Here is a 72089-nt window from a genome sequence, read left to right on the forward strand (position 1 = left end):
CAGACGTCGGCCGTGCGATGTGGCCGGGCACCATCTTGCATAAACCACGAGGTGTTCGCAGTGTCGTCTAAGGCAGTTTGTACCGCCACAAATTCACGAAGAATGTCCAGATAGCGTGATGCAGTAATCGTTTCGGATCGGAAAAATGGGCCAATGATTCCTTTGGAAGACATGGCGGCCCAGACCAGTACTTTTTGAGGATGCAGGGACGATGGGACTGCAACATGGGGCTTTTCGGTTCCCCATATGCGCCAGTTCTGTTTATTGACGAAGCCGTCCAGGTAAAAATAAGCTTCGTCAGTAAACCAAATGCTGCCCACATGCATATCGCCGTCATCAATCCTGTGCACTATATCGTTAGCGAATGTCTCTCGTGCAGCAATGGTAGCGGCGCTGAGGGGTTGCCGCGTTTGAATTTTGTATGGATAGAGGTGTAAACTCTGGCGCATGAGACGATACGTGGACGTTGGTGTCATTTGGACCGCAGCTGCAACACGGCGAACGGAAACCCGAGGCCGCTGTTGGATCACCTGCTGCACTAGCTGCGCGTTGCCCTCTGTGGTTGCCGTACGCGGTCGCCCTACCTTTCCAGCACGTTCATCCGTCACGTTCCCAGTCCGTTGAAATTTTTCAAACAGATCCTTTATTGTATCGCTTTTCGGTCCTATGGTTGCATTAAACCTCCGTTGAAAACTTCGTCTTGTTGCAACAACACTGTGTTCTAGGCGGTGGAATTCCAACACCAGAAAAATCCTCTGTTCTAAGGAATAAACCATGTTGTCTACAGCACACTTGCACGTTGTGAACAGCACACGCTTACAGCAGAAAGACGACGTACAGAATGGCGCACCCACAGACTGCGTTGTCTTCTATATCTTTCACATCACTTGCAGCGCCATCTGTTGTTGAAAATTGTAACTACTGTAATTTCGAAAGTTTGTCCGCCTGAAAATGTACTGTTGTCCCAAGCATATTGCAACAAACGGTGTATTTCTATCGCTGCTCGTTTAGTTTTTATTGCCGTTTCAAATATACCGGTCATTTTTGAAACACCCTGTACAAACAGCACCAACGTGAGCCGCAGCGCGGCTCAGTGTCTGTCGTTGCGAGTGGGTGGCGAACGATCATTTGCGTGTAGACACAAGATGCACAGCGTACCGGCTAATCCTCCGTGCTTACCATCAACCTGTGTTCTGCCGTCTGTTACTAGAGGGAACTAAATAAACAATACTGCTTCAACATCAAAATTTTTTTGGTTTTATATTCTTTATGTCAAGTTGTTAGAGCATGGTTATGGTCGCGAAACATCTGTCTGTTTGATAAACACACTTCTCTTGTAGCTTTGTACATGGTGTCATAAGAGTTTGCATTACGAAACGTAGTTATTGCCCTATATGACGGGAAATAGTACATGAGTTCTTCCCATATGCATAATTAAAACACAGTCTCAAAACGGGACCAGCAAGATTGGCTGCGGTTAGACAAGTTACGTGACCACAACACACTGTGTACTTTGAGAGGCACCCACATGCCTTGCTCATACTGTGGCATCAAGCAGTCAGGCCTGCAAGATGAATGGTCTGCCAAGCGAGTGGATTCATTCTTAATTTATCGAGTAACATGAACTCTCGTACTCACAATTAAGTTACAAATTATCCTCCTGTATGAATAATACGCAACGGAAACACGCATCTGACTATCAGTAATTTACATAACTCTGACTGTACACTACGCACTGGCAATACCACATTTTCTTTTTGTCTTTTATTTAACGGCTTTTGTCAACACGTGGCCACCGCACTGAATATGAATGGCGCACACATTATAAATTCGGGACATTATGACAACATACAATTCAATGGAAAAGACCACCAATCTTTTTCTTTTCACTATCTTATTTATTCCGATAAATTCTCTAACCTAAACACACAAATTCTACAACCTACAACAATAACACACGAGAAATTCCGCCCAGTGGGCATGGCTTTACATTAGTGAATCTCTATATTATGGTCTCGTAATTATTTAACGCTACAGTGCACTTTCTGGATAGGGTAGTGGATCTTTTATTATTTCTCACACTTCGACTCTCACAATCATCATCAAGAAACTTTCCTCCAGACCGAGCAGTAGAGAAGGAACAAGCATAACCCACTAATCTTTTGCAACTACCTTGCTACTCTCCCATGCAAACCACACATACCCAAATTACATGACATACACCACACAACAATATGAAATACTACACAGAGAATGGTTACAACATTATCACTTTCAGCTTTCCCACTTCAATTAATATTTATCCCAGTTTCACACGACACTGCTCCACTTCGTAATTCTACTTTCCTACTATGAACTCTGGAGATATATGCACGTCTTCCTGTGCAATGCAAGCCAAGTGGCGTTGCTGGATAGACGGCCGACTCACCTTGATTCTCTCTGAGAGTTTAAATCTAGCGTCACACGGAATAACATTAAGAACATATTCATCACACACGCGAGTCCTCAACTGATACCATGGACGAGTACTTCTCTTTATCCTTTGTCTCATACACAGATTGAGACTCACACAGTACTCACCACGTAGAAGTACTCGTCTCTAATTTCAAGTCCAGCACACGCCATTTCTTAAATATTTCAGCTTATGGTACACACGCTATTTCTTAAATATTTCAACTTATTGTACACACGCTAGTAATTCAGCTTAACTTAAGCACACGGAAGTATTTCAACTTATAGCTACACGTGGTTTCATTGTGACCGTTGGTCACTTCCGAAGATTACTACAATCCCCTTAATATTGCCTGCCTGACATTTAATTCTCCCCACAAAAGTTCCTGAGATAGAGAAATTATTATTTCAAACTACTCTTAAATATTCCACATGCATACCATGTCTCCACTCTTTCGTCATTAAGGAGCACAACTAAAACAGGTCTTAACAGCACAAGATCCAGCGGCAGAGTGCTGAAACATGGCCGTTCTTTAGGTTCTCTCACACCTCTGTCGAAGTGGGGAGGCACCTTGCTACACTATTGGTCAGCCACATTTCAGGCGCTCACAGCTCTGGTAAATTTCATCTCTTTGGACCCACAAAAGGTGGCCAAAGGATCGACTCAAAGATGATCATATATTCACATTCACCATCTGCGGTTAGCAGACGACCATACATTCGTTCATTTCACAGATCTCACCAAACTGGATGTAGGGATTTACTTTGTGGGAGTGCACATGTGATCAATTAAATAAATATATTGTCATTCTTTCCCACACTGGTATCCGGCTTCGCTGTATTAATTGAAATTGAGTTATTTTACAAAAAAAGTGTTGTTCTGACAAAAATAATGAAGTATTTCGTACCTATTTTCCATGTCGGGCGGTACTGTACCCTTTCAACTTCATCATCTTCTCAGTACACACGCTCCGCAATACCTTGTATCCGAGATCAAGTACCCGTTAACTCATGAGGACTTAAAGCTAATGGCTTACTTACCTATTACCTTAGCCGTGTCCATCCCCGAAACAAATACAGCCGAAAACTCAGTGTCCTTTCCTGCCGTCTACGCCTGTAACAAGCTACTGTGAACTTCCAGCACGATTAAATGCCCTGTTTCTTTTAATCTTTTCACCAACAGCTTTTTTTCGAAGCGATGGACATGTACTTGTGTAGTTCTTTTAATTTATTTCGTAGTCAGAAGCAACAATACGAAGGAAAATATTTCCCGCTGTTTCATTTTGTGAAGGAGGAGGAATGGGACGCACAGAGGTTATCTACAAGTACCTCCGGGGTTCTATAAAACAACGGCCACACCCACATGAGTAAATAGAGCATCTGTCAAAGATTTTTAACTCAAAATCGATGTTCTTCCTCCTGTTGCGGACTCCCCAGGAGTCAGGGACTGTGATAGTCCAGCACCGTCACCCGACACTGACCCTTGGCATCGGCCTTTGCGCCGTCATTCTCTCGAAAATCCTGTAGCTCGAACAGCAGCTCTGCAGCACGCGGGCGCCGAGTATCGCCAGCTCTCGGGGTCGGAACCCCAAGTCGAGATGGTCCCGCGCCGACGCGGTAGGCGAGGCCCCCCTCCGTTGCCGCGGACACAGTCTCCTCCTGGATGTCTCATTGCAGGCCGGAGACAGCACGCCGGATGGACGGCGTGTCGTAGTAGGTCACCTTGGGGGTATGACACAAGTCGAGTCGGGGATGGTCGCTGACTACCTGGGCACCGATCAGACGGACAGTGCCGTCTTTCGCCGCCACCACGTCAGGCTTGCGAAGTGCCTCCGGTGTGCGGAGATGGTGCTCCACGGTGACGTCGCAGCCCCTCTGCACGAGCGCACGAGTGACATATTGGACAATGGCGTCATGCCGCTTGACCCGGGATCCGTGCGTTCGATATCAAAATATAGGTGTTTAATATAGACGACGCTTATGTCGCGCCAAGCTTCAATACGGCCGCGCAGTTAACTGAGGCAGTCAGGTAAGGCGCGACAGCAGCCCACTTTAGTTTGGTGTTTGATGAGTTGCCTACCTTCAGGAACAAACTAATTCCATTCGACAGTACAGAGGTTAACATTGAAACTTGAGGACAACACAACCTACGGCTGGAAGCTGTAATTATAAGAATTCTGCAAAGCGTTAGCAGGATTTCCTCTGCCAGTGGAATATTTCCACCCAATAATAACATGCAGCTAATTTTCATTGGTTCTCTGATAATCTATCGTGTGACACGTAGGAAAAGCTGGGTAGAGTGGACAGCCTGAGGAAAATGTTGTTTCTCTGAGAGATCATGTGACAGGTGGGCGTGTGAAGTATATCTGCATAAACTGAATATGTTTTGTAACTATAAAACAATTCTATTACTCAAATCCAATTTTTGAAGCAGAAAAGTGAGCTTAACTGAAGGTCTGCAAAATGGAAAATTCTCCCGGTTGGTAGTGCAAAGTGACCAGAGACAACGAAAAGGAAAATAAGACGCAGATAAAGTGAAATCTGGTTTTCTAATGGTTACATTTGGATGTCTGTTCCAAAACTGGGTCATCCAGTCCCAGTCCGCCATCTTTTTCTCTTTCTTGAGTGGGTGTGGTAGCAAGCTGAAATAAGGGATGTAAACCAGTTACTGATACGCCATAATGTCTTTGATCCATGTCAAAGATACCGTTAACGAATTTCTTCTCCCGTTATTGGTTGTACATACATCTTCGTACAGCATCCAGTGTCTGTTGCATAACTTGGGAATGCTATGATTGGTGTAGTGATTTTCTCAAATAATTTGATGGTGTCTTATTATCATACCCATTGTCTGTAAATGAGGTGAACACCTTACAAATTACGTGTTCAGGTAAAGCATGAATATGACCACTAGGCCTGTCTAGGCGACTGGGCACTATGCTTGACTGGACGCCATAACGGTAAATATTGTCTGGAAACGGAATTACATAATGGCGGCAATTCACAAACATGTGTTTTAGAAATCTAAAATACCAAGTTTTGCTACCACAATATGTAAGTTTTTGACTCACGCAAACGAATTTGTCACTTTCCTTTCATCAGACGCAGAGGAAACACACAGTATTTCACTGAAAAACAGCGATCTCGACTGTCGCTACGAATGTCAGTGAAAAAACTAAACAAGTCTATGTTAATTGTTTTAAATGTTCGCCACTAGGCTACAGCACCCTCCAACAGAATAAAACGAAGCAGCCCCTTAAGTCGCCCTGGCTACTACAGCTGTCTTTATCGTATGTCCTAGTGTCAGTGAGGAGTTTTCAGGAGTGGCCGAATTAAGGTTAATAACTGATACAGCAGCAAGCTGCAACAATGGTTTAACAAGGTTTATTTGGTTGAAAACCATGACCGGTTTCGGATTTTTTTTATAAATGCGTCTTCAGATGGTTGTTACACGTTTCGATTCGTTTTCTTACTGGGGCCTCGTTTTGTACCCGGTGTTAGTTTTTTGTCGTAGGAAGGACAAAGTTTTTTGTTCACTGCTTGATAAAGTTTATGGTAGATATGTTTCTTATGATCTCTATGAAAGCATTTGTGAAAAGGTTTTGAAAGTTACTACAACGTCAAATCTGGTGAAAATTCACGTGCTCTATGGTTCTGCGTGACGAAATCACCCTGTGAGTTTTGAAGTTAATATATTTGTTCCAAGCTTACACCATAACATTATCTGTTTAATGGCAGCACACGTGATAAATAATCACAAGGCGTGGTCCAGCTTCATGCGAGTAATGTAAACAATGTTTTCAAAGATTTTTCAGTCATAAAAATATTAGGTTACGATAGTTTCAAATGTGCTGACTGGTTAGGATTACACGTTGAAAGTTTATAAATAGACAATACCAAAAAAAGTGTACAGTACTTACGCACAATAAGATGCGGCTTCTTCTATAGTGATAAAGCTAAGTATGAATCTATGTTTGCATTTTGCATTATAAATAGTAATGTTTTAGTACATTAGACTATGGATATCATGTAGATATAAATTTAATCGTGAAGGTGTAACTTTTAATGTACTACTGCTGTCTTGAACTATGGAAATATGATGTTCGTTTGAACGATGAGAAGACCTCTCGGAAGCTATTCAGGTAGGATCTCATTCTCAGTGTACACATAGTCATCCAGCACATTCTTCCTAACTAATTTCCGAGAGATTTTCTCATCTTTTAAACTAAAATGATATTCACATAGTTCAAGATAGCCATACTACTCGAAAAGTTATACCGTTACTGTTGCATTAGTATCTAAGTGATATCCATAGTATGATGTATTAAAACATAACTATTTATAATGTAAAATGCAACCATAGATTCAGTGTCTAGTTTTGGCTTTTATTACTATAGTAGAAGAAGCTTCTCACAGTGATTACGTACTGTAGACATTGTTTGGTATTGTCTGTATATAACCTTTCTATATGTAATCCTAACCACGCAGAATATTTAAACTCTTATAACACAACATCTTTAGGACTGTAAGATCTTTTAAAACATTATTTACGTTAATCATGTGAAGCTGGGCCACGTTTTGTGAATGTTTATCGTGTGTGCTGCTATTAAACAGATAAAGGTATGGTGTAAGCTGCTGTTCAAACAATTGAACATCACTAGCTTAGCGCACATCCACAATTGCATCAACTTGAAAATTCACAACAAAAACATGGGGTGATTTCGTCGCGCAGGAGCACACAGCACGTGAGTTTTCACCAGATTTCACGTTTTAATACTTTTAAAACCTTTTCATAAATGTTTTAACAGAAGTCACAAGGAAAAAATTTATCGTAAACCAAGTAATGAACAAAAAACCTGTCTATTCTAAAAAAATTCCGAAACTGGTCACGATTTTATTAGAATTAACTTTAAGCCATACTTGTGGCTGGTTGCTGTTTCAATTATAAACTTTATAGTATTGCAGCCATGCTCTTAACATGTCTGTTTTCGACGAAATTATGAGAAGCTGAATTATTTCATTCTGCCATGTTTATAACGTATCCCATAAAATTAACGTACATGGACAATTTTTATTTCGTTAAATACTTCTAGTGAAGGAAATGCTCCCGTGTTGTCCCACTCAGCGTCATTTCTCTTTTCATTCCTCAGCCAGGCACGTCACTTACCGTCTCATCTCAGACTATCTTAATTAATTGTGTTTTATCGCTTTCCTCTCTTTCTCTCTCTTCTAACTCTCGTTCCATATCCATCTTTCCATGACAGAGTCCATTCGATGTTGTATAACATTACATACTAGGTGTAACTTACATGTTGTCTGTAATCACTCTAATGAAAGATACAAGTGTCTGATTAGACGTAAGTTGAGGCTTGATGGCCTTAATCGTGCCAGTTAAATAAATAAATAAGTAAATAAATATCAATAAGTTAAATTGCCATGTACCGTTATGGATGACAAACATAGGCAATAGTATCACTCTGCGGTGTGCAACTCGTTAAGGACCCGTAATTATTCACAAATAACTGCGCAATAATATTTCGTGACCAGTCCCAAATACACTCCTGGAAATGGAAAAGAGAACACATTGACACCGGTGTGTCAGACCCACCATACTTGCTCCGGACACTGCGAGAGGGCTGTACAAGCAATGATCACACGCACGGCACAGCGGACACACCAGGAACCGCGATGTTGGCCGTCGAATGGCGCTAGCTGCGCAGCATTTGTGCACCGCCGCCGTCAGTGTCAGCCAGTTTGCCGTGGCATACGGAGCTCCATCGCAGTCTTTAACACTGGTAGCACGCCGCGACAGCGTGGACGTGAACCGTATGTGCAGTTGACGGACTTTGAGCGAGGGCGTATAGTGGGCATGCGGGAGGCCGGGTGGACGTACCGCCGAATTGCTCAACACGTGGGGCGTGAGGTCTCCACAGTACATCGATGTTGTCGCCAGTGGTCGGCGGAAGGTGCACGTGCCCGTCGACCTGGGACCGGACCGCAGCGACGCACGGATGCACGCCAAGACCGTAGGATCCTACGCAGTGCCGTAGGGGACCGCACCGCCACTTCCCAGCAAATTAGGGACACTGTTGCTCCTGGGGTATCGGCGAGGACCATTCGCAACCGTCTCCATGAAGCTGGGCTACGGTCCCGCACACCGTTAGGCCGTCTTCCGCTCACGCCCCAACATCGTGCAGCCCGCCTCCAGTGGTGTCGCGACAGGCGTGAATGGAGGGACGAATGGAGACGTGTCGTCTTCAGCGATGAGAGTCGCTTCTGCCTTGGTGCCAATGATGGTCGTATGCGTGTTTGGCGCCGTGCAGGTGAGCGCCACAATCAGGCCTGCATACGACCGAGGCACACAGGGCCAACACCCGGCATCATGCTGTGGGGAGCGATCTCCTACACTGGCCGTACACCACTGGTGATCGTCGAGGGGACACTGAATAGTGCACGGTACATCCAAACCGTCATCTAACCCATCGTTCTACCATTCCTAGACCGGCAAGGGAACTTGCTGTTCCAACAGGACAATGCACGTCCGCATGTATCCCGTGCCACCCAACGTGCTCTAGAAGGTGTAAGTCAACTACCCTGGCCAGCAAGATCTCCGGATCTGTCCCCCATTGAGCATGTTTGGGACTGGATGAAGCGTCGTCTCACGCGGTCTGCACGTCCAGCACGAACGCTGGTCCAACTGAGGCTCCAGGAGGAAATGGCATGGCAAGCCGTTCCACAGGACTACATCCAGCATCTCTACGATCGTCTCCATGGGAGAATAGCAGCCTGCATTGCTGCGAAAGGTGGATATACACTGTACTAGTGCCGACATTGTGCATGGTCTGTTGCCTGTGTCTATGTGCCTGTGGTTCTGTCAGTGTGATCATGTGATGTATCTGACCCCAGGAATGTGTCAATAAAGTTTCCCCTTCCTGGGACAATGAATTCACGGTGTTCTTATTTCAATTTCCAGGAGTGTATTTTATTGAATCCATTAATTCTTCAAGTATGCATACCTGTACGTGCGAGGGTCGTTCAATAAGTAGTGCTCCACTTTTCTTGTAAGATTTATTGTTAAGAGTCAGAATTTGGTGACAATATACTCCAACATGTCTTGTACAAGTCCTATTTTTCTACGTTGTCTCCATCACTTTCTATGGCCGTAAGCCCACGTTGTGGAAGAGCATGTATTCCCTGCTGGTAAAAGCCCTTGTGCTGTAGGAGTAGCCATGTTTTCACTGCATGGCTGACACTCTCGTCATCTTCAAAGTGTGTTCCCTGTAGAGAATCTTTAAGCGACCCAAAGAGATGGGAGTCCGAGGGTTCCAGGTCTGGACTGAAGGGTGGTTGAGGCAATGATGTCAAACACAATCTGTCGATGTGTTCCCGGGTTCTCAGACTTGGATGTGGGCGTGCGTTATCGTGTAGGAGCAAGATTTCTGCTGTCTTCTTGACCGATCGAACACGTCGGAAACGGTTCTTGAGTTTATCAAGGATCTTCACGTATGCCTTTGAACTGATGGTTGAACCACTTGGAATCACATCCACGAGAATGACTTAAATGCGAGATGCCTTTAATAGGTTCCACAACGAAACATTGTCTCGAAATTTGGTAGAAAATACGAAGAAATTCTGGTCGTATGTAAAGTACACAAGCGGCAAGACGCAGTCAATACCTTCGCTGCGCAGTGCCGATGGTACTGTTACCGACGACTGTGCCGCTAAAGCGGAGTTATTGAACGCAGTTTTCCGAAATTCCTTCACCAGGGAAGATGAATGGAATATTCCAGGATTTGAAACACGAACAGCTGCTAGCATGAGTTTCTTAGAAGTAGATACCTTAGGGATTGCGAAGCAACTCAAATCGCTTGATACGGGCAAGTCTTCAGGTCCAGATTGTATACCGATTAGGTTCCTTTCAGATTACGCTGATACAATAGCTCCCTACTTAGCAATCATATACAACCGCTCGCTCACCGTTAGATCTGTACCTACAGATTGGAAAATTGCGCAGGTCGCACGAGTGTTTAAGAAGGGTAGTAGGAGTAATCCATTGAACTACAGACCTATATTATTGACGTCGGTTTGCAGTAGGGTTTTGGAGCATATACTGTATTCAAACATAATGAATCACCTCGAAGGGAACGATCTATTGATACGTAATCAGCATGGTTTCAGAAAACATCGTTCTTGTGCAACGCAGCTAGCTCTTTATTCGCACGAAGTAATGGCCGCTATCGACAGGGGATCTCAAGTTGATTCCGTATTTATAGATTTCCGGAAAGCTTTTGACACCGTTCCTCACAAGCGACTTCTAATCAAGCTGCGGGCCTATGGGATATCGTCTACGTTGTGCGACTGGATTCGTGATTTCCTGTCAGGAAGGTCGCAGTTCGTAGTAATAGACGGCAAATCATCGAGTAAAACTGAAGTGATATAGGGTGTTCCCCAGGGAAGCGTCCTGGGACCTCTGCTGTTCCTGATCTATATAAATGACCTGGGTGACAATCTGAGCAGTTCTATTAGGTTGTTCGCAGATGATGCTGCAATTTACCGTCTAGTAAGGTCATCCGAAGACCAGTATCAGTTGCAAAGCGATTTAGAAAAGATTGCTGTACGGTGTGGCAGGTGGCAGTTGACGCTAAATAACGAAAAGTGTGAGGTGATCCATATGAGTTCCAAAAGAAATCCGTTGGAATTCGATTACTCGATAAATAGTACAATTCTCTAAGCTGTCAATTCAACTAAGTACCTGGGTGTAAAAATTACGAACAACTTCAGTTGGAAAGACCACATAGATAATATTGTGGGGAAGGCGAGCCAAAGGTTGCGTTTCATCGGCAGGACACTTAGAAGATGCAACAAGTCCACTAAAGAGACAGCTTACACTATACTCGTTAGTCCTTTGTTAGAATATTGCTGCGCGGTGTGGGATCCTTACCAGGTGGGTTGGACGGAGGACATCGAAAGGGTGCAAAAAAGGGCAGCTCGTTTTGTATTATCACGTAATAGGGGAGAGAGTGTGGCAGGTATGATACGCGAGTTGGGGTGGAAGCAAAGACGTTTTTCGTCGCGGCGAGATCTATTTACGAAATTTCAGTCACCAACTTTCTCTTCCGAATGCGAAAATATTTTGTTGAGCCCAACCTACATGGGTAGGAATGATTATCAAAATAAAATAAGACAAATCAGAGCTCGAACGGAAAGGTTTAGGTGTTCGTTTTTCCCGCGCGCTGTTCGGGAGTGGAATGGTAGAGAGATAGTATGATTGTGGTTCGATGAACCCTCTGTCAAGCACTTAAATGTGAATTGCAGAGTAATCATGTAGATGTAGATCACAAACAGAGAAGACTGTCACCATGACTTTTCCGACAGACGGGTTTGTCTTGAATTTCTTCAGTTGTGGTGAATGAGGATGATGTCACTCCACGGACTGCATTTCTGTTTCCGGTGCAAAGTGGTGCTCCCAGCTTTCGTCCTCCATAACGATCCGTGACATAAAGGCCTATCCGTTGGTCTCAAAACGCTCCAACAATTCAGGTGACATGGCCTTTCTTTGGATTTTGTGGTCCGTTGTGAGCATTCGTGGAACCCATCGTGAGCACTTCTTTAAATATCCGAGAGTCTCGATCATTGCAGACGCACTTCTAAGGCTGAGCCCGCATCTCGTGGTCGTGCGGTAGCGTTCTCGCTTCCCACGCCCGGGTTCCCGGGTTCGATTCCCGGCGGGGTCAGGGATTTTCTCTGCCTCGTGATGGCTGGGTGTTATGTGCTGTCCTTAGGTTAGTTAGGTTTAAGTAGTTCTAAGTTCTAGGGGACTGATGACCATAGATGTTAAGTCCCATAGTGCTCCGAGCCATTTGAACCATTTTCTAATGCTGAGCGACAACTGTAAAGCCAATTGTGGAGTTGTGATGCCCCGGTCGGCACGAATAACGGCGTCCGCACGATTCAGCATGTTTGGAGCAGTGGCTGTGACAGGACGTCCAGAGCGTGGCTAATCTCTGTTTCTGCATTTCCTAAGGCTGTAACTTTCTTTACCCATCGCCCAACTGCACTCCTATCAACTGCAACATCGCCATACACTGCACACAGACACACGTTTGTGGATGTACATCACAGTTTCTTTTTCTGCACACAAAAATTCAATAACAGCACGCTGCCTATAACGTGAGTCGTATGTAGACGCCATTTTAACGCTGTACTACGGCTCTGCCGTCTGCCAGAACAGTTCTAAACTTCACCGGCGCACAGACCAAATATCAAACGTGAAGCTCCTACAAGTACGTTTGTCTATGTATATTAAATTTTTAAAAAAATGAGGAGCACTACTTATTGCAAGATCCTCGTACTTCCTTTCCGCAATTGTAACTTTACACCACACTCAGGACTTCCCGTTATCCGAGCACGTACCTTTTCCTCACTTGGGAAACTACAGGGTGGTCTATTGATAGTGACCGGACCAAATATCTCACAAAGTAAGCATCAAACGGAAAAACTACAAAGAACGAAACTCGTCTAGCTTGAAGGGGGAAACCAGATGGCGCTATGGTTGGCCCGCTAGATAGCGCTGCCTTAGATCAAACGGATATCAACTGCCTTTTTTAAAATAGGAACCCCCATTTTTATTACATATTCGTGTAGTACGTAAAGAAATATGAATGCTTTAGTTGCACCACTTTTTTCGCTTTGTGACAGTCGGCGCTGTAAAAGTCACAAATATATGGCTCACAATTTTAGACGAACAGTTGGTAACAGGTAGTTTGCCTTCCGTCATGTTCGCACATGCATTGACAATGCGCTGACGTATGTTGTCAGTTGGTGGATCGCGATAGGAAATATCCTTCAACTTTCCCCACAGAAAGAAATCCGGGGACGTCAGATCCGGTGAACGTGCTTCGACGACCAATCTACCTGTCATGAAATATGCTATTCATTGCCGCTTCAACCGCACGCGAGCTATGTGCCGGACATCCATCATGTTGGAAGTACATCGCCATTCTGTCATGCAGTGAAACATCTTGTAGTAACATCGGTCGAACATTACGTAGGGAATCAGCGTACATGGCACCATTTAGATTGCCATCGATAAAATGAGAACCAATTATCCTTCCTCCCATAATGCCGCACCATACATTAACCCGCCAAGGTCGCTGATGTTCCACTTGTCGCAGCCACTTCCTGTTCACTTAAATAACGTAACTATCCGGCGAACGGTCCGGACATTTGGATGGTGTCGTCCAGGATACCGAGCGGCATACATAGCACACGCCCGTTGGACATTTTGATCACAATACCCATACATCAACACGATATCGACCTTTTGCGCAATTGGTAAACGGTCCATTTTAACCCAAGTAATGTATCACGAAGCAAATGTTATGTGATAGCACGTACTTACACGTTTGTAACTATTGCAGCGCCATCTATCACGAAGCGAAAAAAGTGGTCCAACTATAATATTCATATTTCTCTACGTACTACAGGAATATGTAATAAAATGGGGGTTCCTAGTTAAAAAACGCCGTTGATATCCGTTGACCTATGGCAGCTCCATCTAGCGGGCCAACCATAGCGCCATCTGGTTTCCCCGTTCAAGCTAGACAAGTTTCGTTCTTAGTAGTTTTTTCGTTTGTCGCTTATTTCGTGAGATATTTGGCCCTGTCACGATCAATGGACCACCCTCTATACGATCTACCAGGGCGCACGCGGCCATTGGTGCAAAGTGCTAACCCCGCGGACACTCAGGAAGTCCGCCGGCAGTGAGCTGCTAGGTTGATGGTCGGTAAAGGTATCCTCACAACAGGTGCAAATCCGCCTTACGAAGGATGGAACGCTTGGCACCGTTGTTGATTGCCGTCGTCCAAGCTTAAATTCCCGCTGTAATTGCGCACAAGAACCACCTGTTAGAGCTGAAATGAATGAACTCTACTACAAGTGTGGAAATTCTTGCAGTGTTCGCGCCGGACTTGTCTGTGGGGCGGCGTGGCCGTTTAAGTCTCTGCTGTACCCGTGCAAGGGCGCTGTATTCTGACAAGTGGAGGGATGGGGGGAGGGAGGGAAGTTAGTCGGGGAGCGAGGCTGTATAATGCAGGCGGTTTAATATTAAAACGCGGCAGTTATCCGTAATTCCGTTTGAGAACGGCTGACAGCGCATGATCCCCACTGCGCTAAACTAGCGCCATCCTGCGAATTTAGAGGGGTCAGAGAGAGAGAGAGAGAAGGCAGCAATAAAACGCGCTGCAGCGTCATTACGTGCTAATAACGGACCGATTACCATATCAATAATGAGCGAAGCGCCGCTGACGTCAAACGCGCTGGTAATCGTCGCCAATTCGCGACCGGCATCGAGCGCCAGCTCCTGGCGTCGGGCCGAACGGAACGCGTTACGTTCGTCGCCTAATCCGCGAAATAGTGTGTGCCGTTGCCGTTGCGTTGCGCTCGCGGTGGCGATAGCTGTTGATTGCGCTACGACCGCTTATATGACTGCTGGGCGATAGCGTAATGGCGCCAGCGGAAGTGGCGCATAGAGAATATTCGGGGAACGGTGCGAGGTGCGGATGGAAATTACGTATTAAAGATATCTGCAAACAGAGCACACATCTTGATGACCCGCCTCCCCCTTTCCCCCAGAAACTATCAGCACACAATAAATGTCGCACCGGCCACTGGCGCTTCGAACCGATAATTACGGTCGTTATCCTACGGTCGCCCAAAACCGCTAACTAATGCGGCGAATTCAATCGCGATAGCAAGACCGCCTGCGGGCTGTGTAAACGTGTGTAATGTTGCGGACTGTAAATACGGGGATACCTATACACTGTCATCAGTTACAGGATAAGCGACCCCGGTACCGGACCGTGGAAACGCAGTGAGTTGGATGTACTTCGTTAAGATCCTGATGACGGAAGACGTTTCGATCAATAGTGTTACTAGTCAGTGGATGGAAGAGAGACGGCTTACAAAGTGCCAATGTGCATATGTCTCACTCATGAAAATGTCATGTCTAGTACTAGTCTTTGCCAAAGGCCTTGCCGCAGTGGCAGATCACCCAAGTTAAGCGCTGTCAGACTTGGCTAGCACTTGGACAAGTGGTAGTTCGGAATTTCCGAGCGTTGTTGCCAAGTGGGGTGTACTCAGCTCTTGTGAGGACAATTGAGGAGCTACTTAACTGAGAAGTAGCGAATCTGGTCACGAAAACTCACAGGGGCCAGTAGAACTTTGTGTTTAACACATCCCCCTCCGCTTTTTGGGTGAGGATGACACGGCGGTCGATCGGTACCGTCGGAACCTTCCGAAGTCTCTTCGGGCAGAGAGGAGGAATAATATGCCAGACCGGGGCTAGAACCCGGCAGTCAACTTAACCCTCATAATCCAGGCCTCCCTCAAACTTCCATAGTGATTGACGTTTCCTGCTAAATGGTGTTCAAAAAGTCTCTCCGCAGTGCCGTATGATTGTTAGCCGCGCGTGCCGTGTGATTGTTCGCCTGCCTGGGTTACTTCCCTTCAAGTGGACACTCTCAACATTCCACTGTTTCGTTTATCTCAGCCAGCGTCAGTAGTATCGTTGGTGTGTGTCGTTACGTGTTGACGTGAATGTTTAAGTTTAGTTCCTTTGTTCGTTTGTTTCGTTTTTGTCACCATTCACGAACGCAAGTTTCAGTATTCAAAGCTGGTGGTAAATACACAGTTTCAGTTCGTCAAACATTTAATTAAGTTTTCCCGGACACAACACTCCACACAAAGCGATACTGTGCGGGATTTGATTAATAAATTTCGAAGTACGGGTTCAGTGACAGATGCACCGAGAAGTGGTCGTCCTAGCGTTTTGTCTGAGGATAAACTACTCGATATTTCCGATAAAATGTCCACGAGTCCGAACAAGTCACTAAGAAAACTTGCGCAGGAAATCGATGTTAGTGTCGGAACGGGCCATACAGCTGTAAGGAAAAAATCAGAACTTTTCCCATACAAAGTGACAGTCGTGCAAGAACTGAAAAATACTGATCATGGAAGAGACTGCATTATTGTCAATGGTTTTAAAATTTCGTTCAACAAAATGGAAGGGATATTCTTAATGAAACTTTCTTCATTGATGAGGCGTGGTTTCATTTATCCGGGCACATGAACTCGCAAAATTCTCGTGTATGGAGTACTGCAAATCCATTGTGTATTCATGAGGAACCACTTAATTCTGTGAAAATAGGAGTTTGGATTGCAGTTTCTAGACGTCGGGTTGTGTGTCACATTTTTTTCAACGAAACAGTAAACGCACACCTATGCTGCAGTGATATTCTGTACTCTTTCATAGGAGAACTTGTGTTAAGTGAAATACTGAACGGTAATTTTCGACAAGATGGTGCAACCGCGCATACAGCTCGCGTTTCAATGTCACTGCTTGCTGATGTTTTTGGTGATCGCATAATTTCACAGGGACTTCGGCCTCCACAATCGCCTGACCCAACACCACCTGACTTCTTCTTCTGGGGTGCAGCGAATGCAGCTGTCTATAAAAACCGTCCAAAACCCATCGATGAATTGAAAACTGCCATATCCACTTTCACTGCTTCTGTTACAGAAGAAATGTTGCAGCTTGGGTTTGGAAACATGATTAGACGAATTGAATTGTGTATACAACAACAGGGAGGGGGGGGGGGGGGACACACTTTCAACATTTAATGTGAAAACTTGTAAGTAAAAATGAATATTCAATAAATTAATAACTTGTATTTCACTGAGTTTCGTTTCGGCATATTCACTGCGACATACGGCACGCACGGCTAACAATGATACGGCACTGCGGAGAGACTTCTTGAACAACACGTATTTACTTTCTTATTTAAACAACATTTGCTTTTCCAGAGAGGTATGTCCGACGAAAAAACTACTCTCCTAACAAAATAACTCCCAGTTGGGGAGGAGGAAACGGAATGAAACATCATGGGTTTAGGGGGCATGTGATGTTATTTCACTGATCCCAAAATCGAATCACATTAGAGCTGGTGTATTCTCGCCTGAGGGAAGCTCGATCACAACTTTTGAAAATGCTCATTAGTAACCTGCAGTTGACAAACGAGCTTGTCCCACACATGTTCGATTGAGGGCAGATCTTGGAATTTTGCTGGCTATGGGAGTACCTCACAAGGGAACCTCCCCATCGCACCCCCCTCAGATTTAGATATAAGTTGGCACACTGGATAGGCCTTGAAAAACTGAACACAGATCAATCGAGAAAACAGGAAGAAGTTGTGTGGAACTATGAAAAAATAAGCAAAATATACAAACTAAGTAGTGCATGCGTAAGATATGCAACCTCAAGGCGAACGCGAAATCTGGAGCGCTGTGGTCCCGTGGTTAGCGTGAGCAGATGCGGAACGAGAGATCCTCGGTTCAATTCTTACCTCCATTGAAAATTTTAATTTCTTTATTTTCGCAAAGTTATGATCGCTCCGTTCGTTCATTAACGTCTCTGTTCACTGTAATAAGTTTAGTGTCTGTGTTTTGCGACCGCACCGGTAAACCGTGCGATTAGTAGACGAAAGGACGTGCCTCTCCAATGGGAACCGAAAACATTTGATCGCAAGGTCCTAGGTCAACCGATTCCGCCACAGGAAAACAAGTCTGGTATATTCTATACGACACTGGTGACGGCATGTGCGTCACATGACAGGAATATGTTGTCGACCCACCTAACTTGTACACTTGGCGAATGGGTAAAATTGATTCTTCTACCTTACCCGATTTCGGTTTTCTTGTGGATGTGATAATCACTCCCAAAAAAGTGATGAAAACATAAGAGTTTGTCACATAAACTGAAAAAAAAATTAAAGTTTTCACTGGAGGGAAGACTCGAACCAAGGACCTCTCGCTCGGCAGTTGCTCATGCTAACCACGGGACCACGGCGCTCCTGAGCTTACATCAGTCGTGATGTTGCCTATCTTGCACATGGACTACTCAGTTCGTATATTTTGCTTATTTTTTCGTAGTTCCACACAACTTCTTCCTGTTTTCTCGATTGATCTGTGTTCAGTTTTTCAAGGCCTATCCACTGTGCCAACGTATAACTAAATCTGAGGGGGGTGCGATGAGGAGGTTCCCTTGTCAGCATCGCGCAGATAGTTCACATAGACACGCGTGTGATGTGTGAGTGCTCATTGTACTGTTGCATGAGAAGTGACACGTGAGGATGCAGCATGTCAGTAATGTACTTCAGTGCTATCAGAGTTGCGTCAATCACTACCAGGCCTGACCTCACGCATTACTCGATGACTCTCCACACCATCACCTCTCTGCGTCTCCAAAACATTGCAAGAAAGGGATTTCTCCCCAGATTGCTACCATTGTCGTCTACGAATGTTATCTGTGGTAACTCATAACCGTGACTCGTCGCCGAAGCAATGCGATGCTCTTCATCAACAGCCCATGCTTCCCAGTCATGGCATCACCCTAAATGCAGCCGTTGTGTCGTGGTGTTAGCTATAGCCTACACACGGGATCCTAATTCCGTAGTCGGCCTACTGGTGGTCCCTGACCTATTGTGTGGGCTGACACAGAATGTTCTTGGATGACAAGCACAGATGGTACGCAGTTACAATGTGTGTAGTGCGTAGTGCAGTCTTCCTTGTAGACTGAAGGCCACACATGAACACAATAGTTTAACAACTTAAGGCCTTAAAACATTCGATTTAAAATTCGGCTGACGGCCCCTATAAGAACATCAATCTCATGCCTTAAGGGCAAGACAGGAACATTAATCCAGTATATAAAAGTCGGCTGAATGCCACACATCAACCGAATAACTAAAACTCAAACAGGGAAGTTACTATGCAACAGACACGGAATGGTGCTCAGACGTTCCAAGGTTTGGCCTGGAATTGTAGCACTAACGCCCATTTAGGCGAGAGAGGGAGCATGACCTACAATCTCTTAATCGGACGGCTGAATGCCACACATCAACCAAATAACTAAAACTCAAACAGGGAAGTTACTATGTAACAGACACGGAACGGTGCTCAGACGTTCCAAGGTTTGGCCTGGAATTGTAGCACTAACGCCCATTTAGGCGAGAGAGGGAGCATGACCTACAATCTCTTAATCGGACGGCTGAATGCCACACATCAACCAAATAACTAAAACTCAAACAGGGAAGTTACTATGTAACAGACACGGAACGGTGCTCAGACGTTCCAAGGTTTGGCCTGGAATTGTAGCACTAACGCCCATTTAGGCGAGAGAGGGAGCATGACCTACAATCTCTTAATCGGACGGCTGAATGCCACACATCAACCAAATAACTAAAACTCAAACAGGGAAGTTACTATGTAACAGACACGGAACGGTGCTCAGACGTTCCAAGGTTTGGCCTGGAATTGTAGCACTAACGCCCATTTAGGCGAGAGAGGGAGCATGACCTACAATCTCTTAATCGGACGGCTGAATGCCACACATCAACCAAATAACTAAAACTCAAACAGGGAAGTTACTATGTAACAGACACGGGACGGTGCTCAGACGTTCCAAGGTTTGGCCTGGAATTGTAGCACTAACGCCCATTTAGGCGAGAGAGGGAGCATGACCTACAATCCCTTAATCGGACGGCTGAATGCCACACATCAACCAAATAACTAAAACTCAAACAGGGAAGTTACTATGTAACAGACACGGAACGGTGCTCAGACGTTCCAAGGTTTGGCCTGGAATTGTAGCACTAACGCCCATTTAGGCGAGACAGGGAGCATGAGCTACAATCTCTTAATCGGACGGCTGAATGCCACACATCAACCAAATAACTAAAACTCAAACAGGGAAGTTACTATGTAACAGACACGGAACGGTGCTCAGACGTTCCAAGGTTTGGCCTGGAATTGTAGCACTAACGCCCATTTAGGCGAGACAGGGAGCATGAGCTACAATCTCTTAATCGGACGGCTGAATGCCACACATCAACCAAATAACTAAAACTCAAACAGGGAAGTTACTATGTAACAGACACGGGACGGTGCTCAGACGTTCCAAGGTTTGGCCTGGAATTGTAGCACTAACGCCCATTTAGGCGAGAGAGGGAGCATGACCTACAATCCCTTAATCGGACGGCTGAATGCCACACATCAACCAAATAACTAAAACTCAAACAGGGAAGTTACTATGTAACAGACACGGAACGGTGCTCAGACGTTCCAAGGTTTGTCCTGGAATTGTAGCACTAACGCCCATTTAGGCGAGACAGGGAGCATGAGCTACAATCTCTTAATCGGACGGCTGAATGCCACACATCAACCAAATAACTAAAACTCAAACAGGGAAGTTACTATGTAACAGACACGGAACGGTGCTCAGACGTTCCAAGGTTTGGCTTGGAATTGTAGCACTAACGCCCATTTAGGCGAGACAGGGAGCATGAGCTACAATCTCTTAATCGGACGGCTGAATGCCACACATCAACCAAATAACTAAAACTCAAACAGGGAAGTTACTATGTAACAGACACGGAACGGTGCTCAGACGTTCCAAGGTTTGGCCTGGAATTGTAGCACTAACGCCCATTTAGGCGAGAGAGGGAGCATGACCTACAATCTCTTAATCGGACGGCTGAATGCCACACATCAACCAAATAACTAAAACTCAAACAGGGAAGTTACTATGTAACAGACACGGAACGGTGCTCAGACGTTCCAAGGTTTGGCCTGGAATTGTAGCACTAACGCCCATTTAGGCGAGAGAGGGAGCATGACCTACAATCTCTTAATCGGACGGCTGAATGCCACACATCAACCAAATAACTAAAACTCAAACAGGGAAGTTACTATGTAACAGACACGGAACGGTGCTCAGACGTTCCAAGGTTTGGCCTGGAATTGTAGCACTAACGCCCATTTAGGCGAGACAGGGAGCATGAGCTACAATCTCTTAATCGGACGGCTGAATGCCACACATCAACCAAATAACTAAAACTCAAACAGGGAAGTTACTATGTAACAGACACGGAACGGTGCTCAGATGTTCCAAGGTTTGGCCTGGAATTGTAGCACTAACGCCCATTTAGGCGAGACTGGGAGCATGACCTACAATCTCTTAATCGGAAGGCAGCTCAACCGAGAGACAGCCGACCGACCAATCAACCAAATCAGTTCCGCTCTACGTAACCAGCAAAACGACCACAGGGTTTCAATACAACGACACACAGAATCAAACGAGGAAATGTAAGCAGTTGAAGGTCGACAGTAAGTTAAGCGAGGACTCAACCTTCATGTCCAAGATCGGTGGGCGACGAACTTCGTAGCACTCGTAAGCAGCGCCTCACACTCCAACATGCGTGCACGTCACCAGCGGCTCCAGCCCGACTCCGCACGACGTGGGCTTGCTTGCTGCTTCAAGCTAACCTACCGACTGGACTGCTGGTCCGTCTGCGACTGCTGCTCCGTCGCGACTGCACTGCTGGTGCGTCTTCCACTCACTCACTCACTTCCTTCGGACGGACGACGTCTCGGAGACACTGGCTCTGACCCAACCATGCAGAGGTAACACAACCAACCTCTCTTCACAGGAAGGAACCGATCGAAATACACGTCGTCATTGAGACGACCGACCGAACGACCAACCAACTGTCGTCCCCGCTGGTACTGGCTCTTTGCGGACCTCACTGGGGCTCCGTCCCCGCTGGTCAGTCTCGAACTCTCTGACTGCCAGACACGACGACCCGGAAATACTATCAGTCGCTCCAGAGATGGTACGACAGTGCACTTATCGATAGCGCTGTTGCTGCCCCTCGCGGGTAAAAGTAAGGCAGGAAGTTAGTATCGCCAGTAAATGGAATAAGAATACGAGGCGGCAGTACCGTAATAGAAGATGACAAACAATAAATAGCATGAACACGAATCGTGCAAGGCTCAACCTTGACGGCGAGCATGGCTGCCATCACGTTCCCAAACAGAACGACCTCGGGCCACTGTCGCATACAAATGCCCCAAAAACCTGGAAATTGTTTGACTCGACCAGGTGACCAAATGGATACCCAGTTTAAGACCCCCTTTCAAACTCTGTCATTTGCTGATGACGACGGCTGACATTACATCGCACCTCCTGTCCTTCACTCTGACCGATGAAAATCTGACGACGTTGTTCCAAGTTGCATACCCTACTGGGTCTGATAACAAAGCTATGCCCTCTGGTGGTCAAATAAAACACCACCCTTTCTACGTTTCTCTTTGAACCTCCGATGTAAACCTTACCGCGCGCTCGCGCACGCACGCACGCACGCACGCACGCACGCACGCACGCGCGCGCGCACACACACACACACACACACACACACACACACACACACACACACACACACACACAGAATTTTGTACACTCGATATGTCGGCAACGAAGGGAATTTGCCCTTTACAGATCTTTGTTGATCTAAATTCCTGTTTGATGACTATTTGTGTAAACTCCTACCAATCCGATCAGCTACGCTTTTAATAAATTGGAGAGAAACTGTAGTTTCTTTTTACGTTTCACCTTCGACCAAGGATTCTCGGCTCACAGGACTATATTTACTTCTTTTCCTGCACAGCCATTTTTCTGAAAGCTTGCTTCGGCGCGTAGATTTACCGTCGTCCAAATTATTTTGGTTCTGTTGACAAAGCCTTTAAACACACCCGTACTGTGCTGTGGATTATGTTTGGAGTTTTTACATAGAAACCTGTCTGCATGCGTGACTGTTAGTTTCGACTTTGCATCGGTCTTCGTCATAACGAAATCATCCAAGATGGATATTCCGTTTTCTTTTTGCATTTCTACGGTATAACGGTATTTCTACCAATCGTTTAATTAAGGAAATAGTTCTTCTGGCGCTCTTTGTTCTGTGACCAAAGCGTAAACGTATTACCCGCAAACCTATACCATCGATACGGTTTCTTATTTGCTTTTCTATAATTCATCGAATTTTTCTGAAAAAAAAAAATGGCTATCGCAGGATCCATTGGGCTGCCCTCTGTGGCAGCGTTGACTTGCGTATATAATTCATCATTCTATTGGAACTGAGTAGAAGTAAGGTAATGTCTAAAAAAGATCAGTCAAATCCACAGGAAACACACCTCCTAATTCACTGCACTAAAGAATTAGTCACGTTTCTAAAACCCCGTAGTTGTCTTACATTACGACGTAAAAGTATGAAATTTGTCTCAAGGATGCCCACATCCTTCCTCTGTAACACTGTAACAGCCCAAAAGCGTAACACCCTGAAAAGCTACCTTCGTACTTAGCAACGTTTTAAACTGCAACGTATCCATACATGCGAAACAAACGCCAGAGCTCAGACGCTCATGTGAGATTTAAGGTGGGACAGTAATATTATATTGGCACCAAATTTCGCCACAGATTTTCCGAACGATGCTGTGGGCGTGTCATTCGATGGGAAGGTCATCACACACCCTCATACCCACACTTCACTCCTTCTGTTGAAGCCTTTGCTATGGAGGTCAGAACAGTGACACCCAGTGTTGAAATCACGTGGTATTCGTATGGGTGACCGAGGACACATTCCAGACACACTCCCGCTGAGAATCAACACGGAAAGGGCTCATTGAGTAGGATAAATTGCGTCAATGAAGCCATCCCTTCTCTTAGGGCGTTCATTTACATACATTTTGCTTTCGAAAGAAACAGTGTGCATTCAGACGTTTTACACAACGACGTTCTCCACAACTCTTGATACAGCTCCTGGGCGGTTCAACCCTTCTCGAAGGACATCAAGGAACTGCACACCCATTGGGCGTGATCTGACACTTTGTTGTGTACCGTGACATCAACTTTCGTTCTGGCGTACAGGGTGGAGCCACAAAAACCATTGGACGAAGTATGAACCTGATCCAAAGGTGCAAGGATGTTCATGCTTTTTCAGCCCTCTTGTATCACGCCATATTGTGGCGTGATCGGGAAGGTGCAACGAGGGTTCTTTGAGAACAACCCAGTCCGGCAACAGGTATGGTGCAATCCACACAAGTTTGTTCAGGACTTCAAAAATGTACTGTAGAGGGTCAGTGCTTGACCAGTTCGCAGGCAGCTGCGGGCGGGCAAGTCCTATCACACCCCTCAGATTCCGGATGCACGTAAGCAGCTGCTACAGCAGCAGTGTAGCACTGCTCAGCTGTCGGGTGTCGAAGGGGTTGCCCACCCACAGGCGTCTAGGAACTGGTCAAGTGATGTCTTTCAAGGGGTGTATGGGTGTATTTTAAAGTGCTAAACAACCAAGGGCGTTACCCAACTGGGGGGAGTGCGGTCTTAAAGGGACTCATTGTCATTTCGTTTCATCCGCAACCCCCCCTCCCCCCCCCCCCGTCCCCTGATGGTGCCATACGAGGGCGGGCGTGAAACGAAGGCTGTATAACGCCTCAACGAAGGGCGTGTTGTCATTGTTGCCCTTTCTGTCATCAGCTGAGGCCTTTTCGTATTTATTCAGAACGGCGGTGTTTCCCTCGGTCCTATACAAGAAAACCATATGGTTTCAACATTGGGCGTTGCGTTGCTGTTCTGACCGCCATCGGAGACGCGACAGGAGAAGGGGTGAGGAGGGCTTGTAACGGTATCACAGCACACAAGTGAATGAATGTTGGATCTGTCGCCAGCCACAATGAGTACACGGGGACCTATACTATACTAATGCTACGTTTGATTTACAGATGAAAGTCTAGTACGTCCGCCCCTGCTTCTCGTAACTGAATTGTAGCGAACTTACTTCCCCATGGAGCGTGAGCTCTAACGATTGTGCAATGAACAGTGCATAACAACGCGACAAGTGGATAGGTTTAAATGTTAAGCGTAATAAGAATAGCTCAATGTTAGGATGCCAACTACTTGTGTTTTATTTCATTAATCGCAAAACTAATATTCAAAACTAGATTGCCGGCCATTAATCATTAGTTCCCGAGCACGACAAATGTTACAACAGTACTTCACACCATCTTAGAATCAACTTGAGATAACACAAATACGTTTTCCGACGCAAATTTAAATGCTAATTGGACGCGGAGTTGCACTTCACAGACTAGTTCGTACGTTGTCACCTAGGAAACCAATCTGCCTCGGATCAACACAACGTCGTTCATGTACGTCATCCGAGGCAGTTTTTCAACAAACTGTTCAGTCTTCACACGAGATCAGCTTTTATTCACGGATTCATGTATCAGCTCCTCGGAAACCAATGGTAGACTACTAGTGTGCTATATTAGCAGTTCGGAGTCTGCCCTCTCAGGGCACACTTGTGGTTGGTCAATTCTTTCTGTCAGTAAGCACTGACAGTAACTAAAATCTGTAATTGTCATTCCATGATGAATTGAATGACACTGAAATTATTATTAAGAAGTTCTCACTGCAGATAAAATCATCAGAGTGGTTGGTGCTGTACATTAATGATGTGGGGTACCAACACAAGTACAAAGATAGCGTACCAATAGGGACAAGAAAGGAGGCATTAAGGGCGCCAAAAACAGAAATAACAATCATCCATTTATTGTACCATTACACACGCACATCATGATATGACACATTACAATTGGCATACTCAAATCTATTATAACAAAAATATGCATCACAAAGGGCACACACAGTGGAGTTTGAGAAATTACAATGGCACATCAACTCCGCTATGACAGTGTGCATAATGAAGGTCGCACAATTTTACCAATATAATACTAGCATAAAATTAACTAAAATGCCTTGAAGGAAATATTTATGAGAACAACACGACGGGGCCGCAAGGGAGGAGGCAACACAATACTTAACTCAGGTGCACCAAAACAAACAACGGACACCAGGCCGCGCCAACAACGGACACGTAAGGCACGCAACTACTATCTCCGTTGATGTTTCGCGCGTTCCACCCAAGTAATAGCTACCTGAAACGTTTTAATACTTGGAACAGTGCACCAGTGATCAGCAAATTTGAAAAAAACAATAATATGACATGAAAATACAATAATTTAAGAAAATCACATCATATGGCTATGAGCTTAAGGTCTTTCGGTAATTAACAGATTACGAAACAGGTAAAGGGGCATGTGTCACTATTAAATCTTCCGTAATTATACTACTAAATTTCTCAGTACCCAAGTTGCAATTAACGCAACAAGAATTAAATCATTTAAGTGATATTGTTACTTTAAAATAATAATAAAATTATTTCAGACAGCAGAGGACCAAGAATGGTCCGATCAGTAGTCCCCAGTGAAGCAGTTCACACAGATGGTACTCCACGGCTCCGAGCACACAGCCCCATACAAAATGCAACACAACCACAGCGACCCGCCGTACTACCAAAACCACCAGGCAGTAAACCAAAATCGTACTAAGCCAAAACAAGGACCGACTTTTAAAATAACGAGACCTTGCCCGGGCCGGACAACAGACCAAATGCCGGGAAATCCATAAGAAACCTCAGCCAACTTAATACCAAAACAACAATTTATGAACAATATGCAAAACACAAGACCTCTCAGTCCAAAGGCTTCCGTTTAGTCGCGAAGGTGGCTCCGACCCGCCTGCTGAGGTGCCAAGCGTCGTACGGAGTGCCGAATCAAGCTTAACCTTCGTTAACGGAAAGTGGAAGCACCACAAGACAAAATAAACTCCAATCTAACTGCGCAAGGCAAACTATAAGGAGTGCCACTCGAGGACTGTACAGTTGAAGATCAAACAAAAAGCTGAACGGTGCACTTCCATCACCAGCGTCTAGTAGAGTACGGAGAGCAGCGTACCCCATCGATATACGTCCATGGGACGGTAAAAGAGGATAGAAGTCCCAGCGACGGAGAGACAGGAGGACGAAATGACATCCCGCTGCACATAGAAGGTATTTCAAACTCAGGCTCGACAAACTACAACAGGCGAGATTTTGCTCCCCTTGTGAATCAAGTTAAACGGCACAGCACGCCGCTGTCCACACTGCTAACCGTAAAATTACAGTGCGTCTTCCCATAGGGCCCCACTCGGCGTCCAGACGCAAACAACACCAGCCGAGCCGAATTGTGTTCACGCCAAGGCAGCCACCTCTCACCTCCTCACACGCCTCCAGCTAAGCTCCGGCCAGCGATCACACACGGAAACAACCGCCTGACGACAAAGCGCCGTCTGAGTGAAAACTGAGCACTAAGATCGATACGGACTTGGAAATAAGCGAGCACCGTAACAATTAATATTTAATTAGTAAATATGAATAACAAAAATTTCGGTTCTGGGCGCTCAGCGTGGGAGATGGATCAACCCCCCCCCCGCCCTCCCTCCCTTCCCCACCCTCTCTCTCTCTCTCTCTCTCTCTCTCTCTCTCTCTCTGCTCCAGTACGATACGGTACGATACGGCTCTTGCCAGCCCGGCCGTTCTCACTCTATGTGACCATCTGGTGCGTCGTTCCATGAGTCTGCCTGGTGATCCTACGTACTCGCTAGCCTCCCGTACCAAAAACCTCCCTCTACTGTGCATTAAAATAGCAGCAAAAAATATAATAAACGTGGGCGGAGATGTGGGCATTAACGCCACAGGCTGAGCACCTTCCCATCGTATAACACGTCCACGGTGGAGTAAGGTAGAATAGTGGTGAAATCTGGTGATAGTGTAACATCATCAATCCACTTTACACGTCACACGAACTTCTGAACTGAACTGTGGTCTTTTCTTTCGCACGTGTCGACATCTTGCTGTTTGAAGTGTCACCGGAACCCATTCCAGAGGAAGAGTTCAGACACGTTAGAGCTAAACTTCTGCGTCGCAGCCGGCTGCTGTGACCGAGCGGTTCTAGGAGCTTCAGTCTGGAACCGCGCTGCTGCTACAGTCGCAGGTTCGAATCCTGTCTCGGGCATGGATGTGTGAGATGTCCTTAGGTTAGCTAGGTTTAAGTAGTTCTAAGTCTAGGGCACTGATGACCCCCAGATGTTAAGTCCCATAGTGCTCAGAGCCATCTGAATTTTCTGCGTCGCAATGGGGAAAATTGACGTTTCGGAAAAGTGACCTTTTAATTCTTTCGCGTACTGCAGATCGTAACTTCATTAACTGAAATCGTTGGAAGTAAGGACTCTACGTTGAAGGTTACAAGAATATCTTCAGGATCCAAAGTTTGCCGTTCAAGAGTCTGTTACCGCTGTCGGGCAAATTCGACTCGCGTGACTGACTACGTCAGTGGCCGGACGAAACAGACTCGCATTACGGCGGCCGCTAAATTCCCTTTGAACGGACCGCTGGCAGGGTACGGCCGGCAGGTGGCCGCGTTCGCCCACAATGACGCGCCGCCTCCCACATTAATACGTCACGCGGCGTCCCGCCGCCGGCCGCCAGGTGAGCGCTATCAATCTGTGATCGTCCGCGCCGCGGAGGGACACCGGCGCCGCAGCTGCCGGCGGGGGCGGCGGGAGCGGCGGGGGCTGAAGGAACGCCGGGCCCTCGCTACGGCCCCCGCCTCTTCCGCCGCCAAAACCGAGCGGCGGGCGCTCTCCGCTTAGCAGTCAATAATTCAGAAGCGGGGGGCGGGGGGGCAGACCCCGGCGTGACGCTGGCCGGGGGCGTGAATTATGCAGCCGCCGCCAGCTGCGTGTGCCAGTCAGCTGTCGCCACGGCGTTCAGCGCGCCCGCCAGTCGCTTCGCCTGGCGAGGGTGAAGTCGGCACGTCTCTTAGTCTATAGTTGCTCGGGAAGGGGCGCGCCTCCGACGTCTTGACATCACTTGCAGTGGGCTAGCGAGGGAAATATTACACTACTGGCCATTAAAATTGCTGCACCAAGAGGAAATGCAGATGATAAACGGGTATTCATTGGACAAATATATTGTACTAGAACTGACATGTGATTACATTTTCACGCAATTTGGGTGCATACATCCTGAGAAATCAGTACCCAGAACAACCACCTCTGGCCGTAATAACGGCCTTGATACGCCGGCGCATTGAGCCAAACAGAGCTTGGACGGCGTGTACACGTACAGCTGACCATGCAGCTTCAACACGATACCACAGTTCATCAACAGTAGTGACTGGCGTATTGTGACGAGCCAGTTGCTCGGCCACCATTGACCAGACTTTTTCAGTTGGTGAGAGATCTGGAGAATGTGCTGGACAGGGCAGCAGTCGAACATTTTCTGTATCCAGAAAGGCCCGTACAGGAGCTGCACCATGCGGTCGTGCATTATCCTGCTGAAATGTAGGATTTCGCAGGGATCAAATGAAGGGTAGAGCCACGGGTCGTAACACATCTGAAATGTAACGTCCACTGTTCAAAGTGCCGTCAATGCGAACAAGTGGTGACCGAGACGTGTAACCAATGGCACTCTATACCATCACGCCCGGTGATACGCCAGTATGGCGATGACGAATACACGCTTCCAATGTGCGTTCAACGCGATGTCGCCAAACACGGATGCGACCATCACGATGCTGTAAACAGAACCTGGATTCATCCGAAAAAATGACGTTTTGCCATTCGTGCACCCAGATTCGTCGTTGACTAACCATCGCAGGCGCTCCTGTCTGTGATGCAGTGTCAAGGATAACCGCAGCCATGCTCTCCGAGTGATGGTCCATGCTGCTTGAAACGTCGTCGAACTGTTCGTGCAGATGGTTGTTGTCTTGCAAACGTTCCCATCTGTTGACTCATTGATCGAGACGTGGCTGCACGATCCGTTACAGCCATGCGGATAAGATGCATGTCATCTCGACTGCTAGTGATACGAGGCCCTTGGAATCCAGCACGGCGTTCCGTATTACCCTCCTGAACCCATCGATTCCATATTCTGCTAACAGTCATTGGATCTCGACCAACACGAGCAGCAATGTCGCGATACGATAAACCGCAATCGCGATAGGCTACAATCCGACCTTTATCGAAGTCGGAAACGTGATGGTACGCATTTTTCCTCTTTACACGAGGCATAACAACAACGTTTCACCAGGCAACGCCAGTCAACTCCTGTTTATGTATGAGAAATCGGTGTGAAACTTTCCTCATGTCAGCTCGTTGTAGGTGTCGCCACCCGCGCCAACCTTCTGTGAATGCTCTGAAAAGCTAATCATTTGCATATCACAGCATCTTCTTCCTGTCGGTTAAGTTTCGCGTCTGTAGCACGTCATCTTCGTGGTGTAGCAATTTTAATGGCCAGTAGTGTCTTTCCATCTTTTTTTTGAGAACCAGAAGAAGATACCTAGGAAGTGAGCCTGGGAGGAGTGGTGAGGGTACTGGGTTCAACAAGGGGCGGTTGGACGTCAAAAATAAAAAAAATATCAGTTTTTCAAAAATATGCCTATTTTGAAGCACACATCTTCCTGAATAGCTCGACGAATAAAACATACATACTTGAGATACTATAAGGAACGTTATTTGCTCTTTAAAGTGTACCAAGATGCAGCGCCACACCCCTTTGCACAGCATTCTTCTGCCATACGTAAGTGAAGAATATCATCACAGTAATTCTCTACCAACTGCTGTAATGGAAGCCATGAAACGTATATCCAGGGACCTTGAAAAAGACAATTTATTGAAGAAATATCTTCACGGTGGTACCCAAAACCGAAATGAAACTTTTAACCAACGTGTAAGGGAAAGACTGCTAAAAACCATTTTTTTTTGGAAGGAATGCACTTGCTATTGGTGTTTATGATGCAGTTTCACGTTTTAATGATGGTGTGAAAAGCAGGAAATATGTTTCAGAGAAAATTTGGATTAAACCCGGAGTGAACTGCATCGAACCTTTGTAGCGCGTAGTGAAAGCAGATATATCGTTTTTGGAGGAGCCAAAATCAAGAAGAGTGCATGATAGGAACGTGAATAGGAAGAAAACTGATTTATAAAATGAAAAGAACCAGCTTGTGGTGCTGGACAGTTCTAAAATAATACCAAATACAAGTAGAAACTTTAACGGCCATTTCCCGCAAAACACAAATTTCTGTACTTACGTAAATGTAACATCCAAAATACACTACTGGCCATTAAAATTGTTACAGCACGAAAATGACGTGGTACAGACGCTAAATTTAACTGACAAGAAGAAGATGCTGTGATATGCAAATGATTAGCTTTTCAAAGCATTCACACAAGGTTGGCGCCGGTAGCGACACCTACAACGTGCTGACATGAGGAAAGTTTCCAATCGATTTCTCATACACAAACAGCAGTTGACCGGCGTTGCCTGGTGAAACGTTGTTGTGATGCCTTGTGAAGGAGGTGAAATGCGTACCATCACGTTTCCGACTTTGATAAAGGCCGGATTGTAGCCTATCGCGATTGCGGTTTATCGTATAGCGACATTGCAGCTCGCGTTGGTCGAGATCCAATGACTGTTAGCAGAATATGGAATAAATGGGTTCAGGAGGGTAATACGGAACGCCGTGCTGGATCCCAATGGCCTCGTATCACTAGCTTTCGAGATGACAGGCATCTTATCAGCATGGCTGTAACGGATCGTGCAACCACATCTCGATCCCTGAGTCAACAGATGGGGACGTTTGCAAGACAACCACCATCTGCACGAACAGTTCGACTACGTATGCAGCAGCATGGACTACAGCACGGAGACCATGGCTGCGGTTACCCTTGACGCTGCATCACAGACAGGAGCGCCTGCGATGGTGTACTCAACGACGAACCTGGGTGCACGAATGGCAAAACGTCAATTTTTCGGATGAATCCAGGTTCTGTTTACAGCATCATGATGGTCGCATCCGTGTTTGGCGACATCGCGGTGAACGCACATTGGAAGCGTGTATTCGACATCACCATACTGGCGTATCACCCGGCGTAATGGTGTGGGGTGCCGTTGGTTACGCGTCTCGGTCACCTCTTGTTCCCATTGACGGCACTTTGAACAGTGGACGTTACATTTCAGATGTGTTACGACCCGTGGCTCTACCATTCATTCGCTCCCTGCGAAACCTTACATTTCAGCAGGATAATGCACGACCGCATGTTGCAGGTCCTGTACGGGCGTTTCTGGATACAGAAAATGTTCGACTGCTGCCCTGTCAAGCACATTCTCCAGATCTCTCACCAACTGAAAACGTCTGGTCAATGGTGGCCGAGCAACTGGATCGTCACAATACGCTAGTCACTACTCTTAATGAACTGAAGTATCGTGTTGAAGCTGCGTGGGCAGCTGTACCTGTACACGCCATCCAAGCTCAGTTTGACTGAATGCCCACTCGTATCAAGGCTGTTATTTCTGCCAGAGGTGGTTGTTCTGGGTACTGATTTCTCAGGATGTATGCACCCAAATTGCGTGAAAATTTAATCAGATGTCAGCTCTAGTATAATATATGTGTCCAATGAATACCCGTTTATCATCTGCATTTCTTCTTGGTGTTGCAATTTTAATGGTCAGTAGTGTAAATATCCTGTTACTTGTAAACATGGTATGCTTATTAAACACAAACTCCTTAATGCAAAACTCTAGAATTTATCAAATCTATTAAAAAAGTGGTAAAAATTGAGATAATTAAAATTTGAGTTATTTCTAAACATGAAGTTTAAAATGTAACAGCTCATTTATTTTTTCATAAATTACGTAAAATCTATAGTTTAATATACCTGCAAGTATGGTTTGTACCCTGTGGTGTCACCGCCAGACACCACACTTGCTAGGTGGTAGCCTTTAAATCGGCCGCCGTCCGTTAGTATACGTCGGACTGTCGTGTCGCCACTATCAGTGATTGCAGACCGAGCGCCGCCACACGGTAGGTCTAGTCTAGAGAGACTCCCTAGCACTCGGCCCAGTTGTACAACCGACTTTGCTAGCGATGGTTCACCGTCTACATACGCTCTCATTGGCAGAGACGACAGTTTAGCATAGCCTTCAGCTACGTCATTTGCTACGACCTACCAAGGCGCCATATTCAGTTACTATTGATATTGATATTGTGAATCATGTACCTTCAAGAGCGACTTCATCATTAATGGATTAAAGTTAAGTATAAAACTAATTACGTCCGCTTTCTGAATTCTAATTCGTTGTCATGTTCGAGACCTCACGTCAGTATAGTTCTTCCCTCCTCTAGCAACACGGTGTTGGCTCTTCTGTCAACACAACATACCCTGTGCAAAATTCATCAAAGAATCTCTCTCACTTAGAAAGAAAAGTGTACCTGTAGCAACACACTGCAGCCAATAGTAAGTGAAAAAATGATGAAATTTCACATTTAAAAAATTATTTTACTATGTTTTTGAACTTCCAGTGTCACGAGTGTGAATCCTGAATCATTCCTGGCCATTCTATCAGAGTTTCATGAATTTATTTGTGAAAGTATAGACAGTGGAAGTTAAAGCGTCCCGTGGTGTCTCTCTTGCTCGAACTCGGTCTATTTGGCGTTTACCCCACACAGTTTAGCGGTAAATATCGAAATAGACGTCATATTTCAAGACAAACGGCTGTCGGTTCACTTGCTCCTAGTCAGCATCTATTAATGGCGTTCGACTGAATAGGGCATTTTATCTTCTTATGTTAGAAAAACTAAAGCTTTATCAAACTAATAGTTCTATAAACTACTAGTTTGGACCATGGTGAATGCAAAATGTTGTGTTAAATAATTGACAGTTTTGGAAGGGAAGAAATCTTTTACGAGTGAGGGGAGATCACGAGTGGAGTCCCATAGAATTCAATGTAGGGACCACTCTTATTTCGTTCACGTGTGAATGAGCTTCCATTTAACATTCGTCTAGCAAAATACGGGGTGACAATAACTGAACTACACTCCTGGAAATGGAAAAAAGAACACATTGACACCGGTGTGTCAGACCCACCATACTTGCTCCGGACACTGCGAGAGGGCTGTACAAGCAATGATCACACGCACGGCACAGCGGACACACCAGGAACCGCGGTGTTGGCCGTCGAATGGCGCTAGCTGCGCAGCATTTGTGCACCGCCGCCGTCAGTGTCAGCCAGTTTGCCGTGGCATACGGAGCTCCATCGCAGTCTTTAACACTGGTAGCATGCCGCGACAGCGTGGACGTGAACCGTATGTGCAGTTGACGGACTTTGAGCGAGGGCGTATAGTGGGCATGCGGGAGGCCGGGTGGACGTACCGCCGAATTGCTCAACACGTGGGGCGTGAGGTCTCCACAGTACATCGATGTTGTCGCCAGTGGTCGGCGGAAGGTGCACGTGCCCGTCGACCTGGGACCGGACCGCAGCGACGCACGGATGCACGCCAAGACCGTAGGATCCTACGCAGTGCCGTAGGGGACCGCACCGCCACTTCCCAGCAAATTAGGGACACTGTTGCTCCTGGGGTATCGGCGAGGACCATTCGCAACCGTCTCCATGAAGCTCGGCTACGGTCCCGCACACCGTTAGGCCGTCTTCCGCTCACGCCCCAACATCGTGCAGCCCACCTCCAGTGGTGTCGCGACAGGCGTGAATGGAGGGACGAATGGAGACGTGTCGTCTTCAGCGATGAGAGTCGCTTCTGCCTTGGTGCCAATGACGGTCGTATGCGTGTTTGGCGCCGTGCAGGTGAGCGCCACAATCAGGACTGCATACGACCGAGGCACACAGGGCCAACACCCGGCATCATGGTGTGGGGAGCGATCTCCTACATTGGCCGTACACCACTGGTGATCGTCGAGGGGACACTGAATAGTGCACGGTACATCCAAACTGTCATCGAACCCATCGTTCTACCATTCCTAGACCGGCAAGGGAACTTGCTGTTCCAACAGGACAATGCACGTCCGCATGTATCCCGTGCCACCCAACGTGCTCTAGAAGGTGTAAGTCAACTACCCTGGCCTGCAAGATCTCCGGATCTGTCCCCCATTGAGCATGTTTGGGACTGGATGAAGCGTCGTCTCACGCGGTCTGCACGTCCAGCACGAACGCTGGTCCAACTGAGGCGCCAGGTGGAAATGGCATGGCAAGCCGTTCCACAGGACTACATCCAGCATCTCTACGATCGTCTCCATGGGAGAATAGCAGCCTGCATTGCTGCGAAAGGTGGATATACACTGTACTAGTGCCGACATTGTGCATGCTCTGTTGCCTGTGTCTATGTGCCTGTGGTTCTGTCAGTGTGATCATGTGATGTATCTGACCCCAGGAATGTGTCAATAAAGTTTCCCCTTCCTGGGACAATGAATTCACGGTGTTCTTATTTCAATTTCCAGGAGTGTATATAAAAAAACTTAATTAGCTACAAACTACAGCGTGCACACACTTTATTCAACTTCTAAACGTTGCTACAGCAATTCCGATGAAATGATATGTTCGAAATGCCAGCTATCAGTGGCGATAATGTTGAGCAGACGAATCGCGAAATTCTACATGACCCGCTGAAATGTCGGAACATCGATGCGGTCGATGACCTCCCTGTGGCTGTTTTCAGCTCAGCAATGGTTTTGGGGCTATTGCTGTACACCTTGTCTTTAATACAGCCCCACAAAAATGAGTTTCATGTGTTCAGATCCGGAGAATATGGCGGCCAGTCGAGGCCATGCCAGTGGCCTCTGGGTACTCCAGAGCTAGGATACGGTCCCCGAAGGGCTCCGGCTTGCATGAACCACATCTTGTCGAAATCAGGGTCACCTTGGATAAAGGAGACGAAACCATCGTCCAAAACCGTAACGTACCGTTTGTTAGTCACCTTGCCATCGCACCTATCATTCCGTGACTGGACACTTGCACACCACACAGTCACCCGTTCGGATGAAGTCTTTTTTCGATTGCGGAATGTGCATTCTTTATCTGCCAAATGCGCCACATTTGCTTGTTGACGAACCCATCCAAATTGTAGTAGCCGACAACGAAAATGCGCCTGAGCATGCGCATGCTAATTCGCAACATGCCGCGTGGCCAACCGTATAGTTTCAACGTCCTATAGGAAACCGTTCAGAAGTTATGACAATGTTATTTCATATAGTTCAATAATTGTCACCCTGCGTATACTTCATGCAGGTGATACTGCTGCTGTAATAGATCCCATTAGAGAGAAAGCAACAGAAGGATAGTTAATCGCGATTTTCAAAGGATTTTTAGGTAGTTTTCTGATAATGGTCTCTCCTTTACTTATGAGCAAGTGAAAGGAAGGGTCGAGTGTTGAGATGCAACTTGTGTTAGTTACACAGGGAATAACGAAATCGTTCGGAGATTTTACGACACATGCTCTGTGTACACTTGCCACTAGTCGATATCCATTATAGGTGTCAGAATGTTTAGGCCATTTCACCCTCTTAGCAAAACGTCAGTTTTGTGGAATAGATGGCTTTACATAAACTGGTTTAAATCATACTTAATTCTGTCAGAATCGGAATAAGAGAAAATTTTTGTGACTTAGAGGAAATAAAGACTGGAGCCCCACAGCGTTCAAATTACTAAGCAGAATATATACTTTATGTACACCGTGCTAGTGTTACAACAAATCCTATTATAGAGAAAGCAGCAGAAGAAACTGTTAATCGTGTTTCTCTAAGAAGTACTAGGCGGTTTTTTGAAAATACACGCTTCCTTGATTCTCAGGAAAGACAATACATTCAGTTCTATTGATTGGCGACTCCATAGTGTCCTGTGCACTACGACCAGATAATGGGTATACTTGGAAGGATAGACAGCATTGGTCCTATATTTTTGTTTATTATCGCAAAATCGATTTTCGGTCACTTAGTGACCATCTTCAGTGCTGTAATATATAACTTAGATTAGTAAGCACTGGTGTCAATGTGATCGCCGTAAGCTTATTGACACCAGTGCTTACTAATCTAAGTTATATATTACAGCACTGAAGATGGTCACTAAGTGACCGAAAATCGATTTTGCGATAATAAACAAAAATATACGACCAATGCTGTCTCTCCTTTCAAGTATACATTCAGTTCTGCACAACAAATAACCATAACAAAAACTGTTGTAGAACGAAAACAGGAGACAAGAAGCAGGGTAAAACGTTTCATATTTTTGTTCATACTTAGTGATGAAAACTTGAACAGGGAGAAACTTACTACTGAGCTGCTCAAAGAAACAAGTTCAGATACTTTTACTCTTCGCCTTGGCAACAGTATTACCGACCACCTAAGATATATTCCGCTGACTAAAACCTTATGGAATACTTCTGTAGAATAACTCATCAATTAGAAAAAAATACTAATGACACAAAAATGAGCAGTAAGAAATGAAAATCGTCATGTATAGCCCACCACAATATGGGGAGTTTCTCGATGACTATACCCACAACACTAGAAGACTCATTATGAATACTGTCTGTGGTCCAGAAAGGAGTTGAAAATGCATCATCAAAACTTTCACTTTTCGCCAATAAAATAAAACACATGACAAATGAGAAATCAAGTTTTAATATAATCTAAAATTATTTTTCTGGACAACTTCTGTTCCATAGACAAAGTTTTATTTAAAAAGTGGTAACGTGTGTAAGAAAACGGTAAAACATACTTTTAAACGCAGTTGCATGAGTAAGACTGAAAAATATATTAAACATTAGGCTAGTGTGCCGTTTAGGAACTAGCAAATTGGCAGTATGTAGCTCTCCACTGTAACTTATCATGCGTACGTATCCTGTTAACTAAGTTATTCCGTTTCATTTCAGTGAAAAATAAGTTTAAACTAACTCGTGATTTGATCTGTCCTGACTTTTGTGAAGATCGTCTTTTCTGGGGGGGAGGCGGGATGAGTGTAGTTCTGCCCCTCTGCCTCTTTCTGGGTACATGCTTCGAGGAACTCACACAGACGTCCTTGTATGCTGTCCTACTTGTTTAAACCATCGCATTCCACTGTACTGACTGTATTATGTTATTTTCTGTTATTGATTTATCATCAGATGTGCCTGTGTACCAAATATTTTTCACACAGATACCATATTAATAAGCAATGAATTACAGATACTACATGGTTTCACACAGTTTCTAAAAATAACTTACAAGGGAACCTCCCCATCGCACCCCCCTAAGATTTAGTTATAAGTTGGCACAGTGGATAGGCCTTGAAAAAACTGAACACTGATCGATCGAGAAAACAGGAAGAAGTTGTGTGGAACTATGAAAAAATAAGCAAAATATACAAACTGAGTAGTCCATGTGCAAGATATGCAATATCAAGGAAATTGCGAACTCAGGAGCGCCGTGGTCCCGTGGTTAGCGTAACGAGCTCCGGAATGAGAGGTCCTTGGTTCAAGTCTTCCCTCGAGTGAAAAATTTAACTTTTTGTTTTCAGTTTATGTGACAAACTCTTATGTTTATATTAATTTTTTGGGAGTGATTATCACATCCACAAGAAAACCTAAATCGGGCAAGGTAGAAGAATCATTTTACCCATTCGCCAAGTGTACTAGTTAGGTGGGTCGACAACATATTCCTGTCAGGTGACGCACATGCCGTCACCAGTGTCGTATAGAATATATCAGATGTGTTTTCCTATGGAGGAATCGGTTGACCTATGACTTTGCGATCAAATGTTTTCGGTTCCCATTGGAGAGGCAGGTCCTTTCATCAACTAATCGCACTGTTTTGCGGTGCGGTCGCAAAACACACACACTAAACTTATTACAGTGAACAGAGACGTCAATGAACGAACGGACAGATCATAACTTTGCGAAAATAAAGAAAGTAAAATTTTCAATCGAGGGTAGATTTGAACCAAAGACATCTCGTTCCGCAGCTGCTCACGCTAACCATGGGAGCACGGCGCTCCTGAGCTCACATTTTCCTTAATATTGCCTATCTTAAGCATGAACTACTCAGTATGTATATTTTGTTTATTTTTTCATAGTTACACAGAACTTCTTCCTGTTTTCTCGATTGATCTGTGTTCAGTTTTTCAAGGCCTATCCACTGTGCCAACTTATAACTAAATCTGAGGGGGGTGTGATGGGGATGTTCCCTTGTTAGTCATTACGTTTGGAAAAGATACCTAGGGAAAGGTAGATACGTTAGGCAGTTCCTGTTGCCTTGGAAAAACCCTTTGGCGTTGCTGTCACCTATTATTATGCACTATTGTTTCATTCTTTGCCAATATTTCATGGTTATCGTGTTATCAGTTCGGATATAATAAACTTTCTTGAGACTGTGAAGGTTGTGTCTACGAATCGGTGTGGTTTTAGAAAGCATCGCACGTGCGAAACCCAGCTCGCCGTTTTCTCACATGCTAATATACTGAGAACTTTGGATAAAGTACATCCGACAGATTTCGTATTTACAGATTTCCGGAAAGCATTTGACACGGTGCGCTGTTGCTGGCTGTTAACGAAGGTACGAGCATATGGAGCAAGTTCATAGATATGTGAGTGGCTCGAAGACTTCTTATGTAATAGAGCCCAGTATGTTGTCATAGGCGGCGAGTGTTCATTAGAGACAAAGGTTTCGTCTAGGAGTGTCCCAAGGAAGTGTGATAGGGCCACTGTTGTACTCTATATACATAAATGATTTGGTGGACAGCAATGTGCGGTTGTTTGCTGACGATGCCGTGGTGTACGGCAAGGTGTCGATATTGAGCGACTGTAGAAAGACTCAAGACGACTTACAAGGGGAGGCCGCCAATTGTGAAATTCGGATTCGATTCATACTGCGCACAATAAAAGCTCATGGCCAGATGTGTAATGTGGCAAAGCACCAAGATGCACTTCTCAGCCGTTGTCGAGAAAATCGACAGTTAAAAGAAACCGTTGCGGTGAAATACTCTCTGCGATTAAAAATTTTCTACAGCGTCGTGGCGCAGCGGTAAGCGCTCGGCTTCGTAATCCGAAGGTCGCCGGATAAAATCTCGCGCCATGCAACTTTTTATTATTATTAGTTTTTTGTAATTCAAATGTACACACACACACACACACACACACACACACACACACACACACACACACACACACAAACTATTAATGAATTGCTTATGCATGTTGGTGAAGGAGGATCGCTCTCCAATTGTACCGCCTCCATTTTTTCCGTTTTTTTAACAGGGTGTACCAAAGCTCTCACGTCCGCACTGATTTTCGACGATGTTATAAGTTGAGCTAGGGACCGCATCTACCTTCTTTCGAAGTTAGCAGGCAACTACGCTGTTATGCGGCGGCTCGTTTCGGCCCATTCAACATCTGTCCTTCAAGTGTAACGAGCGAGTAACGGAGTTTACATTTCATACCTGCCACAGCAAATTTGTGTTCGTGGGGTCTCTATTCAAATTCGAACGTTTGACTTACGCTATACGTATTCGTTTCGGAATATCGTTTCTACGTTTTCCGTTAACTATACGTGGTAAACATTACGAAGATAATTAATAACATTTTTGAAATAAAAACTTTGTTTGCGGAAAACATAATGATGTTCGAAGTCGCCAGTTTTTCCACGACAAACGACTTTCAACAACTTATTATATGTATAATTGTTGCAACTGATTGCCGGGAATTATATATATATTTTTGTGTGTGTGTGTGTATACACATTTGAATTACAAGAAACAAATACTAAAAAAAAGAAAAAAAAGGTTGCATGGGGCGAGATTGGATCCGGCGACCTTTAGATTACGAACCCGAGCGCTTACCGCTGCGCCACGACGCTGTAGAAAATTATTAATCATAGGGAGTATTTCACCGCAACGGTTTCTTTTAACTGTCGATTTTCTCGACAACGGCTGAGAAGTACATCTTGATGCTTTGATGCTTTGCCACGTTACACCTCTGGCCATGAGCTTTTATTATGCGCAGTATGAATCGAATCTGAATTTCACAATTGGCGGCCTCCCGTCAAAGACGAAATTTCCAGTTGGTGTGATGGAATGGCAGCTATCTCTAAACGTAGAAAAATATAAGTTAATGGAGATGAGTAGGAAGATCAAACCTGTAATGTTCGGTTACAGTATTACTAGTGTGTTGCTTGACACAGTCATGTCGTTTAAATTCCTAGTCGTAACGTTGAAATGCGATGTGAGATGGAACGAACTTGTGAAAAGTGTGGTAGGAAAGGCAAATAGTCGAATTTGGTTTATTGGGGGAATTTGGGGGAATTTGAGGAAGGACTGGTTCACCTGTAAGGGTGACCGCATATAGAACGCTGGTGCGACCTATTCTTCAGTACTGCTCGAGTGTCTGGGACCCGTACCAGGTCGGATTGAAGAAATTCAGAGGCGGGCTGCTTGGTTAGAACAACAGGTAAGTGTTACAGAGGTGCTTCGGCAGCTCAAATGGGAATCCCTGGAGGGAAGGTGACGGTCTTTGCGAGAAATATTACTGAGAAAATTTGGTGAACCGGCATTTGAAGTTGACTGCCTAACGATTCTATTGTCGCCAACATGTACTGCGCGTAAGGACCATGTAGATTAGGTACGTGAAATTAGGCCTCATACGGAGGCGTACAGATACTCATTTTCCCCTCGCTCTACTTGAGGGTGGAACAGAACAAGTGACAAGTAGTGGTACAGGGTACCCTCTGCCACACACCGTCCGGTGGCTTGCGGATTATCGATGTAGATGTTACTATTTTGCGAATAATTGACCTGTTTGCTTCCGATGGTACATTGCCCGTCTGGTCTCAGAGTCCTCTGTCAGCAGAAGGCACGATGGGAATCTCATTAGGAGAGGGGACGTTGAGTGGAGACAAGCAGTTTTCGCAGAACAGAGACTGCTGCCTGCTTCATGCCATTGTGCACAGAGCCCGTGTCCTGGCCTTTCTATGAACAGAGGGTGCTGCCGGCACAGCCAACCCTGGAGAATAATTGAGTTTGACATCTTTTCCTTTTCTACATGGATATCAAAGTCCAAGAGGACGTGGCACCACCTGGAAAACGTGAGAGAGGGAGAGAGAGAGAGAGAGAGAGAGAGAGAGAGAGAGAGAGAGAGGGAGAGAGTGAGAGACAGCTGCTTTCGCTGTGCAATTTTAGTTGGACTAATTAAGTCCTCCCACCATTGCGATTGGCACAAAAGACCCAACCAGTAGACGGAACACTGCTCCAGTTTGTTAACGTGCTTTCTGTACGACAAGAGTGGGAAGTTTCTGCTGCGTTTCCCTATTTTCTCAGGAAATAAGCGACATTCTCGTCCGTCACACTGGCAAGAACACGAGTTGTCATCTCCAGGCAGAGTTTCCTGAAAAGTAGTGTGTGATGGAGGGATGTGAACTGAGACTTGGGCATTTGTCTCTGGGCCATTGTTTGTTGAGAGACAGTTATCCGCAACTACTGTCTGCTTCTCAGCAGCTTGTTCCTTCCATACTTCGCCACGAAAATTTTGTTGCATAATTTAACTATAAATTATTGCTCCTTGTCCCATCGATAACTTTGATTTAACAAGCTGCCCAGAGTAGCAGATGTGGTTGCGCTCTCTCCACGCGCTCTTCAACATTTTTTGCTTCTTCCCAACAGCGCTAACTTTTTTTTTGTTTTTGAGTATTTACTACGATTTATGCCAATCGTTGGAGAAAATAAATGACTGTTAATTTCAGTCTCGACTTACATTTCAAGATCCCTCACTGCCGTATGACGTTTCCACGGTTAGGCAGCCCACAAATATATTATATATTACACTCCCAAAGTTTTGTGCTCATTTTGGCGTTGTTTTCGTTGTCTACAGTCGCCAAAGTCAGCTATCAGTTGTATTAAGAATTCATAGATGGAACCATCATTGCACTAGCTCGTTCTTTTATAATCAAAGGTTTGTTTTGCAACGAGCATTGCAGTTAGGCTCCTCCAGTCAGATCTGGAACGCACCAGATAAGACTCCAGACACAGCCTCCAAGCCTTTGATAGTTTTTGTGGATGAAATACAAACACACACACACACACACACACACACACACACACACACACACACACACACACACACACACACACACACGCACGCGCGCGCACTCTCTCTCAATTACTCAGCATATACACGAAGAGATTAGAGAAGAAATCAAAAAATTGGGAGAGGGGTTAGAGGAGGTTGTTCTGGAGTAAGGTCCGGCGAATGAGTCTGCCATAGGTTTTTTGAGATGACAGATACCGCAAACAACTCATCCAGAAGATACGTGGCGTTGTTAATTGTGTGCGCAGTAGCGCATCTTTCTGAAACCATGGGTGGTTCATTTCGTCTACCTATAGGTGCCAATGACACGGTGGAAACAATAACGTCCACTTTTGAAACTTCCTGACAGTTTAAAACAGTGTGCTGGACTGAGACTCGAATTCGGGACCTCTGTCTTTCGCGTGCAAGTGCTGTGAGGACTAGTCGTCAGTCGCGCTTGGGTAGCTTAGTTGTGGACCATTTCTCCGCGAAAGGCAAAGGTCCCGAGTTCGAGTCTCAGTCCGGTAGATAGTTTTAATCTGTCAGAAAGTTTCATGTCAGCGCACACACCACTGCAGAATGAAAATTTCATTCTGGAAACATTCAGTTTTGACGGTTTCTTCAAAAAATGAAGGTCCAACAATGCACCCACTGGATACTGCTAACCACATTACAATTGTTTCATGGTGCAGTGACCATTAAAGCAGAGCACGCCGTTTCCTCGTGAATCATAATCGTGTGTTTTTCTGGGCTCTGTTGCATAATCAGAAATATCCAACAACGTCTGCTCGTTTGGTTTAGATTGTCTTGCAATTAATCCGACATCTAACAATCATGATGTCCCGAAATTTCTCATTAAGTTGACGAAGAACATTACGAATACGTGTAGCTGTCTCCGGGAATATTTCAACAAGTTCTTCAAGCACTAAATCCTTGTATTTATCACGGTCCGAAACATCTTCAATAACTAAACCATTTAAGAACAAACCGAACATCTAAACAGGACACATCGAATTTAACAGATTTCATCAACTGAACCAAACAGTTGAATGTTAACGCAATAGTAGAGCGAATAAGAAACAGATGCGTACCCATGAGAAAATCAGTTCTGCCACCTTGTGTTCTGCCAACTTCGTTTTGAACATTCAACATAATCTACATCTGTAGTCTAGTGACAACGACTTTTCGAATTTTTTAAAAATCAGCGAAATTCACTACGGAAGATGCGACTTCTTAACTGGGAGAAATGTTACGCGACAGGCAAATAAGTCTGTGGACGCGTGTGAACTTTAGCGTAAAAAAAAGCATTTTGTGGTCTGACGTGTACCGTGTTCACAAAACTCACACAACACAGCACAGTATTTACAATACTCAAAATGTGCAACAAATGTAAACAGCAGTTAGACGATTACACGCAATAATCTATGCGCAGCACTGCCAAAGACTGCGCAACAAGACCGCCATTTTTATTTGAACACGACGCCATCAGCGGAGTGCAGTACAGTTAAGCGCACAGCGGCAAAAACAAACAAAAAAAATAATCCCTCTATACTTTTGTTTCGCGCTCGACATATTTCAGAGCAACGAGATCGCTAAATTAAACAATACTGCGTGACAGTTTAAATGTTTGGGATTTGAATTTCGGCACGGTTCATTATATAACGGACGGTCCGCTGTCCAAATAAAATACATCAGTTGTTATTCGGAGCCCTTGGTGGCAGGATTTAGAGGCAGCTCTAGGCAGCTGTGCGTTTGTAGATCGCTGTTCATTTGGCGGATCGTACGACGGGGTGAACTGCAGAGAAGTGTAAAAGTGTAACGAAGAGAAGGCGGCTTTGCAATATTTTGCATTCGTCCACTATGCTGCTGCCTAATCCTCGCTGGGTGTCGCTGGTCCCCACAAGAAACATTTTGTCCCTCATCGGAATATATGGTGATACCAAACCTGAAAGTAAGTTATAGGAATATCTGAGACACAAGCATTTTCTTATTTGTCTTACGTTCTCGTCTGGGAACCATTAACATTTTGAAACGACATGTGGAGGGCCGAAGGGGGAAAATGATAGTGGGTACTGGATGTATTACTGTCAACTATACGACAAATGTAAACACGCAGAGTACGGCGCTGCGGTCGGCAACGCCTATATAAGACAACAAGTGTCTGCGACAATTGTTAAATCGGTTACTGTTGCTACAGTGGCGGGTTGCCAAGATTTAAGTGAGTTTGAGCCTGGTGTTATAGTCGGTGCAAGAGCGATGGGGCACAGCATCTCAGAGATAGCCACGAAGTGGCGATTTTCCCGTACGACCATTTCACGAGTGTACCGTGAATAACAGATATTCGGTAAAACATCAGATCTCCGACATCGCTAAGGCCGGAAAAAGATCTACAAGAACGGGACCAACGACGACTGAAGAGAATCGTTCAAAGTGACAGAAGTGTAACCCTTCCACACATTTCTGCAGATTTCAATGCTGGGCTACCAACAAGTGTCAGAGTGCGAACCATTCAAAGAAACATCATCGAAATGGGCTTTCGGAGCCGAAGGCCCGCTCGTGTACCCTTGATGACTGCACGACACAAAGCTTTACGCCTCGCCTGGGCCCGTCAGCACCGACATTGATTTGTTGATGATTGGAAATATGTTGCCTGGTCGGACGAGTGTCGTTTCAAATTGTATCGAGCGGATGGACGTGTACGGGTATGGACATAACCTCATAAACCCAAGGACACTGCATGTCAGCAGGGGACTGTTCAAGCTGGTGGACGCTCTGTAATGGTGTGGGACGTGTGCAGTTGGAGTGATATGGGACTCCTGATACGTCTAGATACGACTCTGACAGGTGAGACTTACGTAAGCATCCTGACTGATCGCATGCATCCATTCATGTCCATTGTGCATTCCACCGGGGCAATTCCAGCAGGACAACGCGACAACCCAAACTTTCAGAACTGCTACAGAATGGCTCCAGGAACACTATTATGAGTTTAAACACTTTCGCTGGCCTCCAAACACCCCAGACATGAACATTACTGAGCATGTCTGAGATGTCGTCCAATATGCTATTCAGAAAAGATCTCCACCCCCTCGTACAGCCATGCAGGATTCATGGTGTCAGTTCCCTCCAGCACTATTTCAGAGATTAGTCGAGTCCATGCCACGTCATATTGCGGCACTGAAGCGTGTTCGCGAGGGCCCTACACGATATTCGGCAGGTGTACCAGTTTCTTTGGCTCTTCAGTGTATATGCACGGGAAAGACAAAAATTGTGGAGTTCAAAGAAAGAGTTCTCTGCGTGTATAGAAGTCGTGGATAAAAATTTGGAAACAGCAAAAACGCAACACACTGCCATGCCTAATACTGTGTAGGAAAACCGTTGGCATTGAAAACAGCTTCCATTCGTCTCAGAATTGATGGTTGGTTCTGAGCACTATGGGACTCAACTGCTGTGGTCATAAGTCCCCTAGAACTTAGAACTACTTAAACCTAACTAACCTAAGGACAGCACACAACACCCAGCCATCACGAGGCAGAGAAAATCCCTGACCCCGCCGGGAATCGAACCCGGGAACCCGGGCGTGGGAAGCGAGAACGCTACCGCACGACCACGAGATGCGGGCTCAGAATTGATATATGCAGGTCCTATAAGGTTTTAAAGCGAATCTTACACCAACCTACCACAAAATAGTGGCAAGTTCAGGTAACGACAATGGAGATGGATAGTGATGACACACCCTTCTTTCCAAAGTAGAGCTCAAAAGATAAGTGATACTGTCATCTGGAGAAAGTGGTGGCCAGAGGATATATGAGAATTCATCTTCGTCCTAACAAAACCAGTAGTGGACGAGCTGCGTGAACAGTCTCTGCAGTGTTGGAGCACAGCGTCACCGTTGGGGAACAAACACCGTATTATGTGGTCGACCTGATCAGCCAAAAAGGATTGCGACCTTTCAGAGCAACCATACGGCCCATGGAATACCACGACTTGGTTAACAATATCATTACCGAAATCACTGTTGTCACGCAGACTCGGCCAGTAGTTGGAAAGAGTGTGAAACATCGTTTATTCGACTAAAATGTTTTCTCCTATTTTTCTGTAGCCCTGATAGCTCCAACATAGTGCGCTTGCAATGACACAGAACACTGCTCTGAGGACGACTGACACTTTCAACGTGTTCGGGGAACTGCACAGGGCCGGCCGCTGTGGCCGTGCGGTTCTAGGCACTTAAGCCCGGAACTGCGCTGCTGCTACGGTCGCAGATTCGAATCATGCCTCGGTCATAGATGTATGTGATGCCCTTAGGTTAGTTAGGTTTAAGTAGGTCAAAGTTCTAGGGGACTGATGACCTCAGAAGTTAAGTCCCATGGTGCTCACAGCCATTTGAACCATTTGAACTACACAGGTGGCGTTCTTAGTTAGATGCAACAGTGTCACCTGGAAGCTTGGTAGGCATTTGCATTTATACTCAAGCATGCATTTCTCGCGGTGTTCCTATACTTATGTCCAACCTCTGTAGTTGTTGACAGTCGCACAACAGAAAAGCCCAATAGATACTTATAGTAAGGAAAGGAAATTTTTTACAAGTTCCATCAAGATATCAGTTACTGAAAAAAAAAATTCTTAGCTTTATGATGCGATCAGGATGTTTTTTGGGGGACAAATGAGGTCCATAGCACTGATCATCAGCAAGTCATTTATTCAACAACAGATAGGAGAACGTGTCTCAATAGAGTGACCGATTTTAAAATCACATGATGGAGTGCTCACTAGAAAGACCCATAGGAAGTTTCCGGTATTTTCTACTGTTTTTGTAATTGTGGGACATAAGATCTACATCTACATGGATACTCTGCAAATCATTTAAGTGCCTCGCAGAGGGTTCATCGAACCACCTCCATAATTCTCTGTTATTCCAATCTCGTATAGCGCGCGGAAAGAATGAACACATACATCTTTCCGTACGAGCTCTGATTTCCGTTATTTTATTGTGGTGATCGTTCCTCCCTATGTAGGTCGGTGTCAAAAAAAAAAAAAAATATTTTCGTATTCGGAGTAGAAAGTTGGTGATTAGAATTTCGTGAGAAGATTCCGTCGTAACGAGAAACGCCTTTATTTTAATGATGTCCAGCCCAAATCCTGTATCACTTCTGTGATACTCTCTCCCATATTTCGCGATAATACAAAACGTGCTGCCTTTCTTTGAACTTTTTCGATGTATTACGTCAGTCCTATTGGTAAGAATGCCACACTGCGCAGCAGTATTCTAGAAAGAGGACGGAAAAGCGTAGTGCAGGCAGTCTCCTTAGTAGGTCTTTTACATTTTCTAAGTGTCCTGCCAATAAAACGCAGATTGTTTCGTACACCGTTTGCAAATATTAGGTGTCGTACATATTTACACTGAGGCGACAAAAGTCAACGAATAGCGATATGGGCACGTACAGTTGCGATAATACCAATTATACAAGGTATAAAAGTACACCGCATTGGCGGAGCTGTCATTTGTACTCAGCTGTTCCATGCCAGAAACCTTAGGACGTGATTATGGGCGCACGACGAGAATTAAGACTTTGAACGCGCAATGGTACGAGTAGCTAGACAGATGGGACATTCCATTTCGGAAATGGTTAGGGAATTCAATATTTCGAGATGCACACTGTCAAGAGTGTACCGAACCCACCACATTTCAGGCGTTACCTCTCACCTCTCACCACGCACATCGCTGTGCCCGACGGCCTTCACTCCAGGTTGGCAACAAAGCACTGTGCAGTCTGCCGGCGGCTCCATAACAGTTTGGGCTGTGTGTCGACTGGTCAAGCTGGACCATTCATTCACTGGAAATGGTTATATTGGCTACTTGGAACACATCTCCAGCCATTCATGGATTTCGTATTCCCAAACATCACACTGGAGTGGCATTCGGGAGGACGACTGATCAACCCCGCGTCCGGCCACCCTGATTTAGCTTTTCCGTGATTTCCCTAAATCGCTCCAGGCAAATGCCGGGATGGTTCCTTCCAAAGGGCACGGCCGACTTCATTCCCCCTCCCTCCCTAATCCGATGAGACCGATGCTCTCGCTGTCTGGTCTCCTCCCCCAAACAACCCAACCCAACCGTATTCCCAAACAATGATGGAATTTCTATAGATCACAATGGTACTTGTTATTAGGTACCATAGTTCGCTATTAGTTTGAAGGACATCTATTAGTTTGAAAAACATTCTGGACACTCAGACCGAATTGTTTGACCACCCATGTCGCCCTACATTTATTGCAGCGAACATTTATGTGACATGATTGAGAGGTCAGTTCGTACACAAAATCCTGCACCGGGAACACTTAATTCTTAAATCATAGACTTTTGTGCCTACAGCCTTGCCGCAGTGGTAACACCGGTTCCCGTCAGATCACCTAAGTTAAGCGCTTTCGGGCTTGGCTAGCACTTGTATGGGTGACCATCAGATCTGCCGAATGCTGTTGGCAAGCGGGGTGCACTCAGCCCTTGTGACGCAAACAGAGGAGCTACTTGATTGAGAAGTGGCTGCTCCGGTCTCGGAAACTGACATACGGCCAGGAGAGCGGTGTGCTGACCACGTGCCCCTCCATATCCGCATCCAGTGACGCCTATGGACTGAGGATGACACGGCGGCCGGTCGGTTCCGTTGGGCCTTCATGGCCTGTTCGGGAGGAGTTAGACTTTTGTAGTTAGTAAAATTTTGTATACTTTTAAAACTACTTACGTAAGGCGTGGACGGTTAAACGATACATTGTCGGCCATGCGCCATCTTGTACAGTAAAACGCAAGGTATTCTACCGTAGAACACGTGATATTTGAAAATGAACTGAGGTTCTTTGGTGTCTTAACAATTGACATGTTTTGAAAATGGAAAATTGTTAGCTGTAAACAGTTGTAAAGTGGTGATGACAGTACGAGTTCTCACATTCGTCACCACAGTACAGACGCTGTAAACATAGTAAAGTGGTGATGAATCATCACAATAATATGTCTTAAAAGACATCATAGTCGCCGTTCACTTTATGAAATATTTATTTTTAAATGCGAACATTTTTAGGTTAGGCTTTACCGTGACTGTTACTGACATTAAATGATACAACAAGTTCACTGTTACCAGTCACTGTTTTATTTATTTCCACGACGCGTTTCGAAGGCTTAAACCTCCATCATCGGGTGGATTTACATTAGTAAGTATTTCATTTGTGTGTGTGTTGTGTTACGATTTTTTGGAGGAACTTGTGGCACTGCCTTCAGTGGTCACAGGTTCCTTTTGCTGTCGTAACACATCACATGTATACTGCCACATGTGGCAGTATACATGTGATGTGTTACGACAGCAAAAGGAACCTGCCACATGTGGCAGTATACATGTGATGTGTTACGACAGCAAAAGGAACCTGTGACCATTGAAGGCAGTGCCACAAGTTCCTCCAAAAATCGTTACACAACACACACACAAATGTAATACTTACTAATGTAAATCCACACGATGATGGAGGTTTAAACCTTCGAAACGCGTCGTGGAAATAAATAAAACGGTGACTGGTAACTGTGAAGTATTTGTTATTACGATTGTAATTTCGTCCTTAGGGCCATTTTCAATAACACTGCAAAAGTTGCATTCTGTCAGAATGCAGCCTTTTGACGACAACTTACACTCATACCAGATAGTCTTATATTCTAACAGAATGTAACTTTTGCAGTGTTACTTGAAAATGGCCCTAAGACTGAAATTGCAATCGTAGTAATAAATATTTCATACAGTCAACGGCGACTATGATGTCCTCTAAGAAATATTATACAACTGTGAATCCCAACCATGAGAAGTTAATCACAATAATATGCGTGTTCATTGCTGTTACTTAAAACTTCTGGAGTATCTCACGATACCAACCCGAACATACGTTGTGTAGTCCCGCTTACTGTAGTAAAGGAGGAAATTATTTAATAAGGTAAACACAGATCTGAAGATGACAACAGAGAAGTTCCAAAACAAGTCATTTATATGAATAAACGATTTCAGTGACCTTTGTTTAGTGTTCAAAATAATACACATCATCCCCAAGCTGACGATGTTATAAGCATAACAGTGGTGCAGACGAAGATCTAAAACCATTCCCAAAAACAAATTTCCATTACTTTTTTGAAATCACCTTGCATCAAAATTTTTGTCACACATTGTAACGTATGTAAAATACAGGAAAATGAAGTTGAAATGTCAGACAACTTTGTAAGTGGTGCAACTGTGACATACTGTCTCTTGGCGGTATTTTGTTTTGACGGACGACGGATGTTGGGAAAAAATATCACGAATTTTTCCACTCTGATGTCTTAGTCGTATGTCACCTGAAGATGTGGCTTTTAGCGCCACGAAACCGGTAGTGGTTATGGTAATACAGGAGGAAATACAGCTGAAGCGGTTTTAATATCCAAGAGGAATTAAGTCAAATGTATTCTTCGAACGATCGAAAATAGACGCAGTTTTATTGCAATACATCAGTGTTTTAAAACACTGCCCAAGAGAGAGGGAGGGAGTGAGAGGCGGGTGAAGTCACAGGTGGTGAGAGGGAGGCGGCAGGAAAGGTCAGTGACCGGCCGCGTCTTCGCCTCCAGGGAGCAGGAGCAGCCCTTGCCCGCCCTTAACGCCAGCCGGAGTCTGGGCAGCTGACCTTAGGCAGCAGACCGACACCTCGGGGCCGCGAACTTCGTTCTTCGCTGCAACGAGAAGTTCACGCCGCCCTCGAGAGTAATAAAGGCCACTGCGATGAGGCCATCCAAAGTTCTAAGTGGCGCCGAGCTCCGTCGCGTAAACATGGCACCCGAACTGCCTCCCATCCCATCCCATACCTTCCCTTCCCTGCCCTTCGATCTGGCTGCTAAATGGGCCACCTATTGACACCGTGACCGGCTCGCATAAACAATGCCGAGAAGATTCTCAGGCGCAATAACGGGAGAGGAAAATTGGTGGAAGGAAACTCGGTTACGCTTTTCTCAGCTAATCTTTCGGTTAGTACTATCTTCCCTGTACTCTATCATTACTCTATTGTTTCATCTTTTCATGAAATACCAGGCGTGATTTTTCGTCCGAACTTTTCTTATTAGCATCATCATAACCTTCTTAACTTCATGCATCAGGTCTTTTATGTTTTGCCTCTTTCGGTATCCATCACTATCTCGGCCTTCCTTGACTACCTTTCCAAAGTGGTTGAAATCTTTTTAGCTGGAGAGGTAACCTTTGTTCAGTCACTCTTTTTAGATGGTCATTACAGTTTCTCGTATTTTCTTGCTACACCAAGAAGAAATGCAGATCATAAACGGGTATCCGTTGGACAATATATTATACTAGAACTGACATGTGATTACATTTGCACGCAATTTGGGTGCATACATCCTGAGAAATCAGTACCCAGAACAACCACCTCTTGCCATAATAATGGCCTTGATACGCCTGGGCATTGAGTCAAACAGAGCTTGGTTGGCGTGTACAGGTACAGCTGCCCACGCAGCTTCAACACGATACTTCAGTTCATTAAGAGTAGTGACTAGCGTATTGTGACGATCCAGTTGCTCGGCCACCTTTGACCAGAAGTTTTCAATTGGTGAGAGATCTGGAGAATGTGCTGCCCAGGGCAGCAGTCGAACATTTTCTGTATCCAGAAAGGCCCGTACAGGACCTGCAACATGCGGTCGTGCATTATCCTGCTGAAATGTAGGGTTTCGCAGGGATCCACTGAAGGGTAGAGCCACGGGTCGTCACACATCTGAAACGTAACGTCCACTGTTCGAAGTGCCGTCAATGCGAACAAGAGGTGACAGACGTGTAACCAGTGGCACCCCATACCATCACGTCGGGTGATGCGCCAGTATGGCGACGACGAATACACGCTTCCAATGTGCGTTCACCGCGATGTCGCCAAACACGGATGCGATCATCATGATGCTGCAAACAGAATCTGAATTCATCCGAAAAAATGAAGTTTTGCCGTTCGTGCACCCAGCTTCGTCGTTCAGTACACCATCGCAGGCGCTCCTGTCTGTGATGCAGCGTGAAGGGTAACCGCAGCCGTGGTCTCCGAGCTGACAGTTTATGCTGCTGCAAACGTCGTCCAACTGTTCGTGCATATGGTTGTTGTCTTGCAAACGTACTCATCTGTTGACTCAGGGATCGAGACGTGGCTGCACGATCCGTTACAGCCATACAGGTAAGATGCCTGTTATCGTGACTGCTAGTGATACGAGGCCGTTGGGATCCAGCACGGCGTTCCGTATTACCCTCCTTAACCCACCGATTCCATATTCTGCTAACAGTCATTGGATGTCGACCAACGCGAGCAGCAATGTCGCAATATGATAAACCGCAATCGCGATGGGCTACAATCCAACCTTTATCAAAGTCGCAAACGTGGTGGTACGCATTTCCCCTCCTTACACGAGGCATCACAACAACGTTTCACCAGGCAACGCCCGTCAACTGCTGTTTGTGTATGAGAAATCGGTTGGAAACTTTCCTCATGTCAGCACGTTGTAGGTGTCGTCACCGGTGCCAACCTTGTTTGAATGCTCTGAAAAGCTAATCATTTCCATACCACAGCATGTTATTACTGTCGGTTAAATTTCGCGTGTGTAGCACGTCATCTTCGTGGTGTAGCAATTTTAATGCCCGGTAGTATATTAAACTGTTCTTTGGTTACCATATTTTCAAAATCTGTCGGATCTTGCGCATCGCTTTTCTGCTCCTACAAACTTCATCTCCGTTGCCTGTATGCGATTTACTTGACCTTTACTTACAATTCACGATTCACTTCCGTAAGCAAGCAGTGGAACTGCCATTCTCTTATAGAATTTCAGTCTCCTTTATTTCCTCATTTTACTTTTTAGACTTCTGTTAGTTGTTCCACATATATATCCAAACCTTGCTAATTTCTTCTCTGTGTCTTCATTATACTCATATGTGACTTCACAACCTAAATAGTTAAAATAATTCTCCTGTTTTATTCTTAATGACAATTTTTGTCCGTACAGGATATTTTCCTTTGAAAGAAATTTTGTCTTAAATCGCCAAATGGTACTTCTCACAAATATTACCTAATAAATGAATTCCCCTTTCTACGTCATCTTAATTATTCGCCAACAGTGTGTCGTTGTATGCATATAAAAGACGATTCAAGCGGTAATTACTGTTAAGCTTAGCCGGCCGCTGTGGCCAAGCGGTTCTAGGCGCTTCAGTCCGGAACCGCATTGCTGCTACGGTCGCAGGTTCGAATCCTGCCTCGGGCATGGATGTGTGTGATGTCCTTAGGTTACTTAGGCTTAAGTAGTTCTGAGTTTTAGGGGAGTGATGACCTCAGAAGTTTACTGCGTGTTCAGTACTGCGGACTGAATTACGGCCTGATCGGAAGTACCTGTACGCAAGTGGATTGCTTCCACAGATTTCATTTGTCAGAGTCACCTTTTTCTTAAAATGTTATGAGAAGGTTTTGCCACAACGAAGAAACACTTTGTTTTAATGACTGCCACCCGAAATCGCCTATTATATCCGTGACTCTCTCTCCCCTGTTTCGGCATAATACAAAAGAGCGTGGCCTCATTTGAAATTCTTCGACGTCCTCTGTCAACCTTGTCTGGTAAGGATCACATACTGTGCAGCATTACTCTAGCAGAGGACGGACAAGGTTAGTGTAGGCAGTCTCTTGAGTGTATTTTATGCGATTTCTAAGTGTTCTGCCAGTAAAAAGACAGTCTATGGTTTTCTTTCCCCACAACACGGTGATCGTTCCAGTGTTAAGTTACGCGTAATCGTAATCCCTAAGTCTTCAGTTGCGTTGAATTCGTAGCCTTTAGATTTATGTGGTTTATCGTGTAACCGAAATTTAGCGGATTCCTTTTAGTACTCAAGTGGATGATTTTAGACTTTTAATTATTTAGAATCAATTATTGCTTTCGCACCATACAAATATCGTGTCTACGTCGTTTTCCAATTGGTTTTGATCATCTGATGACTTTGCAACACTATAAATGACAGCATCACTGCAAGCAATGTAAGAGGCTGCTCAGATTGTCTCTTAAGTCGTTTATAAAGATAGGGATCAGCAGGGTGCCAGTAACACTTCGCTGAGGAACGCTAGATGTTTCTCCTGTCTTACTCGACGACTTTCCGTCAACTAATACGAACTGTGATCTTTTTAACGCGAGTATACTCGGACGATTGTAAGCACGCAGTTTAATTAGAATTCACTTGATACGAAAGTTGTCAAAAGCGTTCTGGAAACCTAAAAATACGCAATCAGTTTGACATTCTCTCAATAGCACCAATTATTTCGTGAAAATACACTGAGATGGGCCGGCCGTTGTGGCTGAGCGGTGCTAGGCGCTTCAGTCCGGAACCGCGCTGCTGCTAACGGTCACAGGTTCGAATCCTGCCTCGGGCATGGATGTGTGTGATGTCCTTAGGTTAGTTATGTGTAAGTAGTTCTAAGTTCTAGGGAACTGATGACCTCAGATGTTAAGTCCCACAGTGGCTCTAAAGCCATTTGAACCATTTTTCACATTGAGATGTCAACAGTCGTGGGATATTGATATGCACATGTACAAATGGCGGTAGTATTGCATTCACAGTGTGGTGTCACCGCCAGACACCACACTTGCTAGGTGGTAGCCTTTAAATCGGCCGCGGTCCGTTAGTATACGTCGGACCCGCGTGTCGCCACTATCGGTGATTGCAGACCGAGCGCCGCCACACGGCAGGTCTAGAGAGACTCCCTAGCACTCGCCCCAGTTGTACAGCCGACTTTGCTAGCGACGGTTCACTGTCTACATACGCTCTCAGTTGCAGAGACGACAGTTTAGCATAGCCTTCAGCTACGTCATTTGCTACGACGTATCAAGGCGCCATATTCAGTTACTAAAATTACTTCAAAATGTATTCTGAACAGATAATATTGTGAATCATGTACCGTCAAGAGCGACGTTCATCATTAATGCATTAAAGTGAAGTATCAAACTAATTAAGTCCGCTTTCTGAATTCTAATTCCTTGTCATGTTCCAGACCTCACGTCAGTATAGTGCTTCCCTCCTCACGCCAGCCTGCGTGAGCTAAAACGCGTGCATTTCGGCCTCCACTCGTAACACGGTGTTGCCTCTTCCACTAACACAAAACACAGGGTATAAAAGGGTAGTGCATTGGCAGAGACGTAATTTGTAGTCAGGTGGAACAGTCAAAAGCTTTGCGAGGTGGTTATGGCCTCGCGGCGAGAATTAACAAACTTCGACCGCGGAATGGTAGTTACAGTTGGAAGTATCGGACATTCCGTTGCTGAAATAGTCAGGCAGTTCAATATTGCGAGGTCCACCGAGTCAAGAGCATGCCAAGAATTTCAGGCATTACCTCTCACCACAGACAACGCAGTGGCAGACGACCTTCACTTACCGACGGAGAGGAGCGATGTTTGCATAGGGTTGTCAGTGCTAACATACAAGCAACAGTGCCTGAAATAACGGCAGAAATCAATGAGGGATGTACGACGAACGTATCCGTTACGACAGTGCCTCGAAACTTGGCGTTAATGAGCAATGGCAGCAGGCGACCGACGCGAGTGTGTTTGCTGAAGCACATCTTCTGCAGCGCCTCTTCTGGCCTCCTGACCACATCCGTTGGACCCTAGACGTCTGGACAACAGTGGTCTGGTCAGAAGAGTCCAAATTTCAGTTGGTAGGAGCTGATGGTAGCGGTAGTGTGTGGCACAGACCCCACGAGGTCATCAAGCCAAGTGGTCAACGAGGCACTGTGCAAGCTGCTGGTGGTTCCATAGTGGTGAGAGCTGTGTTTACATGGAGCGGACTCGGTCCTCTACATCTACAACTACATTTATACTCCACAAGCCACCCAACAGTGTGTGGCGGAGGGCACTTTACGTGTCACTGTCATTACCTCCCTTTCCTGTTCCACTCGTGTATGGTTCGCGGGAAGAACGACTGCCGGAAAGCCTCCGTGCGCGCTCGAATCTCTCTAATTTTACATTCGTGATCTCCTCAGGAGGTATAAGTAGGGGGAAGCAATGTATTCGATACCTCATCCCGAAACGCACCTTCTCGAAACCTGGACAGCAAACTACACCACGATGCAGAGCGCGTCTCTTGCAGAGTCTGCCATTTGAGTTTGCTAAACATCTCCGTAACGCTATCACGCTTATCAAATAACCCTATGACGAAAAGCGCCGCTCTTCTTTGGATCTTCTCTATCTCCTCTGTCAACGCGACCGGGTACAGATCCCACACTGATGAGCAATACTCAAGTATAGGTCGAACGAGTGTTTCGTAAGCCACCTCCTTTGTTGATCGACTACATTTTGTAAGGACTCTCCTAATGAATCTCAACCTGGCACCCGCCTTACCAACAATTAATTTTATATGTTCATTCCACTTCACATCGTTCCGTATGCATACTCCCAGATATTTTACAGAAGTAACTGCTACCAGTGTTTGTTCCGCTATCATACAATAAAGGATCCTTCTTTCTATGTATTCGCAATACATTACATTTGGTTATGTTAAGGGTCAGTTGCCACCCCCTGCACCAAGTGCCTATCCGCTGCAGATCTTCCTGCATTTCGCTGCAATTTTATAATGCTGCAACTTCTCTGTATACTACAGCATCATCCGCGAAGAGCCGCATGGAACTTCCGACACTATCTACTAGGTCATTTTGAAACGTCCCCTTGGAACAATTGTACATGACTGTTTAAAACTGACACACAATATTTTTAGCGCAACGCAATCTGACTTACAAAAATCCCTACAAAAGAATGGCCCTGACTATAACATTAACCTATACCTTCCACAAATCACTTACCTCACAAAAATCTTCGTTACTCGAACTACTGCAATACAGCGAGCGCCACTACTGCTAGCTAAATAAAAGATTCAAACTACGGAAGGCACTAACCACTGATAGGCATAGTTAGCAAATGAAAGATTTTGATAGAGAACAAACAATGTATTTACCTTAAGTCATCAAAAGTCATATATATATATATATATATATATATATATATATATATATATATGAGTTCATAACATCCATTCTTACAAATATCAAAACTCCGCCATTTCTCTCCCCACATCCACCACTGCTGGCGGCTCACCAACTGCGCAACGCTACGCGCTGTTAACATCCAGCTGCCGCTGCCCAACACTACAATGGCAGACAACAATACAAACTAGCCACAGACTGCACACAGCACAGCCAGTGATTTTCATACAGAGCGCTACGTAACGTTGCCAATAAGAAAACATAAACAGCCTACTTACAATTTATATATATTGTGAAAAGCAATGGTCCCATAACAGTCCCCAGTGGCACGCCAGAGGTCACTTTAACGTGTATAGACGTCTCTCCATTGAGAACAACATGCTATGTTCTGCTTGCTAAAAACTCTTCAGTCCAGCCACACAGCTGGTCTGATATTCCGTAGGCTCTTACTTTATCAGGCGACAGTGCGGAACTGTATCGAACGCCTTCCGGAAGTCAAGGAAAATGGCATCTACCTCGTAGCCTGTATCTAATACTTTCTGGGTCACATGAACAAATAAAGCGAGTTGGGTCTCACACGATCGCTGTTTCCGGAATCCATGTTGATTCCTACAGAGTACATTCTGGGTTTCCAGAAATGACATGATACGCGAGCAAGAAACATGTTCTAAAATTCTACAACAGATCGATGTCAGAGATCTAGGCCTATAGTTTTGCGCATCTGCTCCACGACCCTTCTGGGGCGACTGAACCGATCATTGACTCGAAAATGGCATATTCGGTTACTTGGAGACCATCTGCATCTATTCATGGTCTTCATGCTCCATAACAACGAAAAAAGTTCTATGGATGACAATGCGCCATGACTATTTTGAAGAACATTGTTGACAATTCGAGCGAATGATTTGACCACCCAGACCGCCCGACATCAATTCCATCGAATATTGATGGAACATAATCAAGAGGTCGTTTCGTGCACAAAGTGCTGTACCAATAATGCTTTCGCAGCTATAGACTGCTATAGAAGTAGCACGACTCGGAATTTTTGCAGGAGACTTCGAAAGACTTGCTGAGACCTTGCCACGTCCAGTTGCTTCACTGCGCCTGGGAAAAGTAGGTTCGACACGATTTAGAATGTATCCCATTACTTCTGCCCCTCAGTGTAAACAGGTAGTTGTGTTTCTCAAGAGCAGTATTTTCTACGTGGTTATTCACGATGCCTGAACACAAAATCCTGTTGCAATTCGACGGCAGTGATATGGGTCTATAATTCAGCGGATTCCCCGTATCTCCTTTGCTGAGTTTCGGTATGACCTGTGCAATTTTCCGGTCTTTAGGTAAGGGTCTTCCGATGAGTGAACGGTTTTATGTAACTGCTAAGTATGGAGATATTGTCTCAGCATACTGTGAAGCGAACCTAATTGGTCTACAATCTGGACCTGAGGGCTTGCGTTTTTTAAAACATTTAAGCTGCTTCGATTCACCCGGGATATCTTCTTCTAACAAGGGAATCTCCCCATCGCACCCCCTCAGATTTAGTTATAAGTTGGCACATAAATCGAGAAAACAGGAAGAAGTTGTGTGGAACTATGAAAAAATGAGCAAAATATATAAACTGAGTAGTCCATGTCGTAGATATGCAACAACAAGGATAATGCAAGTACAGCAGCGTCGTGGTCTCGTGGTTAGCGTGAGCAGCTGCGGAACGAGAGGTCCTTCCCCCGAGTGAGAAGTTTAATTTTTATTTTCAGTTTATGTGACTAACTATTATGTTTTCATCACTTTTTTGGGAGTGATTATCACATCCACAAGAAAACCTAAATCGGGCAAGGTAGAAGAATCTTTTTACCCATTCGCCAAGTGTACAAGTTAGGTGGGTCGACAACATATTCCTGTCATGTGACGCACGTTCCGTCACCAGTGTCGTATAGAATATATCAGACGTGTTTTTCTGTGGAGGAATCGGTTGACCTCTGACCTTGCGATCAAATGTTTTCGGTTCCCATTGGAGAGGCACGTCCTTTCGTCTACTAATCGCACGGTTTTGCGGTGCGGTCGCAAAACACAGACACTAAACTTATTACAGTGAACAGAGACGTCAATGAACGAACGGACAGATCATAACTTTGCGAAAATAAAGTATGTAAATATTTACTGGAGGGAAGAATTGAACCAAGGACCTCTCGCTCCGTAGCTGCTCACGCTAACCATAGGACCACGGCGCTACTGGGCCTACGCTCTCCTTGATGTTGCTTATGTTGCACATGGACTATTCAGTTTGTCTATTTTGCTTATTTTTTCATAGTTCCACACAACTTCATCCTGTTTTCTCGATTGATCTTTGTTCAGTTTTTCAAGGCCTATCCACTGTGTCAACTTATAACTAAATCTGAGGGGGGTGCGATGGGGAGGTTCCCTTGTAAGTTACTCATGTTTTGTAGTCGTCCTTGGTTCGAATTCTGAAAGATTTACTTGGTCTTATTTCTGAAATAATTTCAGAAACCATTTTTATTAACTCCACGTTAGTGACAGTGTCGTCAGTAAGTTTAACATTGCTTTCGCGCAGTGAAGGAATTGAGTGCGTCTTGTCCTTGGTGTACTTCCCATGCGACCATAATAACTTTGGATTTTGTGCCTGCACCCGAGATGCAGTTTCGTTGTGGAAAGAATTAAAAGGATAATGGATCGTACAAACATACCGCCGTTTGAGTCTCGTACAGATTCCCGTATGGAGGACATAGTGATAGACATCCCTGGGCTTGTGAAGCAGCTGAATGGGTTGCAAATAAACAAATCGCTAGGTCCTGATGGGATTCCAATTCGGTTTTACAGAGAGTACTCTACTGCGTTGGCTCCTTACTTAGCTTGCATTTAACGCGAATCTCTTGCCCAACGTAAAGTCCCGAGCGACTGGAAAAAAGCGCAGGTGACGCCTGTATATAAGAAGGGTAGAAGGACGGATCCTCAAAATTACAGACCAATATCCTTAACATCGGTTTGTTGCAGGATTCTCGAACATATTCTCAGTTCGAATATAATGAGTTTCCTGGAGACAGAGAAGTTGCTGTCCATGCATCAGCACGGCTTTAGAAAGCATCGCTCCTGCGAAACGCAACTCGCCTTTTTTTCACTTGATATCTTGCGAACCATGGATGAAGGGTATCAGACGGATGCCATATTCCTTGACTTCTCGAAAGCGTTTGACTCGGTGCCCCACTGCGGACTCCTAACTAAGGTACGAGCATATGGGATTGGTTCCCAGGTATGTGAGTGGCTCGAAGTCTTCTTAAGTAATAGAACCCAGTACGTTGTCCTCGATGGTGATTGTTCATCGGAGGTGAGGGTATCATCTGGAGTGTCCCAGGGAAGTGTGGTAGGTTCGCTGTTGTTTTCTATCTACATGAATGATGTTTTGGATAGGGTGGATAGCAATGTACGGCTGTTTGCTGATGGTGCTGTGGTGTACGGGAAGGTGTCGTCGTTGATCGACTGTAGTAGGATACAAGATGACTTGGACAGGATTTGTGATTGGTGTAAAGAATGGCAGCTAACTCTAAATATAGATAAATGTAAATTAATGCAGATGAATAGGAAAAATAATCCTGTAATATTTGAATACTCCATTGGTAGTATAGCGCATGACACAGCCACGTCGATTAAATATTTGGGCGTAACATTTCAGAGCGATATGAAGTGGGACAAGCATGTTTTTGCAGTTGTGGGGAAGGCGGATAGTCGTATTCGGTTCATTGGTAGAATTTTGGGACGATGTGGTTCATCTGTAAAAGAGATCGCTTATGAAACACTAATACGACCTATTCTTGAGTACTGCTCGAGCGTATGGGATCCCTGTCAGGTCGGATTGAGGGAGGACATAGAAGCAATTCAGAGGCGGGCTGCTAGATTTTTTACTGGTAGGTTTGATCATCACGCGATTGTTACGGAAATGCTTCAGGAACTCGGGTGGGCGTCTCTGGAGGAAAGGAGGCGTTCTTTTCGTGAATCGCTACTGAGGAAATGTAGAGAACCAGCATTTGAGGCTGACTGCAGTAAAACTTTACTGCCGCCAACTTATATTTCGCGGAAAGACCACAAAGATAAGATAAGGGCGATTAAGGCTCGTACAGAGGCATATAGGCAGTCATTTTTCCCTCGTTCTGTTTGGGAGTGGAACAGGGAGAGAAGATGCTAGTTGTGGTACGACGTACCCTCCATCACGCACCTTATGGTGGTTTGCGGAGTATGTATGTAGATGTAGAAAAGCATCTCGCACTGAGGTTCACGCTAAACTTCGAGCTTCTGAAAAACATCGCCAAATCTTATGGATTTTGCGTTCTTTTAAATCTGGCATATATTTGTCGTTGGTCCTGCAACTGTGTTCTGACATGTTTTGTGTACCATGGGGAATCAGTACCATCTCTGTTTAGTAACAGGTATGTAGAAAGTTGTAATTAACACTAAATACATGCCCATATACGTGAAGTACTAGAATATAATGACTGCGTAAGTTACCAGTGTAACAGGACAAAAATGTTGAATAATAAATTTAAAAAAATTCACTCTTAAAGCGACAAAACACCGGATAAACCAGAACTTACTATTATCTGTTAAAAGTAAACATGACACATCATATCCTCGGAAAACATCACTGAGAGGGGGCGTGCGTGGGTGGGTGGGTGTCGCAAGACGACGCATCGGTCAGATACACAGTCTGCAGTTTACAAATGTGAACCTCATGCAGTGTTCATCCAAGACTTCTTGCCGCCTGAAACGTTCATTTGAGCACAGTATGTCCTCATTACAGTACACTCAGCTACGTAATACACTGCCATCTGCCTGAATTTGAGTCTTTTAGTATCAGGGAGTAGAGAAGTTATTTCCACAAGCACGCAGAGCTGTAGAAGTTGGAATGGATTAATTACTTTCCAGTACTCGTAGAAAGTAATGAGTAAATGAGAAAGCACGACAACGAACGTGAAAGAGGGGGTTTTGGTAAAGACACTTTCTAGCGGTGGAATGCTACTTAGGCAGCTTTGGGGATTGCAATTAGCGCGGCTATTCCACCAGTTTACGCACAAGATCCGCTCTCTGTTAAAGGCTTATGAAGAGCTGTTTAAAGGGTTCTCTTCTCTGTCGGGAGATAAATTATATTTTCACGAGAGCTTAAAAAAAAATTTCTTGCGCGAATTAGGAATTCACAGATTTTTTTATAGTCTAAAGTTCGTCGTGACGTAGCAATAAGACAAGAAAGGGATGAGCCTCACCTACATCTCAACTACACCAACATAATCTGAAATTCTGTGTACAGTTGACTATAATACTCTCCTGGAAATTGAAATAAGAACACCGTGAATTCATTGTCCCAGGAAGGGGAAACTTTATTGACACATTCCTGGGGTCAGATACATCACATGATCACACTGACAGAACCACAGGCACATAGACACAGGCAACAGAGCATGCACAATGTCGGCACTAGTACAGTGTATATCCACCTTTCGCAGCAATGCAGGCTGCTATTCTCCCATGGAGACGATCGTAGAGATGCTGGATGTAGTCCTGTGGAACGGCTTGCCATGCCATTTCCACCTGGCGCCTCAGTTGGACCAGCGTTCGTGCTGGACGTGCAGACCGCGTGAGACGACGCTTCATCCAGTCCCAAACATGCTCAATGGGGGACAGATCCGGAGATCTTGCTGGCCAGGGTAGTTGACTTACACCTTCTAGAGCACGTTGGGTGGCACGGGATACATGCGGACGTGCATTGTCCTGTTGGAACAGCAAGTTCCTTTGCCGGTCTAGGAATGGTAGAACGATGGGTTCGATGACGGTTTGGATGTACCGTGCACTATTCAGTGTCCCCTCGACGATCACCAGTGGTGTACGGCCAGTGTAGGAGATCGCTCCCCACACCATGATGCCGGGTGTTGGCCCTGTGTGCCTCGGTCGTATGCAGTCCTGATTGTGGCGCTCACCTTTACGGCGCCAAACACGCATACGACCATCACTGGCACCAAGGCAGAAGCGACTCTCATCGCTGAAGACGACACGTCTCCATTCGTCCCTCCATTCACGCCTGTCGCGACACCACTGGAGGCGGGCTGCACGATGTTGGGGCGTGAGCGGAAGACGGCCTAACGGTGTGCGGGACCGTAGCCCAGCTTCATGGAGACGGTTGCGAATGGTCCTCGCCGATACCTCAGGAGCAACAGTGTCCCTAATTTGCTGGGAAGTGGCGGTGCAGTCCCCTACGGCACTGCGTAGGATCCTACGGTCTTGGCGTGCATCCGTGCGTCGCTGCGGTCCGGTCCCAGGTCGACGGGCACGTGCACCTTCCGCCGACCACTGGCGACAACATCGATGTACTGTGGAGACCTCACGCCCCACGTGTTGAGCAATTCGGCGGTACGTCCACCCGGCCTCCCGCATGCCCACTATACGCCCTCGCTCAAAGTCCGTCAACTGCACATACGGTTCACGTCCACGTTGTCGCGGCATGCTACCAGTGTTAAAGACTGCGATGGAGCTCCGTATGCCACGGCAAACTGGCTGACACTGACGGCGGCGGTGCACAAATGCTGCGCAGCTAGCGCCATTCGACGGCCAACACCGCGGTTCCTGGTGTGTCCGCTGTGCCGTGCGTGTGATCATTGCTTGTACAGCCCTCTCGCAGTGTCCGGAGCAAGTATGGTGGGTCTGACACACCGGTGTCAATGTGTTCTTTTTTCCATTTCCAGGAGTGTATAATCCATGATTGCACAATCGCCGTCACAGAGCAGATGCAAAAGTAGTTTTGAGCAAAATTATCTGATTCCTTCCGGTTCTGGTGTGTCATCGATGGTTGCTCCCCACTGTTTCGTCTTCTCGAGCTGGTATACTTTTCTCATTCTTGCGTGAGTCACAACACTAGCTATTTACGAACAACATTCAAAGCCCGTATATGAATCGGAAACCTGCTGCGTAGTGTTTGTCTACACAGAGAATGTAAGTGGCCTTACTTTTACATAGTTAGCACGGCTGCGCTGAAACGCTAATCATTTCCAAAGGAAATGTGGTACTGGTGTGTGTGTGTGTGTGTGTGTGTGTGTGTGTGTGTGTGTGTGTGAGCGATTGCGCATTGCTGTATGTGTGTTTCAGCATATATTCAGAACGCAAGGGACACTTTCAGTCTAATTTCGTACCCTGTTGGAGTGAAATATTCCTGTCACTCTGAGGGGTTGGGTGGTAGTAGGGGGGTGGGGTGAAGGGGAGATGCGGTTCAAATGGTTAAAATGGCTCTGAGCACTATGGGACTTAGCTGCTTAGGTCATCAGTCCCCTAGAACTTAGAACTACTTAAACCTAACTAACCTAAGGACATCACACGCCCGAGGCAGGATTCTAACCTGCGACCGTAGCGGTTACGAGCGCCTAGAACCACACGGCCACGTCGGCCGGCTGAGAGGTGCGGAATGAGCGGGTGAAGAAGACGATGTCAATTACAAGTAACCCAAAACTGGTGGCAAATTCGAAGTTTTCGGCTCGGATGATTGGGGACGCTCATGAAGCCATTGAACTCCTTATGGTGAGGGTGTCAGTAGGAGGAAATGACATGTAAAACATAAGTATTGCCTGCAGCAGTTTCGAGCTAGCTAGATATTCAAATCACTTGCTGTCTGGAGAGAGACATCTGAAGTGCCGCTAGGAGACAAGGGGTGTGATAGTAGAGGAACATGTAGGAACAACAAAAACAACCGATATTTTCTCCACCACCACAACTTTCGCTATTCGTTCAAATATTTCACTCCTGCCAGTGAGAGTGTGGGGTGGAAAGGCGATAAAATAAAAACCAATTTATTTTTAAAATACAGATTTGATTTATTTTTCTTGTCTTTTATAACTTTGGCATAACATAAATAACTAATTGAAGGCGAATGATCAATAACTAAACAGTAAAGGTGATTTTTTATGTAATATTACAGCTTGTAGAATTGGTAAATGTAATTCACAATTACATTTTCAGAAGAGAAATACTATTTCACACTGGTGCAGCAAGACTAATGACACTGACGACTAATCACTTTTATCACAGGTGATTAACACTCTCATGATTCCATTTCCTGATAAACCTAACCCATTAACAGAACTACTTGACATTTCATTAATATTTTGAAAGAAAATAGTTCAGTTTCTGAGCATTTAGGGATTTTTAAACTAATTATTTTATTTCTATGCAATTCAATGAAGCTGTACTTCTATAGGTTCAAAAGCGATCTAGCAGTAATAATAACATTAAATAATTTTAAATATCTTTGGGAAAATTTTAAATATCTTCGGGACAAGAAGTCAACAATAGCCTGGATACAAGAAGTTAGGAAAGATTTGGAAAGAAACAACGTAAGTGAAAAAGGTGAAACAGAGTTTCAAGAGGAAAGTGTTAAAAATGGATGGATTCCAAGGCAAGAGGGGGAAGAAGAGAGGGTCAAAATGGTCTGAGGAGAGAAAAAGGATACACAGTGAAAAGAGGAAAGAATACTGGAGGAAGAAGGAAGAACAACAAAAAAGGAAGCATTTAAATTGGTGTGTGGTCCTTAGATGAACCCAGACGAAGAAAGAATAATAATAATAAACCCCATGGAGGCCCGGGAAAAGAATAGGCCTCCGGTAGGTTCTGCCGCTCGTAAAAGGCGACGAAAAGAACAAACCACTAATAGGACTAACCCCCCTTTTAGTGTGATTAGTTGGTTCAAGACAGAACTAATGAAGCCTCAGACAAGCGCTGTCATGGTCGGGGATGATCCCTATGCCCGTCCACAATGGTAACGACACTGCTAGCCACTCAGCAAATGATTTAAATCCAAATAGAGGTGTTTTGCAGGATATGCTTCCTGCAACCAGTCTAAAAGGAAAACAAAGGCATAGGATGAGATGGTCAGATGAAGTTAACCGACACCTCATGTTCTGTTATTACAAAGCAACAAACTTAGGAACCAACACAACTGGTTACAGATCACAAGTATACACAACATTTATTACCAGATACCCAGAATTAAAATTTTTAACAGAACAACGACTAGCTGATCAGATCCGTGTAATAATCAAAAATAACAGGATACCCCAGTCATAATTAGAAAACATCAAACAACAAGTACAACAAATACTGGAACGAAATAATGTGCAATCAGAAGAAGAAGAAAATACAGTAATAGACTCAAACATCCCAGAGCAAACAAACAAAGAACAACACGCATCAATTAAACAATCAGAGGAAAACGAAATCTTGCGACAGCCACCAGAAAAAGCACAAATAGAACACAAAGTGGCACACATGTTAGATATAGAAGAAAAATTTCAGCTGACATACATAGAATACAAAGACACAAATACAGACATTAGACCATTCCTGCATAGACCGCCAAATAACCCACAAGTCGAAACAACAATAAAAACTATCAACACAATCATACACAACAAAATAAATGAAAACACAACTATGGAAGAGTTACAACTACTGGTTTATGTAGGAGCACTCACTACACTAAATATACACACTAGGCAGAGATCAGAACCAACCAACACACAGAAGAAACCCACAAAACCAGCATGGCAACACAGGCTACAGATGAGAATAGAAAAACTGAGAAGAGACATTGGACAGCTAACAATTTATAAGAAATGAAATATCAGACAAAAAACGAAAAAGGTTAGGTAAAATCTCACAGCAAGAAGCGATAGAGCAATTAGATGAAAAGAAGCAGAAATTACAAGCATTGGCCAAACGACTTAGAAGATACAAAAAAAGTGAAAATAGAAGGAAACAAAACCAAACATTCAACACAAACCAAAAGAAATTTTATCAGACAATAGATAACACACACATTAAAATAGACAATCCACCAAACATAACAGACATGGAGCACTTCTGGAGCACCATATGGTCAAACCCAGTACAACATCGCAGGCATGCACAGTGGATACAAGCAGAAACAGATACGTACAAGATGATACCACAAATGCCTGAAGTGATAATTTTGCAACATGAAGTCACCCAAGCAATTAATTCTACTCACAATTGGAAAGCCCCTGGAAAAGATAAAATAGCAAATTTCTGGCTAAAGAAGTTCACCTCAACACATTCACATCTAACTAAATTATTTAACAATTCCATTGCAGACCCATACACATTCCCTGATACACTTACACATGGAATAACTTATCTGAAACCTAAAGATCAAGCTGACACAGCAAACCCAGCAAAATATCGCCCCATAACATGCCTACCAACAATATACAAAATATTAACTTCAGTCATTACAAAGAAATTAATGACACATACAACACAGAACTAAATTATAAATGAAGAACAAAAAGGCTGCTGGAAAGGAGCACGAGGATGTAAAGAGCAACTGATAATAGATACAGAGGTGACATATCAAGCTAAAACTAAACAAAGGTCGCTGCACTACGCATACATTGATTACCAAAAAGTTATTGATAGTGTACCCCACTCATGGTTACTACACATATTGGAAATATACAAAGTAGATCCTAAATTGATACAGATCCTAAACATAGTAATGAAAAATTGGAAAACCACACTTAATATCTAAACAAATTCAAATAATATCACATCACAGCCAATACAGATTAAACGTGCAATATACAGACAGATGTAAGAAAAATAGCATCGTTAATGGAAAACACAATAAACAAGAAGATTACATATTGGATAACCACAGCGGCTCCACAGAAGCGATGGAAGAAACAGATGCCTATAAATATCTAGGATACAGACAAAAAATAGGAGTAGATAATACAAATATTAAAGAACTAGAAGCAAAATATAGACAAAGACTAACAAAAATACTGAAAACAGAATTGACAGCAAGAAACAAGACAAAAGCTATAAATACTTGTCCTATACCAATACTGACCTACTCATTTGGAGTAGTGAAATGGAGTAACACAGACCTAGAAGCACTCAATACACTTACACGATCGCAATGCCACAAATATAGAATACATCACATACATTCAGCAACAGAAAGATTCACTTTAAGCAGAAAGGAAGGAGGAAGGGGATTTATCGACATAAAAAACCTACATTATGGACAGGTAGACAATTTAAGAAAATTCTTTCTAGAACGAGCAGAAACTAGCAAAATACACAAAGCAATCATTCATATTAATATATCAGCTACACCACTGCAATTTCATAACCACTTCTACAACCCTTTAGATCACATAACATCAACAGATACGAAGAAAGTAAATTGGAAAAAGAAAACACTACATGGCAAGCACCCGTCTCATCTAACACAGCCACACATCAAACAAGACGCATCCAACACATGGCTAAGAAAAGGCAATATATACAGTGAGACGGAAGGATTCATGATTGCAATACAGGATCAAACAAAAAACATCAGATATTACAGCAAGCATATTATTAAAGATCCGAATACCACAACAGGTAAATGTAGACTTTGCTAACAACAAATAGAAACAGTAGATCACATCACAAGCGGATGTACAATACTAGCAAATACAGAATACACCAGAAGACATGACAATGTAGCGAAAATAATACATCTACAACTTGCCATACAACATAAACTAATAAAACAACATATTCCCACATACAAGTATGCACCACAAAATGTACTGGAGAATGATGAATACAAATTATACTGTAACAGAATCATTATAACAGATAAAACACCACAGAACAAACTTGACATCATACTCACCAATAAAAAGAAGAAATTAACGCAACGAATCGAAACACCCGTACCCAATACAACCAGTATACAGAAGAAAACAGGAGAAAAAATTGGAAAATACATCCAACTGGCTGAGGAAGTCAAGGACATGTGGCATCAGGATAAAGTTGACATTATACCAATTATACTATCAATTACAGGAGTCATACCACACAATATCCACCAGTAAATCAACGCAATACAGCTACATCCAAACGTATATATACAACTACAGAAATCTGTAATTATTGATACATGTTCAATTACCCGAAAGTTCCTAAATGCAATGTAACATATACCGTACAGTTGAAAGGGAGTCACGCTTGAACAAGGTCCGCGTCACTTTCCATTTTTAACCAGACATAACGTCTGAGAAAGGAGAGAAATAATAATAATAATACATCCCTGACAAACTATATAAAAACTTATCGTAACAGAAAAGAATTCTCAAAAATTTTTAGAAAAAGATATGGGTCAAATACAAAAAATAAAAAAATAAAATTAGAAATATCTGCTAGAGAATTAACACGTTGGAATGAGTTTATGTTATCACTACAGGTGCTTACTTATGAGCCTGAAAATAAAGCACTATAGTACAGTAGTTACCTCAGAATGCCTGTGTGTCAGTGAATTCCCGATATTAGATTATAAGGCAGATGAAGTAGAAATACTGGAGAGGAGAATTATGATGAAAGCACTGGACCCACTAAAAGCAACAGACGCCTGAAAATAAAAAAGTAATACTGAATATTATTTTTCAAGTTGAAGCTCACTTCTGTATCCGTAATTGCTTACAGGTAAACTTGTATAGGTCATGCGTTGAGGAAACGCAAATTTTTCCATCTTTTTTTAACAATACACATTCGCTCATGTTACAGCATCATCAGTGTGTTTATTTGCTTTTATTAACTAAGGGGAAAACTGCTTTTTAGAGGCTGTAGATATAAAATTTCAGTTTTTAAGCAAAGTATTCACAAATTTGAAAACAGAAAATCTTTTTATACCCTGTTAACACGTATTGTGATTTCTGCGACTTTCTATGCTTTTCGCTATAGCTGCTTTTCTGTTAGTCTTTTAGCTATAATGCAAAGTATAGAAAATCGCAGAAATCACAGCTCATGCCAACAAGTAGGCTATAAATAAATTTCCTGTTTTAAAATTTCTGAATACCTTACATAAAAGACCTAAATTGTGTACGTGCAGACCGTGGAAAGCAATTTTTCGTGACAGTTGATTGGAGTTTCGTAGAAAAAAATTGACAAAGCTGTTACTTCGGCGAAACATGTCTGTGTAAAGAAGAAGAAAGTAATTGTGTGTGCTGAAGGCGGGAATTACACAAAAACAAATTTATTAGTAATGATGAAAAATATAAGAATGTACGAAATTGAACAGAAATTTTAATTGTTTCCGGCCATTTATATAGTATGTATAACAAAAGATCAGCTAACCAGATCCTCAATTTCCTTAGTCAAAATAAATGGACCACAGTCAAGGTGTAACGAAACATTTACATAGAAACCACCTAAGAGAAGAACAAACAACAGTTCTAGAAAGAACTATTACAGACAAAAGGATAACAAGGTACAGACAAAAAATTGGATTAAAAAGGAGAAAAGACAGGAAAACGGTGTGAGACTGTAGGGTTACTGTAGAGAGGGGACAAGAAGACAACAGGGGATGAAAAACTGAAACTGGCGTGAGATCCTCTGAAGGCGCGTACAAAGAAGAATGAAGAAGTATGTGCTTTCTCGAAGTTCTCAGTTTTCGGCAAGGCCCGCCGTGTATGTTGCATCTGGTGACAAGAAACCGAGTTACACTGTTAAGTGCTGCCAACTGTGCTTAACCAATGAATAATAGCAACACTTTTCCATTAGTACTCCTCGTGTTCGAACAATGAATACCGGAAGTCAGCGTTCCTTGAGAGGTATGTTGTCAGTTAAAGCCGTAATTGATCTAACGATGAGTAACTGCTGAAGATGATATTTCCGGCTGCAGAAATAAGTGTAGGCATCATAAGTTTCCTTCCAATAAAATGTTACGCGATTTTACGAAGCGTCTTCAATAGTGGTTGAACACTCACGTTTTTGCATGCACAAACCCATTCCCATTTTATCTAAAAGAAAACGTATTTTAAGCTCCAATTCGTAGG

The sequence above is a fragment of the Schistocerca nitens genome, chromosome 12 (genome assembly GCF_023898315.1).
Source record: "Schistocerca nitens isolate TAMUIC-IGC-003100 chromosome 12, iqSchNite1.1, whole genome shotgun sequence".
Lineage (NCBI taxonomy): Eukaryota > Metazoa > Arthropoda > Insecta > Orthoptera > Acrididae > Schistocerca > Schistocerca nitens.